Source organism: Vicia villosa, linkage group LG5, assembly GCF_029867415.1.
Source record: "Vicia villosa cultivar HV-30 ecotype Madison, WI linkage group LG5, Vvil1.0, whole genome shotgun sequence".
NCBI classification, from domain to species: domain Eukaryota; kingdom Viridiplantae; phylum Streptophyta; class Magnoliopsida; order Fabales; family Fabaceae; genus Vicia; species Vicia villosa.
In genome coordinates this window covers 161,128,099-161,200,187 of record NC_081184.1, presented here as the reverse complement: position 1 = coordinate 161,200,187, position 72,089 = coordinate 161,128,099, and the positions used below count along the sequence as shown (strand labels likewise).

General features: G+C 32.5%; 6 protein-coding genes across 11 annotated transcripts in view; 3 read left to right on the top strand and 3 right to left on the bottom strand.

The window, feature by feature from the left end:
* Positions 1 to 34,033: 34,033 nt before the first annotated feature.
* Positions 34,034 to 35,250, top strand: LOC131608003 (NAC domain-containing protein 83-like). The gene is made up of 3 exons (XM_058879948.1): positions 34,034 to 34,290; positions 34,406 to 34,677; positions 34,795 to 35,250. Exons 1-3 carry the CDS (start codon positions 34,110 to 34,112, stop codon positions 35,059 to 35,061), a joined length of 720 nt encoding a protein of 239 aa, XP_058735931.1. The 5' UTR covers positions 34,034 to 34,109; the 3' UTR covers positions 35,062 to 35,250.
* Positions 35,251 to 38,651: 3,401 nt separating this feature from the next.
* On the top strand, positions 38,652 to 39,635 carry LOC131605872 (uncharacterized). The gene has a single exon (XM_058878170.1). It carries the CDS (start codon positions 38,652 to 38,654, stop codon positions 39,633 to 39,635), a length of 984 nt encoding a protein of 327 aa, XP_058734153.1.
* A 4,302-nt stretch (positions 39,636 to 43,937) lies between these two features.
* Positions 43,938 to 45,628, top strand: LOC131608002 (uncharacterized). Its single transcript, XM_058879947.1, has 2 exons — positions 43,938 to 44,850; positions 45,130 to 45,628. The coding sequence occupies exons 1-2, from the start codon at positions 44,116 to 44,118 to the stop codon at positions 45,298 to 45,300; spliced, it is 906 nt and encodes a 301-aa protein (XP_058735930.1). The 5' UTR covers positions 43,938 to 44,115; the 3' UTR covers positions 45,301 to 45,628.
* Positions 45,629 to 46,218: 590 nt separating this feature from the next.
* Positions 46,219 to 56,887, bottom strand: LOC131603584 (protein BASIC PENTACYSTEINE4-like). 4 transcript variants are annotated; one of them, XM_058875950.1, is made up of 4 exons: positions 48,805 to 48,984; positions 48,454 to 48,613; positions 47,430 to 47,593; positions 46,219 to 47,334 (listed from the first exon to the last, which is right to left on the bottom strand). In XM_058875950.1, the coding sequence occupies exons 3-4, from the start codon at positions 47,496 to 47,498 to the stop codon at positions 46,459 to 46,461; spliced, it is 945 nt and encodes a 314-aa protein (XP_058731933.1). In that variant the 5' UTR covers positions 47,499 to 47,593; positions 48,454 to 48,613; positions 48,805 to 48,984; the 3' UTR covers positions 46,219 to 46,458. The 4 variants fall into 4 exon arrangements, with proteins under 4 accessions (XP_058731933.1, XP_058731932.1, XP_058731934.1 ...); XM_058875949.1 differs by having other exon boundaries at positions 48,459 to 48,613; XM_058875951.1 differs by lacking the exons at positions 48,454 to 48,613; positions 48,805 to 48,984 and adding an exon at positions 56,863 to 56,887.
* A 4,990-nt stretch (positions 56,888 to 61,877) lies between these two features.
* On the bottom strand, positions 61,878 to 63,194 carry LOC131603583 (uncharacterized). The gene is made up of 2 exons (XM_058875947.1): positions 62,127 to 63,194; positions 61,878 to 62,077 (listed from the first exon to the last, which is right to left on the bottom strand). Exons 1-2 carry the CDS (start codon positions 62,998 to 63,000, stop codon positions 62,022 to 62,024), a joined length of 930 nt encoding a protein of 309 aa, XP_058731930.1. The 5' UTR covers positions 63,001 to 63,194; the 3' UTR covers positions 61,878 to 62,021.
* A 4,744-nt stretch (positions 63,195 to 67,938) lies between these two features.
* Positions 67,939 to 72,089, bottom strand: part of LOC131603582 (sialyltransferase-like protein 2) — a 5,027-nt gene continuing 876 nt past the window's right edge. For 2 of the 3 annotated variants that reach the window (XM_058875946.1, XM_058875945.1), the window contains exons 3-12: positions 71,628 to 71,717; positions 70,985 to 71,062; positions 70,515 to 70,615; positions 69,909 to 70,101; positions 69,728 to 69,818; positions 69,579 to 69,643; positions 69,322 to 69,476; positions 69,146 to 69,227; positions 68,779 to 68,888; positions 67,939 to 68,510 (exon numbers count right to left, since the gene is read on the bottom strand). In XM_058875946.1, the coding sequence (XP_058731929.1) occupies positions 68,315 to 68,510; positions 68,779 to 68,888; positions 69,146 to 69,227; positions 69,322 to 69,476; positions 69,579 to 69,643; positions 69,728 to 69,818; positions 69,909 to 70,101; positions 70,515 to 70,615; positions 70,985 to 71,062; positions 71,628 to 71,717 (1,161 nt within the window). In that variant the 3' untranslated portion in view covers positions 67,939 to 68,314. Of the gene's footprint in view, positions 68,511 to 68,778; positions 68,889 to 69,145; positions 69,228 to 69,321; positions 69,644 to 69,727; positions 69,819 to 69,908; positions 70,102 to 70,514; positions 70,616 to 70,984; positions 71,063 to 71,627; positions 71,718 to 72,089 lie in introns of all 3 variants that reach the window. The other variant, XM_058875943.1, reaches the window with a different exon arrangement.

Genomic DNA, 72,089 nt, shown 5'->3' with positions numbered 1-72,089 from the left:
GCTATTTAAATTCAAGAACAACGAATTCTGAGAAAATATACATCGAATTTTATATTGGTTCAGTGTGTCATCCTCGCTTGCACCGAGTCCAGTCGCCAATGACAATTCATTGAAAATTTTGAAGTCTTCCTCTAATATGAAACTTACAAATATTTTTTGATACAACAGATATTAGATACTGAAACTTGAAGCCAACTGTTAAGCAACACAAATTTAAATTTTGATTCTTTTTCTTCTATACATAGGTTGTCAATCCTTCAAGATTTTCAGTCTTGAACCGAAACACCTTCTCAAAAATAAAACACTTCAAGATTCCGTCCACTTCGATCTTCACTCGACCTTATTGGAAATTCCCTTGTCCGAGTCTTTGAACTTGTAAGGAGGTTGAAACTCCAAGACTCACTATTACGAAAAGAGATTTCACCACAATTGAGAAAGAACTCTTTCTTCGATTGGAAGTCCGAGGTAACAATATGTGTTATGGAAAGTGTGTCATTTTTTACCTCGGACCAGAGGCCGAGGCTAAAACTAAATAATATGCCCACTCTCTCCGCTAGTTGAGAAATCTCTCACTTTTTTCATCTGATAGAATAATAATCGAGGGAAAATCTTTCTTTTTTTTCATCCGCTGGGACTGTTAACGGAAGGGATATGAGGTGAGGGTCACTTTAAATTATAAGTATTTTTGTTTGTAACCTTCATGCAACTGCAGATAACATTTTCAATAGAATTAAGATATATAATATAATAGCAAAAGACAAAAGATAATATATATATATATATATATATATATATATATATATATATATATATATATATATATATATATATATATATATATACTCTTTTAATGCTCTATCTCCAATTAATGTGGGACTTTAGAATCTTAATAGTCAATTAGAAGCTGAAAACATGTAGAAAATAGAAATAAACAGCATTTTAAAATGAAATAAATGGAAAGAAGACGGGAAACAAACAAATAATTGTCTGCAGTCTGCACTAGTCGTAAAACCTCTAGAACTATGAGTTTTGACTAGGCTTTAAAGACAAATTTGAGTAATTGGCCTTAAAGAACTAGCATGGAAAAGCAATTTACTGCTCAATCATTTAGCTTAATACCCTCAAACTTAGAGGCATAGAGGAAAAGATGGTTTAGAAACTAGAGAAGTTTGGTTTACAATTTCAATTTAAAATTTCTTAATTATTACTATAAATTTCAACAAGTGAATTTAGCGTATGATATAAGGGCTTACAATACCCTAATATTGCTTTCTTGTTATAAGAAATATACAAATTTTTTAGAGGACTTAACAAAATTAGATTATCAAATGCCATGGTATACATGATAACCAACAAATAATATTTTACTGGACAAACTAAAAGCTCAAATGGTATGTAGAGAATTTAGATATAACGTTTAGGTCATGGGAGAGCTAACCTGCAAAATATGTATTGTCAAGGTTGAACCATCACAAGGATATTGAGCTTGTGAAGGTTTAGGAAAGAAAATATTTGCAATACCATAAAAAATAAGCTCTGCTTGTGGTTCATGCAAATTCCAAGAAAATACGTCTGAATTATGTTCAAGCCCAAAGCCTTTATGTTTAAAAGTGTTTCTTCCCAACATTGGAAATTAGAAGAAAATGGTATCACCATGAAATAGTTTAAAAATGAATTGCTTATGATTTAAAAGAATAAGAGAATTTCTCAGTGCACTCATATAGTATGGAAATACACTTTTAAAAACCTCAAAATATCATTCGGATATGCATATTCGAACACACAATTTTCACATTTTTAAGATGTTTCGAATATGCATATCTGAAATGACATTTTTTCCAAGTTTTATTATTTAAACGTGGGAATTAAAATATCAGAGATTTTTTCGCATATGTATATCCAACCCCCCCCCCCCCCCCCCCCCACCCCCCACCAATTTCAGATATGCACATGCGAAATGTGCTCTGAGTCTTTCAAATTTTGAAAAAAACTACATAATTATATTGTTAAAATCGGATCAACGTACTAACTAAAATTAATTAATTTTTCCGATAAAATGATTAGGAAATAAAAAGTACATAAACTAAAATAAAATATCAAGTACAATAGTAAGTGCAAAATATACGAATATTACAACACCAAATAAAAGTCATAAAAAATAAGTTACTGCTACTACTGAGTATGCCTAATCCTAACCCCCTGCGACCTCCTCTACCTCATATAGCCCGCTGCACTGGACGCCTCATTGACAATCCTCTCCATGATGGCAACCGCCCCTGCACCGCCCTCCTGAATGATTCCTCTGTCCAATGCCTCATGCCCAATCAACCGTATCCGCTGGCATATCGGCAGGAGGTCAATGACATGGTCATCTGGGGCCTACTGATTGTCCAACAACTCCTCATGCACTAGTCTAGGTGGATACCCAGGAGCATCAGGTGTCATGATCAGATGAGACACTTGAAAAAACATGTCATGTATCCATCTACATAGTGTCAGCTCTGGGTGGGCCGCATACTCCGATACTCCTCTGACACCAAATGATGCTCCCAATTTTAAAAAATAGCTGTGAGATTTCGGCGGGTAATGGTGTCGGGAGCAGCCTCAAATGGAGACCTAGGTATCATCTGCACGCGCCCAAACTTTCTGATGCACCGCTCCAACAGATATTTGACCATGGTGTTTGTCCCACATGCCAACCATTCGAAACATAATGAGACGCGGTCGAAGGGGGCAACATCATTGTAATCACGGAAGGGCGTCTCGTTGATGTCATCGGGAGTAGTACAATCGAGGTATACCCAATATGGCATCACTTTATGATTCCCCCAATGGAAGACGTATCGTGCAGCCCTAAGCATGGCGTCACTATATAATTAAAAAGATGATCCTGAATGCGGTGGAAGTAAGAGATTATCCTTCTCTGAAACACAAATGTGAAAATATTTATGTACAACTTAACAAATAATAGATTAAATGTGATATAATTAAAAAGAAATTTACCGTAAGGAGTGTGCAAGAGTCAGTCAACTGTGTGGTCCTCCAGTTGCATGCTTCATTCAGCTACTGGTATAGGTATACCAGAATGACGCCCCCAGTTCCACTCATGAACTGTAGTCAAATCCATTAAGTACCGAAGGTATGTCACGTCCACGTAGGTTGCATTTTTGTCCACAAGAGGGACGTGCCAACCAAGAACATGAACCAACACCGCAAAGCACAACTATGGTGGTACTCAATAAAAATTGCATCCCCCCATCCTCGGCCTCAGCTGCTGCCGCCAAGTGGTGCTCATAAATATCTTTCAGGGTGGAGAATCTGACATGCACCCCAATTGTTGTCCTACACTCAAAATCAGCCATAAATGGAGCCATACCCAGATAATCCATAATCCACTCAGTGGCCTCAACCCTCTGTATCCGGGAATGGTCCAGCAACCTCCCTCTGATAGGCAGGTGGAGTAGACAAGCCACATCATGGATTGTGATCATCAACTCCCCAACAAGAAAGTGGAAAGAAAACGTCTCCTTGTGCCACCTTTCGGAAAATGCATTATGCATGTCGTGGCTAATGGTAACATATCTGGTACAACATATCCATCATGTCCGGTTCTAGCAACAACATCATTAGACCACTCAGCCTGTGGTTTAAAGAGATGAAATATTTTCCGTGAATGGTTCACGGACTTTATGGGTATAAGTTCCTTTCAGAACAAAAAAAATAATGTTAGTTGTTGTTGGATAGTATATCAAGACGGATGTGTCAGAAGGCCCTCCCAGGTAGTCGTCCTCCTGTGCATCAGGTATGTCATCTTGAGCATCCTCGTTGCGCTCAGGGTGAACCTCCTCCTCAGGTACCCCACCATGCTCAGGTACCTCCTCCTCTCGAGTAACCTCACGAGAGGAAGACGCCCGAGACAGGCGACTCCTCGGTGTAGATAAGGATCATGTAGGCATCTCTTCCATGCGGACTCGACCCCGTACCCGAGTAATTCCTTGTTGTGCGGCTCTCTCGTGCCGAGTTAAAGCTGTATGGGTTGGTCTCCCCTGTCTTAGTTGATCGGTCGGTGCTTGGTTGTCATCCATTTTCCTGAAAAACGGCACTAGTTAATAATAGTTATGGTAAGGGGATCATCTAACATTCATTTATGAAGTAAATTTAAAAATTAAAAAAAATAACTCATGGAACATTTGGCGCAACGAATTATGACTCTGATAAGGGAGCTTCTGAAGACTTCAAGATATGACTTTTGGCGCAAGTTCTGAAGACTTGAAGACAAAGTTCTGGAGAACAAGTTCTAAAGATTACGAAGACAAGGTTCTAAAGAATTTGTTTCAGCATTTGATCCTTTAAACATGTTTCACCACTCTAGATTATGAAGCCTCTGAAGATAAGATCAAAGGTTTTTGTGTAGGATAAATAGTACATGATACAAATCAGATTTTCCTTCCACTACGCATGTTTTGCAGTGCAAGAACTGTAAGATTGTACAATATTGTCTACCACTCTCTACTGGCCATTATGGAGAAAACAGCTAAGAGATTGTGCAATTCCAGCTTCACCATCCAACATATCTTTCGATGCCTATATAATGAAGACTTGGAAGGTTGCAACATTTGACGAATAGACGAATTACTGAACAAACAATCGAATTTTTGAATACGCTAAAACCCTGTTCATTTGAAAATCTATAAAAAGCAAGAAACTTTTGTTCATTAACTTGCTCAACAGTGTTGCGTTATCTTGTATTTTATTTGTGTAATATGATTTTAAGAAGCATCTTGTAAACACAGATTCTTTTGTATTTCAACTTGTAAGTTGATTGTATTTCTTGAGAGTCTATGGCTTAGTCAGAATTTCTCAAGAAGACATTGATGGGTAGTCTTTATGGTGTCTATAATAAAGTTGAATATAGTGGATTAAGTCCTTGTTGATAAGGAAAAATCACATTGGTGGGTGGACTGGAGTAGTTTCGTTAATAGTGAACCAGGATAAAAAAATATCTTATTCTTTATTTTTATCCTTTGCTCATCTTTGTTTGTCTTGGCTATGCAAAAGTGTTTAACCTTGAAACCCAATTTAAACCCCACATTCTTGTGTTTCCCTTTTCCTTCAATTGGCATCAGAGATCCAGTTCTAGTATTGATTATTATCAAACACTTCACCATGTCAGATAAAGATCTAATTTTTTTTGAAACACAATGGCAGTTATTCCTACACCCGTTGTTAATGAAATAGATCATTATAGTGTTAAACCTCCAGTCTTTGATGGATAAAAGTTTGATTACTGGAAAGACAAAATAGAAAGCTTCTTTTTTTGTCACAATGTAAATCTATGGGATATGGTAGTTGATGGCTACATTCATCGTGTTGATACTAGTGGTAACCAGATTGAAAGAAGAGTGATGACGAATCAACTTAAGAAAGATTAAAATAATCATCACAAAGCAAGAACCATTATGTTGAATGATATTTCATAGACTGAGTATGAAAATATCACCAACAGGTACACTATTAAGTCCATCTTTGATTCGTTAAAGATGACTCATGAAGGAAACACTCAAGTTAAAGAAACTAAGGCAATTACCTTGATTCAGAAATATGAAGCCTTCAAGACGGAAGGTGATAAAACAGTTGAGAACATGTTCTCAAGGTTTCAAACTCTTGTTGCATGACTCAAGGTTTTGAATAAAGGATACTCCATGTCAGATCATGTGAATAAAACTATCAGAAGTCTCCTAAAGAAATGGAGACCTATGGTAACTGCACTAAACCTAGCGAAGGATCTGAATAACACAACTCTTGAAGAACTTGTTACTTCTTTAAGAAGTCATGAGACTGGTCTAGAAGAAGATGAACCTCAGAGGAAAGAAAAATGTGCAATTCTAAAATCTTTGAGGAAATTTGAGATGAACAAAGCTCTTAAAGATGAAGAGGAAGAAGAAGAAGAAGAAGAAGAAGAAGAAGAAAAATCTGAAGAAAAAGACAGTTATCACTTCTCTGCAGAAGGGTCGACCAACTTTGGAAGAGAAAGAAGAAGTTCAGAGGTCCTAGAAGGACGTTTGGTCATTTTGAATCCACCTCTGAATAGAAGAAATCTAAAAGCAGTGAAATCATCATATGCTTCGAGTGTAAAGAGCCTGGCCACTTCAAGAATGATTGTTCTAAGCTCAGAAAGGAGAAGCCCAAGAAGAAAGTGTTTAGAGGAAAGAAGAAAGGGATGATGGATAGATGAGATGACTTAAATTATTCAAAAGATTACTCTGAATATGAGTAAGCCAACATAGCATTGATGGCCAGCGTAAACGCATCTGATGAGAAAGTTATATCAAAATTAGAATCAAAATCAAACTCTAAAGAGGTATTTTGTGATCTAACTCATTCTGAACTTGAAGCCTGCATGTCTTAATTTCTTGAAAAGTATTAGAGGCTTCGTATCAAATAAAAGGGTTTGAAAAAGATCCATGTATCTGAATCTGAAGCTCACTGTAAGTTTAAGAAAGATTTCTCAAGTTTAAATGATTGTTCTAAGCTCAGAAAGGAGAAGCCCAAGAAGAAAGTGTTTAGAGGAAAGAAGAAAGGGATGATGGATAGATGAGATGACTTAAATTATTCAAAAGATTACTCTGAATATGAGTAAGCCAACATAGCATTGATGGCCAGCGTAAACGCATCTGATGAGAAAGTTATATCAAAATTAGAATCAAAATCAAACTCTAAAGAGGTATTTTGTGATCTAACTCATTCTGAACTTGAAGCCTGCATGTCTTAATTTCTTGAAAAGTATTAGAGGATTCGTATCAAATAAAAGGGTTTGAAAAAGATCCATGTATCTGAATCTGAAGCTCACTGTAAGTTTAAGAAAGATTTCTCGAGTTTAAATGAAGAAAATTTTATTTTGAAAAATGAGAACGCTACTCTAAAAAGAGAGAGCTCAAAACTTAAAGAGGAAATCATTTCAGAAGCTTTTGTGAACACTGATAGTGTCATAAAACAGTATGACAACTCTTTTCAGAAATTCATTGCTAGAGGCATGGGAAGAAGCATTATGGCTTCGATGATCTATGGCGTCAACAGAAACACTATAAGAGGAATTGGTTATGACTCTGATGAAAAATCCTCTTATGAAATAGATGACAAACCAAAGACTATGTATTCTCATTTTGTTCCTAAGGAATCACAAAATGATTTGGTGCCTAAAGAAAAATGTGTTTTAAAACTTAAGGCTATACCAAAGGACTATTTCCATTATTCTTATAGATATGATTATTCTACATTTAAACCAAAGTATGTTTAAAACTCTGAGAGTACTAACAAGAGAGGAACTAAAGGCTATGGGTACCTAAGAAAGAGATAATATTTGTTGCAGATATCCATAACAGCGCAATTGAGACACCAATCACGGTACATAGACTCTGGCTGCTCACGACACATGATAGAAAGAAGGCATGTGTTCCAAAGCCTGGAGGCTTTGGAGGTTTCGGAGGTGATTAGAAAAGGAGGATCATTGGCTTCGGAACATTAGGTAACAATTCTCTTCATTCTATTACTAATATTTTTTAATTGCTAGATTATAACATAACTTATTGTCCATAAGTCAATTAAGTGACAATGGTTATGATATAATCTTCAATCAAAAGTTCTGTAAAGTTATTAGTCAGAAGGATGGCTCCATTTTTTCAATGGAAAAAGGAATAACAACATTTATAAGATCAAACTTTCGAATCTGAAATAGCAGAACGTAAAATATCCTATTTATGTAAACGAAGAGCAATGGATATGGCATAGGCGACTGGGTCATGTTAGCATGAGAAGAATTTCTCAGCTAATGAAGCTTGACTTAGTCAAAGGCCTTCCGAATCTGAAGTTCTCTTCAAAAGCTCTTTGTGAAGTATGTCAGAAAGAAAAGTTTTCAAAGACCTCTTTCAAAGGTAAAAATGTTGTTTCTACCTCAAGACCATTAAAACTCTTGCATATTGATTTGTTTGGATCAGTGAAATATATTGTTGTCAATGGTGTGGATTAGTTATCATTGATGACTTTAGCCAATGGACATGGGTTAAGTTTCTAAAAACAAGGATGATTCACATTTTGTGTTATCTACCTTTTGCTCACAAGTGCAAAATGAGATAAATGATAAGATTATAAAAGTCATAAGTGATCATGATGGAGAGTTTGAAAATAAGTATTTTAAAAAACTCTTCGATGAAAATTTCATTTCCCATTAGAACTCCACTACAAAATGGAGTTGTATAAAGGAAGAATAGAACTCTGTAGGAGATGGTCAAAACCATGATCAATGAGATTAACATGGCTAAACACTTATGGGTTGAGGCAGTAAACACATCATGTTATACTCAGAACATGATCTCTATAAGATATATTATGGGTAAGACTCCTTATGAATTGTGAAAAATCACAAAAACCCAACATTTCATATTTTCATCCATTTGGATGTGATTGTGTTATGTTGAACACTAAGAACAATCTGAACAAATTTGATTCTAAAGCACAAAAGAGTTTCATGTTAGGATATTCCAAACGCATAAAAAGACTACATAGTATATAATACTGAAACATGAATTGTTGAAGAATCAATTCATGTTAACTTTGATGATAAGCTTGACTCTGAAAATTCAAAGCTAGTTAAGAAATTTGTAGATCTGGAGATTACCTTCTCAGGTTCTGAAGATAAAGAAGATGCTGCAAAAGATTCTAAGAGCAAAGACTATGGAGTTGTTCAACCACAAAGCAAAGACAAAGATCCTATCATTCTGAAGAATTGATTCTGGGAGACAAGACTGAACCAGTCACAACTAGATCCTCTTTCAAACCTTCTGAATAGACGCTTCTGGGTTTGGTATCCTTGATAGAAGCACTTATGAATAATGAGTGGATTCTAGCTATGCAAGACAAACTTAATCAATTTTCCAGAAACAATGTTTGGGATCTTGTTCCTAGACCCAAAGGAACTCGTGTCATAGGAACCAAATGGATCTTCAGAAACAAGATCAATGAAAAAAGAGAAGTGGTAAGAAAAAGAGCTCGACTGGATATTCATCTCCTAATTTCATTTGCAGTTAATCATAACACCATCTTGTAGCAGATGGATGTTAAGAGTGCATTTCTGAATGGTTGCATAATTGAAGAAGTGTATGTACACAAACCTCCTGGTTTTGAAAATCATAAGTTTCTAGAAAATATTTTCAAACTTAAGAAAGCATTGTATGGTCTGAAACAAGCTCCCATAGCATGGTATGAAAGGCTAAGGCATTTTCTCTTCAAAAATGATTTTACCAGAAAAAAAGTTGATACAACTTTGTTCTATTAGACATTCAAAAATGATATTCTTGTTGTGTAAATTTATGTTAATGATATTATTTTTTGTTCTGCTAATGCTACTCTGTGCAAGGAATTTGTTAAGTCTACGCAGGCAGAATTTGAGATGAGTCTGATGGGAGAACTCAAGTTCTTTCTGGAAATCTTTATAAATCAAAGTCCAGAAGGGACATTTATCCATCAGCGCAAGTACACCAGAGAGCTTGTGGAGAAATTTGATATGTTGGAGTGCAAGGAATCAAATACTCATATGCATCCTACATGCATTCTGGAGAAGGATGAGGTAAGTGGCAAAGAGTGATGTGCATTATCTTAAATTCAAACTTCTTTTGCTCTTTTTGATGTGAAAAATAGAGGAATGTTGTTTTAAAGTAGAAAACTTGATTAAGTATGGAATGCCGTTTTCGTAAAGTTTGAAGAAAAATTTTAGTATGATCATGAATGAAGATGTTGGTGTTTTATTTAATTCCCCACTTGAAAAATTTGAAATGCAATTTATTTATTAAAATAATTTTTTTCAATTTTTTTTAATTATTGTTTATTTATTCATTTTTTTTGGGATGTAAAATAGACTCTTATGTCTAAATTCCAGTTTTGGTATAAAAATCAAATTGAACATTTGTTTGATGGGCCTAATTCTAATTTTAAGGGGTTGAATGAAATAAAATGGACCTAAACAAATGGATGTTTTCTTTTTTGAATTTTTTTGTAAGAAATTAATAATAAGGCTTTGAGTTCATTGTGCTGACAGGGAAATTTCAAGAAATTAATAATAATGGCTCAAAAAGAAAAGACTAAAATAATAATGATTTTTTTAAGGACATTGTGATTAAACTAAAATTTTAGCAAATATAATAATGAATCAAATTAGAAAATCAAAAAAAATTTCTAGATATTTTGGATTCTTTTTAAATGATACAAAATAAATTAAAATTACAAAATTTGCATACTTTTTACAATAATTTTTAATTGTCCGCTTAAAATGGCTGTACTACCTATGAATAAATTGTTACAAGAGTTACAAGGAATTTACTAGAAATTAGTCTCCAAAGTTTTGCAAGAACCATCCTTAATTTTTACCCACTACCCTTTTCTCAACCCCATAAAGATCGTGAGAGAAAGCTTAGATTCTTTCAAGAGTACTGCATGTTATTTTTGTGTTTTAATTCAGAATTCAAAATACAATACATAATATAAAAATAATAAAATTATTTATATTTATTTAAATAAAATAATATGATAGATTTAAGAGATTTTTTTTTTAAAGTCTAATTTTTTAACAAAATAGACTTAGAAAAAATTCAAATCTTTTCTATTTAAAAAAAAGTTTGGTCTAACTTTGTCTTGTCTAATTTAGATCGTAACCTCGATTAGTTGACATGCCTTACTCACAATCTTGATCATCAATTCATCCTTTTTAAATTATTTATAATTTTTTTATTTGTTTTATGGATATATAAACAAAATGGTAATTATCGATAAAAATTCACACAACCGTAAATCATTCATAATTATTTATACATTAAGGGTGTGGTTGGTTCGAGGTAGAGCGAGGGGAAGGGAAAAAATATTTATATGAAATATATTTGGTTCAATTTTTAGGAGGAGAGAGAAGCAAAATCCCTCCAAATGACATTTTTTGCATTCCCCGAATCGGAGAATTTGGAGGGGAGGGGAAGAGAGCAAATATTTATATGAAATATATTTGGTTCAATTTTTAGGTGGGGAGGGGAGCAAAATCCCTCTAAATGACAATTTTTACGTCCCCCGAATTGAGAAATTCGGAGGGGTGAAAGAATCTGAGTTTTAATATTAAATAAATTAATATATTTACTAAAATATATTTATTTTATTTTATTATTTTAAATTATTTTTTTTATGTTCCTGCTTTTCTTTTTGTGATTTTTCCTCTATTGCTTCCATCAACTTAATATAATTATTCTTCATCTTAAAAAAAAAAAAAATTTTTTATTTAACGAAAATTATAATTACTGTAATTTTTTGTTTTTTATTATAATTTATTTTATGTATTCGAAAGTTGTTATCAACGCAGAATTTATTTTATATCGAGAGTTATAATAAGAATCAAGTGTACTTAATTTTTTTAATGTTATGTGATAAGTTATGACTTTTTAATCACTCAATTATACAAATTTTATTTCCAAAAGATATTAATGAAATTCTCACTATTGAATATCATATCATTTATATAAAATTGAAAGGATAAAATTTAAATTATTATTAAAATCTCTCCCTTTTCTTCGCAAACCAAACATATTTTTAAAATAAATCTATCATCTCCCCTTGTCTCTCCTCATTTGTACCAAACATATATATAATTACAAAGAGTCTCTTCTCTCCTCTCCTTTTCCCTTCCCTCCATTAAAATTTTTTCTCTCCCCTCATTTAAACCAAACAGACCCTAGACCCTAGATCCTAATATAGTTTCAAACGTGCAATTTATTAAAAGATGATCAATCTTGTACCCTAGGAATACGAATTATCAATATGTGATCATCCATTTCAAAAAAAATAAAAAACTAGCCATTCCAAAGAAAACCAATGTTAAGTTTCTTATGCATTAAGCATAGAGCATGCCCTTTTCAGCTGCTTTTGTTGCTGAATAAAAAGCATAACCCACTTTGGCAAAGAATTCATCAACATACAAAATAACTAATCCAAGAAAAAAAGCTGTTTTAGTTTATAGTATAATCACAGGCTCCACACAAGAGGAGAAAACACATTATATATTATTATAAAATAGAAAGAAAGATTAAACCCATGTGTAGAACTTGGAGCAAGACACTCGTTTAAAGGATATAAGGTCACCTTTTATTGCTGTAGTCCTAAGCAAAGGCATTCAAATATATCCAAGTTGGACTTTTGATTTCTTCTTAGTTAATTTGCTAGTGAGGGAGTGAGTAAGACATTTAAAAATTATAATTTACTTTGACAAATTAAAGTGAGTTCTTTAAATCAACATCTTCTTGATGAAGGAAAGTACTAAAACTTTTTTAATAATGGGGTACAAGAAATGCATGCTCCAGTATATCTTATTCTTAGCTGACTATTTGTCCATGTAATTAGATTGTGATTTTGCTTTGTGGATTTCTCTTTTTTCTCTTTTGTTAAATTTATTTTCTATGTAGACTTTGTAAAACAATAATCCAAACTTAAAAGTAGCATAACCAAACTAAGTTAGTAGAACGTAAAGTCATTAATCGTTGAATATCTTTTAAAAAATTAGTTTTAGTAATAAAAAAAAAGTAATTAGAATCTATTCGGTTCACTGTTAGAGATAAATAAGAATATGATAAAATTTAATAATAGATATATATCCTCTCTAACGTCTAATTATGAATAGAATCATAAATTTTTAATATATATATATATATATATATATATATATATATATATATATATATATATATATATATATATATATATATATATATATATATATATATATATATATAATGTGACAATTGGGCTTATGTAGTATTTGGCTTATAGTTGGTCCAAAACAGTTCTCTCCAAGGTTTGTCGTGAGGTGATGTACGGGAAGTCTTTCAAGAGTCAGAATCCTTAATCAAAATTTTGTGTTGAGAAGTTGAAGAGATTTGGGGACAACGACATTAAATGCTAGACTTATTATTGAGACGTTTCACAAATTTCTCTTCACACGTGGCCCTAGGTTTGTAGGTTAGGGTGTGACGTTTTTCTCTAGGGTGCTCGATTGTACTCAAGTGCCGTTATATTTTTGAGGTCAAATCTGACCTTTTTTTTTTCTTCTTCCCGTATTCTTTCATTTTACATTGTTGATTTACCCATCCTGCTTCATTATGTAAAAGTTTCCTCTCACAAATTATATCCCTCTCACAACTGAGACTTACGTTTCTTCGTAAACTCTTTCTTCCTTTTTTAAGCTTGGTGAATTCTGATTTAATTAACCACCTTCTCTTTCTAGTTGGGTTTATTTTCCTAATTCATCCTTATTTTTTAGTTCCTCTTGATTATAATTGTGTTTTCACTCCACTTCTTTACCCAGGAACCACTTCAAGTCCCTTTTTCTTACATTTGTCGATTTGCTCTCATGTCTTTACTACGACAAATATAGAAAATAAACTTGAGAACATGATTAATGAACTTGATAGTGGATATTCCTTGTTATCAACAATATATGAAAATTCAAATCTCTCAAAAGCTGACCATGTAAAGATTAATCGTCTCAACTCCAATCTCGTTGTACTTAATGATAGTTTAGGGCCTGGTGATGGTTTTATATAGAGTGATTATGGACCCCTTAGTGCTTATACTAATGGAAGTACTGACATATCTTCTAAAGAAGATGGAGAAGGGAATTCCAGCAACCTTGATTTGAAGGACGTGGCTATTTGTATTGCATTCCCTATAAGGCCCAACATGGATCCGGATGATGCTATAGTGGCCCAAGATTAACGGTTGACTCGCTATTTCACTAACACCCTTAGGGTGGCGCATAGTCGAACCCTAGTTTCTCAGAGATTAGGGGTCACCTTACTTTTCGGGGTTAATGACTCGTCTATGACCGACGTTACCTTTTTCGTGACATCCTAGAGGATATGGCTCGACGCAGACATCTAGGTTTAGTATAGTTGACAAACGATCATCTATACCACTGGGTGGACCTCAAACTAGGGGGTGATCTCTTATTTTGATAATACTAAGAGAGTGGAGGAAGCTCATATTTAAGTGGGTTCTTCCTCTGTCTGGTTAGTTTCACATGTTGATATATGCAAGAGGATTTATAGTTTTTTTAATGGGTACTTCATCCCCTGCTATGAACGAGTCTTTACTCAGTTGAATCTCAGGTTGTCCTTTAGTGGTTTTGGATGTTGACGCATATGAATATTTCCATTTCACAACTACACCTGTCAGCCTATGAATTTATTAAAGTCTACCAATACTGGTGCAAGTATCGGGATAAAGAATCGTCTCTGGAATTTGTTAAAATCTTTTTACCGTGTCTCGTGCCTCAAAGGATCTCCCCTGAAGGCATGAGTTGATTTCACTGTGCCTTCATCAAATATGTTTGGCGTTTATATGGAAAGTCGGGATATTTTTAAGGATCACTTCCTTCTGGTAACTCCTTAGACTCTTGATGCCCATTCAATATTCTACAAGGTCCCTGAGGGAGAATATACCCCAACCAGTCTTTGTGAGGAGGGGACTTTTGTTTTCATATTTGCTTTTGATGTTCCTTTGATGTTTTCTAATTAATTTTCAATTTTTGCAGATACCATAGGCGTCCTTTAGAAATATTTTCTTGAGGAAAAAGGCCAAGATGATAATTGTTGCACTCCAAACCCATCTTCTCACTCTAATTTATACTCAAGAAGAGGTGAGAACAAACCAACCTTCCACAAACATCAAGGTCTTGCCTACTACTCAGAACCAGTCGGCTCCCTCTGAGCAGGATGAAAGGGGGAGCAAAAGGTAAAATGATTAATTTTATATAACAACCAATGGTAATAATAAGTGGGGTAGGGATAAAAAATCTTATACAAGAAGAAGTCCAAACAAGAGATCAAAATCATATGGTACTGATTATACAAGGATTACCCTTACATGCCCTTAAAGCACTCCTCTTAAGCTTCCAAACATTTTCCCTTCTCATGTGCCTCGTTTTTCCAAGGAAGTAAAAGATTCTATCTCCGAGAAGGAAATCACTTACATTCAAAGTAGTTGTTAGTAAGGTGCTTCTACATGTTTTAAGGTGCTTCCTTGATGATTCAAGTAGTTGTTAGTCACGGGGAAATACTTTCTCTAAGCAACCCCTCAAAAAAGAAGGATCAATGGAAGAGTAAGTATGAAGCTGTTAATAATGAGTGGCTCCATATTTAAGAGTTAGCGTTCGAGCTCCATAAGAAGGTGGAGAGTCTTCAAAAGGAGGTGGAAAGGTTTTCCTGGTGTCCAAGAGGAAGAGGACACCCATAATACTTTTATGACTTGGTTGCCAAGGTGACCAGTCTGTGTTAGTCTTTAAATAGTAAAGATAATACCCTCAAAAGGAAAATACTTTCGAGGAGACATTGTCCTCTAAGATTGTTGTAGCCAATGAGGCGTGTTGTAGTGTTTTTTTGTGTTTCACTGCTTATTTGCCCTTGATTTCGTTTTATCACTTTATACCCCTACGATTTAGCTTCGTCGTTTATTCGTCTATGTTTTTGCTTCTTCATTTATTTGCCTATAATATTGTTTCATCATTCATTCACCAATGATTGTGTTTCATTATTTATCCATCTACAATTTTGTTTCATCATTTTTGTCCTTGTGCTTTGTTTATCATACCCATCTCTTTGTTGGGATCTCGCGTAATCTTTGAAATCGGCGAGGACCATATCCGACCAAAGGATGGGTCCTCTTTCGTGCCCCTATGTTTTACCATGGTTCGAGTTTTAGGTATTCTAGGCTTCACCGCATATGGTCTGGAGTGGGTAGCTACCAAGAGGGCGGGGTGTGTGTTAGCTATGACTTAATGAGCCAAAATTTTCCTTGCTTTGTGCTTTCTCTAATAAAAATTAAAAATAATTCTAACAAAGAGTATTGTCTTATTCATATTAAAGTATTACATAGGAGTATGGATAATTGCAATCGTTGGGCGGATTATACTTAGCTATATTGTTTCTGTTTTGCTGCATTCCATATCCTTGGGATGTACTCTCCAATCAAATTCTCTAGAGTATAGACTCGATTTCTTGTGTTGGTCTTGATCCTGTACGGTCCTTCCTAGTTGGATATGAGTTTCTCGGCTCCGGAATTCTTCCCTCTAACGACCCATCTCAAAACGAGGTCTCGGGGTTTAAATTCCCGCGACCAGGCTCGCTTATTGTATTAATTTCTTGTTGCTTGCTTGAAGATGGCACTCATGAGGATGGTGGATTTCCTCTTCCCTTCCAGAAAGTCTTCCTCTTTGTTGATCGCCTCAACATTATCCTTTTTGATAAGGGATGTGTCGTCCTCCAAATTGGCTCTTCCACTTTGACAAAAACATGGCTTCAGTATCAGAGGTAAGTTGAAAGGGAGCTTTGCAGATTTTTGAATAAGGAGTAGTTAGGTATGCCTAAAGGAAATGCGAGAGCTCATCTTCCAAAATATCTTTGGTTGTTTCAAGCCTTTGCTTTAACCTTTTCAGAACTACTCGGTTCACTGCTTCTGATAGCCTATTGGTCTCAGAGTTTTCTACAGACGTGAAATGTTGAACATCAAGCCAAATTTGTTCTCTAGGATGAGATGAATTCTACTTCCATGATTGTTGGATGATCCATTTGTAAATACTATCCAAGTATAAGGTGGCTCGGGTGCGCCCGAGGTCATTTCTACTATGAAGTATGCAAATAGTTATGCCTTTAGAGCTTTCCTTAACTCGTAGGAAATATCAAATTTAGATATCCTGATGGACCTCTTTGTTAACCGATCGGCTAGATCTAGCCGATAGAGAATATACTTCAGTGGTAAGTCTGTCTAAACGGTTATGGAGTGGGATAGGTAGAAATGTCCTAGGTTTTTGGATGTTGTCACTAAAGTCAGTGTCGCTTTCTCTAACTTTGGATATCGGGTTTCTGGTTCGACCAAGGAATTAGAGTTGAAATAGATTGGACTTTTATAGTCGTTCGAATCTCTTATGAGATAGATACTGATAACTTCATCAGATATGACCAAATAAAGGATTATTAGTTGGAATAGTATTGATGAAGTTGATAGGTCATCTTTAAGCATGTGAATATCTGCTGGCACTCTGGGGTCTACTCAAAAAGTGTTTTTTTCAACAACTTGTAAAATACCAGAGTGTGATAAGCCGATTTCAAAATAAATCTATTTAAAGTTGTCATCATCCCATTCAACTTCTTAATTTCTTTCTTTGTCGTAGATGTCGCGATCCAGATCATCAAATCACCTTTATCTATATTCTTATATGCCCATATCCATCAGAAAAAACTCAAAACTTGTTGGCTCTTACACCAAAAGCTCAATTTTCTAAATTAAGCCTCATATTATATTGTCGAGCTCTTCGAAATTCACGAGCAATATTTTAGTCATGTAGTGCCTCTTCAGTAGACTTAATGATCATCTCATGCATATATATACCTCTTGTTTCCTATTTCCTTTTTAAGACTCAGTTCATCATCCTCTGGTATGTTTCCCCTACATTGTTTAAGTTAAAGGACATCACATCATACGGGTAGTTGGCTTGCTTGGTCATGAAGACATTTTTCTTTCTGTCCACTCATGCATGGATATCTGATTGTAGCTAGAATATGCATCTATAAACGATAAAATCTTGTACCCGAACATATTGTCAAACAACTTGTTTATGATTGGGAGCGAGTATGAGTCGTTAGGGAACACTTTATTCAGATCACTATTATCGACAAACATTCTTCATTTTTTTTAAGCTTTCTTGACTAGTACCATATTGTATAATCATTTGGTGTATTTTATTTCAGAAATGAATTGTTAGCATCACATAAATCTTGGATTGTCTTTGTTGTCACCTCGATCTTTGAAAATAATTGAGTCAAAGACAAATATTAGCCATCATTAATTTTCTTTGTTATAAATGCGAGAAATGATGAAAGACGTGTTCTTCGTAAGAACTAAATATAGTTAAGCCAACGATTCTTTAAATTCCAAAAGAACAACAAATTAAGAGTCTGTTTGGTATAAAAGAGCTTTTAGCTTTTCAGCTCATATAAATAAAAAAAGCTCTGTTTGGTAACTGCTTTTAGCTTTTAGCTTTTAGTTTTTTTATTAGCTTTTGTCTTTTTTTTGAAAATCTATTTGAAGTAGCTTTTTAGCTTGTAGCTTTTAGCTTGTGACTTTTTCTTCCATTTATACCCTTATTATTTTAACAAAAATCTATTTTTACCCTTCGATATATATTATGATTCAATATTTAATGTTTTTTTAACCTTTAATGTTTTTAATAACATCTAAAGTATACGATAAATTTTGAAATAGTTTTGATAATTCTCAAGTTAGTGAAACGTAATCGAAGAATCAATGAGATTAACCGAGACGAAAAAAATTAAAATTTTTATTATATTTTTATGGTATAATATTAAATAATAAATTTATTTTTATCATTAATTTTGATTAATTTAACTAAATTTAAATTTCATGTATTTGTTAAATTTATTTATATACAAATTTAAAATATTTTGATGTTTCTTAAATTTTTCACATATATTAAAATTGCTTTGTAAGTTTGTATTAATATATTTATTTAAAAAATATAAATTAATTTAATAATATAATATGACAAGATAAATAAATCACAAATTTCTTAATAAGAGTGTCTTTTTGTGTCATTTTTATTTATCAGCTAGTGTAACAGCTAATTTACCAAACACTCAAATTAACTTACCAGCTATCAGTCATCAGCTACCAGCTATCAGTCACCAGCTACCAGTCATCAGCTACCAGCTATCAGTCACCAGCTACCAGTCATCAGCTATCAGCTACCAGCTAATTTTACCAAACAGAGCCTAAGATTTAATGGAAAGATTGACTTATTGAGAGTCTCATACCAATCAATTTTGTTTGAAGAACACCACTAATATTGAGGTTAGATGCAGATTGAGGTTAGATGCAGGCAACCAATGGTTGCAGCATAGCCGTCTCTGAGTTTTTCTTTTTTTTGTTTTTTTTTGGATAATATGTAATGAGACATTGTTTATAGTTGAGCTATAAGTAGTTTAGTGTATTTAATTCTTATATAACCCTTATTTATATAAGTTATATTATTCACATTATTGAAATTCTAGTCTATTTTTCTTATTCCTATTTTATTACCTTTATTGATAATATTTTCTTATGATATTGGACTAAGGCTACCATTGATTGCATTTGTAATGTACTCATCCAAGTCTTAAAAGGATATCAATAATTTTTTTTTTTTTTAACCCCCAAGGGTTGGCCTAGCGGTGAAGGCTTGGGTCTTGAGAGTTTGCTCCTCTCAAGGTCTTGAGTTCGGATCCTGTTAGGTGCTATCAATCCATACCAAGATTTCCAAAAAAAAAAATTAATAAATTTATTTTTTAGGAGACTTAGGAGGGTGAGCTTTAACACACACAAAAATGTATGCGGATTTCGAGTTCAAAAATGGAAGAATAATCATCAGGGTGAGATTAAGAGTAAGAGAAAAAGTAGTAGTGATCATGTTGATAGAAGCTTACATATTTCATTTGTTTCTTTTGAATCTATATTGCTTATGTTGTGAACCATATGTAACTATTTGAGCATTAAAATTTATTATATATGTTTTAGATTAATTTGAGGATTAAAATTTATTATATATGTTTTGTATTAATTTGATCGATTCTATCTAAATTAGGGATAATAAAATGAGTCTGACACGTCTGATATGTTCGTTTTGTTCATATTTTTATTTTTAAATCAGACTAAGATCTCTGTATCATTAATTATGTTTGCCTTGTTTTTTACTAAGCTTTTTTACATGTTTAAATGAGACGAACTAGAGCTATCAAAATGATCTAGCCTATATAGGTCAGTCAGTTAAGCCATTAAAATTAAGACTCATATTTTTCAGGACCTTTTTAGCTCAGCCTTGAAAAAGCCCATTACCCATTAGGGCTAGTCATATGAGGCCGTTGATAGCCAATTAGGCGCAAATAATTATAAATTTAAAAAATATATATTAATATTTATATTATCTTACTCCAAAATAGGATGAAAAAATTTAAATAACAATGTTTATAAAAAAAATTACATAAAAAACAAGGTTTTCAGAAAATTTACCAAAATGTCTAGGTTTTGCGGGACCCCTAAGAGTATGCGCCAAACCATTTGGCGCATTAGTATAAAATTTTTTGAATTAGCCAATTCATTTGGCGTATATGTGTTGTGAAAAGTAAAAAAAAATAAAAAATTCCACATTTGCGCCAAACCATATGGCGCATACTCCTAATTTTTGTACTAATGCGCCAATTCATTTGGCGCATACTCCAGGGGGTCTTCAAAACCTAGACACTTTGGTAAATTTTTTGAAAAACTTGTTTTTTTGGTAATTTTTTTTTTAAACCTTGTTATTTAATTTTTTTTTCCCAAAATAGCATATTGATTTTTCTAACTTCAATAAATTTTATCTCTATTCTATTCAATCTTTCTCTTTTAAATATTATACATTAATATAATCAACATTTTTTCATCGAATTATATTAATTTTTCTCTTATAATAAATATTCAAGCATTATTTTATACAATTTAAACATATATTATATTTAGAAACACATTATAGTATTTATAAAAGATAATATAGTATTTAAAAATGTATTATGTTTAAAATAACATAATTTTAAATTTTATTTATAATAAATATTATGGAATTTTATTTTTATTTTTTTAAATAAAAAGTCCATTAAAGGTCGGATAGCCCGAAATTCATCTAAGGACGAGTTCGGGTAGTAAATTTCGAGCCCATATTATACAGGATCTTTTTGACTCAGTCCTAAAAAGTCCAGGGTCCGCTAGGACCGACCCGTTTAAGAGTGGATAGTCCATTTTAACAGCTATAGAATGAACATGTTTGTCATCTCTTAAGTTATTAAATTAGTAGAGTTTAAGGAAAGATTATGATTTTTAAGTTAATGAAGTAGGCTAATTGATATATGCAAATTAAATTATTAAGTGTAAACTATATTGATCATGGGTAAATATGTGTTGGTGATATTTATTTAAATTTATGTATTAACATAACAAAAAAAAGTTATTAATATTTATAAATTAATAAATTTAAAAAAACCGGTTAATATGTTCAAAATAAAATTATTAAAATAAATAAGTTATTTGCTCAGCCTTTATAATAACCATACAATTGCGGGTAGATAATTGACATATTATTAAAGAAAAAAAAAAGAAGCTTCGACTTTAGAAAGATTTGCAGCATGACATAAAGTATGTCTGAGTCATCTATCCATTAATAATTAAAATTCATAATAATGAATGGAATGAAAAACAAAATACAATAAAAAAGCTAGCCAAACAGTTGTCTAAAACTGCATTCTCACGTTATTAAGATAATCTAAATCCCACATGAATTAAAAATATTTATGTTGAGTGATATCATTTATTTTACAAAAACGATTTTATAAAAGTAAATTAGATTAAACTTTAATTCTATGGCACATTCAAAATAAAATGAGTTATCTAAGAATCTTCCTATCATGCACCTAAATCAACAACAGCTCAGGTGCAATTCTTAGTCAGAAAATTATTATTAAGTATTAAAATCATATAGTTAAACTTTAACGCATGAATTAAGAATATTAGTTTGAAATCACTTTCAGTCTGGTTTGGTTATGATACTATATGAAGGAAGGTTGTTGATTTCTTACGTGACAGGCGCCAAGTCAAAGTTGTAGTAATTCGCTAGAAATTTGACACATACTCTTCCCCTTTAGAAAATCTTTTATTCCTTATCCTTCAAACAATAATAATAAAATAGTTAAGAAATCATACCAGGTATATTATAATTCTTTTAATAGATCAAACTGTTAGAATATAGAATATGAATATGGTACATTGAGTTTTCTCGGTGAGGATGGAAATGTTTGCCAGAGAAGATCATCGAAGGTGGAGAAGTTAATAATAGTTAGTGGGATACCGTGCAAATGGCGTTAAAAATTTTATCAATAAAATAATAAGTGTATTATTTTTGCATGTGTAGTAATAATAAGGAGAGTTTTTCGAATGTTGATCTCAAAGACTGCATATTAATATGGAGTTTCAATTGTCGTTCACTTAAACAAAAACTATCTTTTGGATTTGTTTTACGAATTTGTAAGAATAATTTGGAATAAAGTAAAAAAAGGTGTTAAGCGGTTTTGAGAGATGTGAGTAGTATGTTAGGGAAAGTGTGTGATTCATTCTTGTAACTATTCTGAATCAACATTGCAACAATATATTTTAAATTAGGAGTGTTCAAAAATATGGTTAACTGAATTATATACTTGAACTAAATTGTATTGCACTATAAAAAAATTGAACCACTTAAATGGTTTATGAACTGAACTATTTAATTTAAACAATTTAAATTTAATTTAAAATCGGTTCAGAATCAGTTTCCTATTATAAACTGGTTTAATTATATATAAAAAATTCTGAATTTTTTTAAAATAAAAAAATTAGAAATATTTATTTCTGAAAATATAAAAAAAAAACAAAAAAAAAATTCAAAATTTTTTAATTCCAAAAAATAAAAACAATTTTGAATTTTTTTTTCAAAAATAAAAACTAAATTAAAAAAAAAAAAAAGATTAATCAAATAAAAGATAGTAATTGAAAATAATAGAAGACGCTGGAATGAAAATTATTTCGTGATAATAATATTACAATGTAATACATATCACATAAACTAATATATATATATATATATATATATATATATATATATATATATATATATATATATATATATATATATATATATATATATATAAAAAGTCTATTTACTGTTCACTTAAAACTACATATTGTCATAATAACATATATTAAGAAAACCAATATATATATATATATATATATATATATATATATATATATATATATATATATATATATATATATATATATATATATATATATATATATATATATATATATATAAAGTCTATTTACTGTTCACTTAAAACTACATATTGTCATAATAACATATATTAAGAAAACCAATATTTACATAATAAAATAGGAAATAATAGAAACAAATTTTAGAGTTGATAATAGAGAATGGTGGTAGTGCTTCACCTGCTTACTACTCACTATTTGATACTTAGATTCTAGCATTTTAAATTAATTATTAAATTGTGTTGACAATTAAGATAAGATTTTATTGCATGTTTAAAATTTTGGATCACTCTTATTTTTTGTCTGAGAACGAAATTTTAATATTTTAAGACTAAGTTATTTTACTTATTACAGATTCCCTTGTTAAAATGGTGAAAAATACAAATAATTTTTGTACCTAATCAATACATTAAGTTGACAGTAGTTCAAGATTATAAGCAAGTGTTAGAAAGCATTAAAGGTTAAAAATAAATGAAACTAATGTAACTCATACATAGAAATTAAGCACAAAATCGAAGGAAAAAAAACTGGAAATAAAAAAACAAAAAACCTGGAAATTTTTTCCCTGGAAATATATTTTTTTTTTTGAAAATATTGTTTTTTATTATGAATTTAAAAAGAATGATTTTAAAAGAGGTCAAAATATAAAATTGGTTTAAAATTACAAACTGATTACAAACTAGTTTATAAATATGAACCGGTTATAAACTGGTTTTAAATTGAATTGGAATCATTATAACAATTAATTGATTTTTTTATTGAAGTGGTTATTGCAAACTGAACTGAACCATAAATATGGTTTGGTTCACTGCAGTTCATAAACCATGAACACCCTTATTTTAAATAACCAACACTAGTTCATAATATTGTTTTCATAAGTCCTTAGTGAGAAAACCTTTAATCATTCACCCCTAATTCCTATGTAAATAGAAAATACTGATGAAATTAAGCTGTATTATATCAAAAATAATTTGGTTCCTATAGGGTATCTCTAGTCCTATGTGATATCTACTCTAGAATATTCTCATGAAAGCATTACCAATGGTGGTCTAGCCTAATTGTTAATCATACATCAATCTCAATTGGTCCGAAAGAGAAAGCATTAAAATCATCAAGAGAATAGATAAATTATGAAAACAATATTGTCATTGCAAATAGAAATTCAAAGTCATTACAATTGTGAATCAGAGACACCCCTACCATTGAGGGGGTTTAGCTAGTCATAATATTCAATAAAAACATAGTATTAAGTGTAGACATTACAAATAATGGATGGAAAATAAGTCTTCAATTGCAAAAACTCATGAAAATCTTGATTCCAAGCATAAATCCGAGTTCTTCAACCTTCAACAGTGTTCGTTCCCGTAAAAAATCATCCAACCCTTGAAAATTCGCGCTCTTCTCTTAAATAGATGTGCGCTGGACTTTTACAGAATTTTGGGCCTCCATATGTGTATCCAATGCATATGGCCTTGAGGAGTACAAAAGTGATACGCGTATGATATGTGTAAGGGCAGTGACCTTCTTCTGCTTCCATGTGATACGCGTATAATACACGTAAGGGCAGGGGTGTGACTTTTCCTCTCTTCTGCTAAGGTGCGTATGATACGTGTAAAAGGAAGGGCCATACGCGCATGGCTTTGGTCCATACGCATATGGGCATGTTGTTGCACTTTTCTCCTGTTTCCTTGTTATGCTCAACTATTTTTAATTTGCTCAGTGATCCTCTGACTTCTTGAACCTGTATTCGGCCAACTATGCATGTACAACTCGAGGGCTCTCTCTACAATCAACTTAGACCCACTTTGGTTAGTTCCTAAAGTGTGGTGTAAGAAGTACGCCCATGCTTTCGGGATAAGGGCCATGTCTACAACGAACATCTTCAAGGGGTGTGCTTTAGAATTAGGTTGCTAATTTTTACCTGGCTGAGCTAGCAGGTTAAACAATATGGTACTATACGACCATGTATCCTTATTTGACAACTTCATCGAATGAAAATGGATAGTTCGGTTCAAGAAATTTGCACACCAACAACTTGTTAATTTTCTGCCAATTATAACTACTCTTCTTTCCTCTGACCCAAGATACAAACTCAATAGTAGGACTCGAAGTCTCTGCTGGATCTCTAATAGCGTTAGCATAAAACTCTAGAACAATGTCACGAGCTACTGCTCGGATTTTTTCTTTCAGGAAAGTGAGTTTATGTTGCGTGAGCACTTCCAGAACCTCTGGCAACTGAAGGCTCTTCCAGATCCTACGTGAGCTTCTAAGCCCTCTCAGTAATTATTTTTCTGTCTTGAAGGCTCTTGAATCTTTCAGCCTTGAGAGCTGACTTGAATATGTTGGTATCATAAGATGATGAGGCCATTTTTGGAGTGGGGTGGGAGATTAGTGTGTGACCTGCAAAGATTCAGAGGAGAAAACACAAAAAAAAAACAGATAACACGCGGTGATACAAAAATTTCGCATACAAGATGTAGCGCTAAAAAATACTCGAGGTGTCTACACACTCGAAAAAGAACAGAGTCGCCACCGATCTTTATTTGTTCCAAAAAGGAAAGGGAAAATATCGAATAAAACCCATGAATAAAACAAATGGATAAGACGATCATTGTAACCAAATTAGGGTTCGGGAGTCGGTTAAGCAAGGGGAAGGTATTAGCACCCCTCACCTCCATCGTACTCGATGGGACCCATTTAGCTAGTTTTATGAATGAGTGTTTGCGTGATGTTTGCGTTCTTTAATTTATTAATCGATAAAAGAAAAAGAATTTTTATTTTTATTATTACGAGGTAAAAGAAAAGATTTTTTTTTTTATTATTATGCTCGCCAAGACGTTTGTATCTTGTGCCTACGTATTCCCTAGTGCAATGGGAAAGTCAGAGCAATCGTAGTTCGGATTAGAACCACGAAAAGTTTGTTGGTTGATTTTAGCGAGAGGTACTCAATCGCTTTCAAATGGAAATACTACGCGCACATGGGTATGATATCACTACAAGAATGGATGACTAAATCAAGATAAGACATGATTTTGGCCATCATCGCATTCGAGTGGAAGATGTTCGATCTTCACATGTGGAAGTATGTTCTTATTGAAAATTTAATAAGTGTCTCGTTTATGAAAAGAGATTTAAAAGCCATGAGGCAAAAAGGTTGAATGAAATTGAGATTGTGTTTTAAAGGGACATTTAGCAAAGGATTGAGCATAGGTGTTCACCTAGCGCGTTTTTACCCAAGGTATTGAACAGGAGCGAGCCCCATTGTCACTTGTTGTCCTTGTTAATTAATTTTGGTTCGAAAGATCAGGGTATTCAAGAGGTGTGCACTTCTTGTCACAAGATCTTTCGGTTTGATTAATGTATTTTAATTCAAAAGATCAAGGTATTCAAGAGGTGTTCACCCCTTGTCACAGGATCTCTTGGTTTTATTAATGTGCTTTGATTCAAAGGATCAAGGTATTCAAGAGGTGTTCACTTCTTGTCACAGGATCACTTCGATTTGATTAAAAAGTTTTGGTTCAAAGGATCAAGGTATTCAAGAGGTGTGCACCCCTTGTCACTTAATCACTTCGATTTAATTAAGAAAGATTTTTATTCAAAGGATCAAAGGTATTCAAGAGGTGTGCACCCCTTGTCACTTAATCACTTTGATTTAATTAAGAAAGATTTCTTTAAGTTTTGATTCAAAAGATCAAGGTATTCAAGAGGTGTTCACTTCTTGTCACAGGATCTTTCGATTTGGTTAATGTGTTTTGATTCAAAGGATCAAGGTATTCAAGAGGTGTGCACCCCTTGTCACTTAATCACTTTGATTTAATTAAGAAAGAAATTTAATATTTGATTCGAAGGATCGAAGGTATTCAAGAGGTGTGCACCCCTTGTCACTCGATCACTTCGATTAAAAAAAAAGAAGATTAACAACTTGACGTTGGATCAAGCGTTTGAAGTTATTTTGCAGGGTAGATTTTAATCGCGTATTCATTTTTTTATCTTGATTAGAAGGGAATAAAGTTTAAAGCAATTGGCAAGAGAAATAATAATCAAACACAAGATCAAATCTACAAGAATATAGCAAACAATTTGTGCAACAATTCTAACAAGATTATTTATAAGAGATAAGAAACTAAAAAAAAAATGATCATTTGAAATATTTTTTTTTTGAAAGAAACTTCTAAACATACATCTAAAGACATAATATTTTTGGTCTTTTTATTTTGATAAATAAAAAAAAACTGTGCTTTTGTTTTATCATTATTCAATAAATTACTTATTATAACACTAAAAAGAATATATGGGCCAGGGGGTGCACTGTAAATTAGCAGTTAAAACATTGGGCCTAGGACGACCCGACCCACTTGGATGAAAACATGAATCAAATTAAGCAAACCCTAACACCTAATAATTGCCGCCTCACCTTCTGTAATTCTTCTCTCTGCTTCAGCAAACAAGAAACGACAAAAGCAAAACAAACTGCTACCCTCTCGCCCTGTTTCTCTCTCGATTTCTCGTTCACGATGTCACTCTGCTTTTCAATCGGTGCTCTCATCTCTATCTCTCGCAATATCAATCTCTCTCGATTTATTCACGGTCTCTCGATCTATTCCATCTCTCACCGCTACGATTTCTTTCAATCTATCTACTCATCTCGCTCGTCACTCTCTCTTCTCGGTTTTGTTTTCACAAACACAGTAAACCAGATGCAAGGTAAAAGCAAGCCAACAATATACCCTAGCCCCAAATTAATCCCAATATAAATCCAATTCCACTATGATGTTCAGAGATTATATATTACATGATGAAATTCAAAACGTAAATCAGATGAAAACAACAAACCCAGGTACTTGTTTCTTCTTTAATCTTTTACTTCCTTCACTGTACTTCCGTGCTTCGATTTCTTCTTCTTCGGTATTCCGTGACTTCTTTATTCTGATGCGTGTCGCTTCTGTTCGTTGTTGTGCGTGTTTATTATTCTGTTTGTGAGGTTTGAGTGTTGTATTAAGTTGAGTGTTGGGTTGCTGTATTTTCTGCAGGTGTGAAGGTTATTGTTAGTAGAGGTTTGTGGTTCAACTGTGAGTAGAGTGAGTGTGGTTAGGATCGTGAGGGATTTGTGGGTTTGTTTCTGAGTTATGCGTTTGAGAGGTTAATGGTGGTGAGGTCGAAGAAGTAAGGTATCGAATGAAGATTGAAAGTTGTGGCTGAGATTGAGTGAGGTTTTGAGGGTGAGTGATTCTTAGTTGAGTGTTGCTGAGTTGTTGTAAGGTTGTGAAGTTTGTATGAGTAAAATTGCAGAGTGCGTGAGTGTTTTGTATGAGTGCTTTATGAATTGAGCAGAGGTTTAAGAGGGTTTTGGTGGCTGCGATTCCCCTCCTTTTCTTCAATGAAACAGTGAATATATAGTGCTTAGGTTTGGGAATAATTCTAGGTTAGGATGGATTCAAACTTGGTTTGGAATTATAAAGGGAAATGTTGCAGGCTGCTTTTGTGTAACAGTTTTGTGTTTTACCATTCTCTTGCAACTTCTGATCCTGGCTGTAACATAGTGATAGCAGTAGCTGCCATATTTTGTTTTGTGGACAGCAAGATTTAGGACAGGCCATAAAATTGGGCCTTATGAATTTATTTGAATAACAAAAAAACTTGGCAGCTTTGTCTATTTTCTTACACTCTTTTTCTAATTAAACCCTTGTTTATTATGAACTCACTTGAATGAATATTGATTTCACTATGCTTTTCTTCTTTTTCTTTTTTTTCATATAGACGAGAACATGAAGAATGGTATGAAGAAAGGAACATTTGGAGCTTGAAACCGTTGTGTGAATGACTCGAGAGACTTGGGAAAAGGATGCTTGGAGGTGCAGCCTCGATTGGGAGCTTGAAGGTTAAAAAGTGTTCAGATCAAATTTGGCATGAATCTTTTTTGAAAAAAGCCTTGTAATTTTGCTAGTTTTAGAATACCTTTTTTGTAATTCAAGTGACAATTGTAACTTAAATTTTGTAATTCACCTCTTTTGTAATTCAAGTGACACGCCCTTTTTTAGCATTCCTATAAATCTTGGATCTACTCTTGTATCAAGTGATACTTGTAACTTGAATTTCCATGTGAACATGTACCTTAAAGTTTGTACAAAAATCACAAAATCCTTGATTTGAATAAGAATCTTTTCCTTAGTAATGATCCTTGTAGAATTGATGAACTTTTGCGAACTTTACTTCAAAGAATGTTTGCAAACTTGAATGAAATTGAAATCAATGATCTTATTCAATTGAATCCTTAAATCTTCTTCGCTAAAACCCTAAATCTCAATCTCCAAACATGGTCAACCCGTCAATAAATCTTCAAACCAAAAATCTTCTTCTATGGACGATCTCATCATAAGAATCATCGTCTTTGAAGAAACGATTATAGCATGAATTGAAATTAGAAATTAAGAACAATTTTAAGTCAAGAATGATAATTCAATAACTTCTATTGTCCTTTAAGCATAATTAGCTCTCGATCTTAGAAGATAACTTGTAGACATTGTGCCAAAAGAATCGTCTCAAAAATGTTGAAAATTGAAGAAGTTACGATCTTTGAAATCTAACTTGAGAATCGGTAAAACGTTCAAACACTGGTGAACCCTTGCTATGCAAATGATGTAAATGGGATGTGGGATCTTAGGTCAAAAATTGGGGTATGACACAAGAAAGCATAGAAAATGACTGAAAATTGCAGAAAAACTTTAAAAAGGTGGCCAAAAGGGCATACGCGTACCATACGTGTATTGACATATTCATTTCTAAGAGTGAAAGTGCAGATATCGTATGGTACGCGTATGGTCAAAATGACCGTTGCGATATGTGTATCATATGCGTACGGGCCGAGCCCATTTTTAGTTCAAAATTCCAGATCACGTAAGATACCCGTAAGGCCAAAATAACTGTTGCAATATGCGTATGCCCAGGGGTATTCAACAAAACCCTTCAGATCTCGTATGATCTGCGTGTGCCTGTCATTACGCTTATCATACGCGTATGATACGAATTTTGGTAGGGTTCAATTTTTTGCAGTCCCACACGTGTATGACGTGGATACATACGAGTATGGGCAGAACATGCATTTTTGAAATAAAATCGACTTCTTTTTCTATGTTCTGTTTGGTCTTCCTTCCTGACCTGACTCTGACGTAATAGGACTAAAATTTAAGGAAATAAAAGCAAAAATGAAAACAAAAACAATTGTTACCTCCATTGGGTTGCCTCCCAAGAAGCGTTTTTTTTACGTCCATAGCTCGACAGATTACCTGTTATCCTTCTAGCCTCACGTCTTCTACCCGACCACTTCCTTGCCCCTGGTAGTAAGGTTTCAATCTCTGCCCATTAACCTTGAAGGTGTCCCCATTTTTCTGATTTCTCAGTTCTATTGCTCCATTTGGGAACACTTTGTTAATCACAAACGGACCAGACCATCTAGACCTCGGCTTTTCAGGGAACAGCTTTAACCTGGAATTTAATAGCAAAACCTATTATCCCACCCAAAATTCTTTTTTCTGAATCTTCCGATCAAGTTTTTGACGCAGTTGCCGGGGACTACCAAAATATAGAGTTTTAATTCAAATTCAATTGAAATTTTGTTTCGCTGCAATTAAAATTTAATTTCTATTATTTTTATGATAGTTGCTTATCTGTCTCTAATATTTTTATACGATGAGATCCCTTGGTCACACAACCTTCTACCTACAAATTTCTCATCGAGTGAGGAGCAAAGTTAGAGTCTACGTATTTCAAAGTTTATTTGGTTGGTTGATTTTATTTTATGAAAAATGTTGTCTTGGTTTAGATGCACGGGGAAAAGAACGATTAATTTTTTCGCACGAGGCAAAAAGATTAATTTGATGAGTTGAGTAAATTTTATTATATTTTTGAATTGAATGACCGAACGATACGACATAAGTCGGTCAGTCGATTACCCGAGGAAAGTGTGGATGTATATCCACGTGCCAATTATTTGCATAAACTTAGATTAATTTGATTAAAAATATAAGGTTTTGATTATGTACAAAAAGGTTTAGCTTTTTTGTTATGTTTGTTTACTAAACTAAATTAATTACATAAATTAAACTAATTAATTAAAATAAATAATTAAATTTAAATTAAAAGAAATTAATTACAATTAAAAAAGAAATGGGGTTGTAAAAAAGGGATTAGGAGGAGTATTACTAAAAATGTAAAGAAATTATATAACCTAAACCATTAACAACAAAACTTAATTATATAATAATAATAATAATAATAATAATAATAATAATAATAATAATAATAATAAATAATAATAATAATAATAAATAATAATAATAATAATAATAACAATATCAATAATAATAATAATAATAATAATAATAATAATAGTGAAAATCGATTTTAATCCCTCATAAAAATTGAACAAGTCAAATTAATCCCTAAAAAAAATCATTAATTAATCTCTTGTAATAACTGAGCCGTGGACTTATTTATTTTAATTTTATTTGGTTATTAAAGAAAGATGAAGGAAATTAAAATGTTGCACCAAGCAAAAGTTGAACCAAGGACCCCTTGGTCAATGAACAATATGTCATACCAATGTATCAATGTTTTTTCTTTGGTTTATGTTACAAATAACAGTTATATCAATACATTTTTTTATTATTTTTTAATTATTAGCAATATTTTATATATTTGGATCGGATCTCTAACAAAAAAAGACTTTTAAATTAGTCTCATATGTTCAAAATTTAGTTGAGCCTAAAATTTTAATCTCTTACAAATTTAATTGGGTCATGTTAATCTTATACGTTCAATCATACATTATAATACCATCACATTGAAATAAGGCAACAAAAATTCTACATTAATTACCATCACATACATTATAAATATATCATCAAATAGTACCATCAAGATGAATGTCTACTCCTAAATTTACAGAATGGCAGTCAACATGACGTTTCCTTCTGCTTTATTTAGTTTGTCTTTTAGATTTGATGGCATAATCATATATTTTGTTTTTAAGTTGTAATTGTTACAACGTTCTTTGCAATTTTAGGGCACTTTGCTTGTTTTGTTGGTTTTATTTTCGTAATACTAGATGTTTTAGATTTTGAAATTCTATTTGTTGGTACAATGTTTTGCAATTTGATGGAACTATAATATTTTGAATTTGTTGGTACATCTATAACGTATGCGATGATAATGTATAATTTTTGCTATTTGGTTTTAATGCGATGATACTATAATGTATGATTGAGCGAATGAGACTAACATGGCCGAATTAAATTTTGTAAGAGATCAAAATGTTAACCCAATTAAATTTTGAGCATATGCTACTAACTTAAGGTTTTTTTTTTTTTTGTTATAGATCAAAATGTATAAAGTATTTTTAATAATTAAAAAATAATAAAAAATGTATTGATATGAGTGTTATTTGTAAGATAAATCAAAGGAAATATATTGATATAGTAGTAGAGCAGATTGCACATTTATTAGGAGGTCTTTGGTTCAACTCTTGCTTGGTGCAAAATTTTGATTTTCTTAGGAACTAATTTGACCTATCTAATAATAATAATAATAATAATAATAATAATAATAATAATAATAATAATAATAATAATAATAATAATAATAATAATAATAATAATAATGATGATGATGATGATGATGATAAAGTTGAAAAGTTGTATAAGAGGCATATCATGAGATAGAGAGATATTAATTTTTTTATATCTTTTTTAATTGTAATAAATAAAAATTTCCACTCGTATGGAAAAATAATACTAAATAATGAGTTAAAATCCTGCTAGGTGCTATCAATTCTTGTGTTGGGTCAGTCCATACAGAACTTTGTTCTGACTTTAAATGGAACTCCCGCTATTGAACGATGAGATTGGTCCCTCTTTGATTAGTCAGTCGTAAGCTCGGATACCAAGATTTCCAAAAATATATATACTAAATGATTTAGAAGCATACCTCTCATCTTGTAAAATAAATTCATGATTGCCAAACACTTTAAGACAATTTAAACCCATATTTTGGACCTTGCACGCTTTGTTGAATCTAACCTCCTAGCTCAAGCAAAATTTTGGTTTCGATCAGGAACATCCCTTTCGTAGGTTCATTTTCAAGTGGACGGTCTTAAAACAATTGTAGAATTTATACTTTGATTTTTTTATTTATTTTCCTTTGATTAGATTTAGACCTAAATTTCCCACCTTCGTAGTTTTTTTTACTCTCACTTCTTCCCTTTAAGATACTCTTAAATTCTCCAATATCTTCAACCTTAAAGTCTTAAATCTTGATTAGTTTATAGGTATTAAAAGCATATTCACCGCAAATTAGGAAATATCAATGCCCAACTTGGCAATCAATGGCGACTAAGAGCTTTTGTCGGAGATCTACAAGCTCTTGGTGGAATCTAATTACATGACTATATGTCATGTCAAGAGGTTAAGTCTCACATCAATTGTTAATGAGTAAAATGTTGAATTTATAAAAGAAATTATCTATGTATCTAATGTCTTAAAGGTTGGATGGAGATGTGATATTTTTCTTTCTTGTGATTTTAAAACATTGGTCTTGTTGTTAATCCCGTCTTTCTCGGACCCCAACAATAAACATGTTTGGATGTATGTATAGTTCAATTAATGTGATCAAGTTTAACTGGCTAACTCAAAATCCTTGTTAAAGAGTGATTTGGCATTGCCTAAGATATCTTATCTATAACATCTTTTAATTTAAAATCAAAACATTCAATACATTAATAACTAAAGTATTAGCAAAAAAGATATCAATTTTAAAGCTATCATTTCAACGAAAATATATATGAGCCTTTATAATTGTTTCGAGAGGGAAAACCTGCCTCCTTTATCATTTTATCATATAAAGCAAAACCATAACAAAAGGCAAACTAAAAGACCTTTAATGATAAGTAAAGAAAAAAATTGTTTGTCAAACATGAAACTTAGTATGTTAAGTATTGTCCCCTTTCCACAAAGACAAAGTTATAGCTTTCATTTCTCTCTCATTATCATCCCATATTTATAAATACCATGCAAACTTAATTCATTCATGTGCTTCTCCTCACCCTCACTTAATTTGAGAAGAGTGAGTTCAATTTTCAGTGTTTGATTAAGCTAATGGACAAGCTGAATTTTATTAAAAATGGAGTGAGTAGATTGCCTCCCGGTTTTCGTTTCCAACCGACCGATGAAGAACTTGTTTTTCAGTATTTGAAATGTAAAATCTTCTCATGCCCCTTGCCAGCTTCCATCATTCCTGAGGTCAATGTTTGCAAGTATGATCCTTGGGATTTGCCAGGTTAGAATGACTTAGGTTTATAAAACCGACTTGTAACGTGAAGAGTACAGTATTTTTTTTTAACAAACTCGGAGCTAAGTAAGTGATTAACATTATTTTGTTTTGATTGATATAGGAGGTTGTGATGAACATGAGAGGCATTTCTTCAGCTCCAAGGAAGCAAAATATAGAAATAGTAATAGGATGAGTAGAACAACAAAATGTGGATATTGGAAAGCAACAGGATCAGACAAAAGAATTTCATCTTCAACTTGTAATGGCATTGTGGGGATAAGAAAAACCCTAGTTTTTTATCAAGGAAAATCTCCAAATGGTTCTAGAACTAATTGGATCTTGCATGAATATCGCCTCGTCAATGTAGAAACTAGTCCTTGCAATTCAACTCAGGTAAATATTTCAATCCGTTTGTTTAAGTTTTTTTAAAAAAAAAAATTCGTTCATATATCTCTTGCGATAATATTTATTTATAAGTTAATATTTTTTTAATATTTTTTCGGTTTGCAGAATTATGGAAATGAAATAGGAGATTGGCTTCTATGTCGATTATCGACAAGGAAAAGAAATTTAGAATATGGAAGCACTAGTACTCATAATAATAACAATAATAATGCTAGTCCGAATTCGAGATTAATGTTTGATTTTATGATGGTAAACAACAAGACATGTTCTTCTACTTCATCTTCATGTTCAAGTTCAAGTAACAACAACAACAACATTGAGGTCTCTTCAAATCTACAAGATCATGAACAAGATTATGCTGATCATTTTTAATTAAGCAGTGAATATTCTTAATCAATTAATGTCCATTTCCTTGCTTGTTTCCTAGCTATGATCATGATGTTGTAATATGCTTTTTAATCTTTGTTGTTTTTTATTTAATGTTAGTAATTTATTTGAGCTTGATCAATATGCTTAACTAACTAGTATTAAAGAATGATTAAGCTTAGTCATGAAATTAAAGGTTTTGAATTTTGCTACAAAACCGTAAAGGAGTGTGTTTTATTGATGCTTTACTTTATTGAGAGAAAAAGAAGACGAAAAAGGGTTGCATGCATACCTTATTTGGTGCGATCCATATACCAAAGTAGCAATATTTTTATTTAAAATTTGCACGTTGCAAGACTTCATTGCCAAGAAAGAGACCCATTATACATATTCATTTGTTATTTTCCAATATTTTGTGTCTTAAACTCTTAATAGCATTTGTTGTTATTATTTGATCCGAAATTGATGAGTTATTGATGAGACCCCTTTCTACGTAGACCAGAGGACTAACATAAAAAATATAATATGTTTTAATTAATAATCAGCTTAAAATATAATATGTTTTAATTAATAATCAGCTTTTTGAACGTAGTTATGTTATTATACTAATGAATTATTTACACACATGATGTTGCATCGGGAGTTGTTCTATTGAGATTTGGGTTAAGTCATCCTTACAAAATTTATGTATAAGATGAGGGGTGTTATATAAATTCTTTTAATGTTCTATATTTAATTAATGTTGAACTTGAAAATTTTTCAATATATTGAATACTTTAAGGTAAGATGGTTTTGGAGTTGGATGATGGTAAAGTATATATTACCCCTAAAATGGGATAAATTATTGATCATCTTAATTAGCCTGGAATGATGAAACTTCATAAGAGGAATTTATTTAAGGGTATTCACAATTGCAAGATGATATTTAAAAAATAATTTCATGTTTTTTACAAAATCAAGAAGCACATAGTAAAGAAAAATCTAAACTACATGCATTTTGATGTGTTGCGACCAATAAAAAAACCCTACATAGTTGGTTATAGGTATTTTGTGATTTTCACCTATAATTTTTCACATAAATTTTGGGTTTATTTATTGAAACTCGAATATTAAGTTTTTAGAAAGTTGTGGAAAGTAGAAGTAGATAATGAAAAATAATCTTTTTTTTAATTACCTGAAAAATTAGAGCAAAGAGATGAGAGAGAAACAAGAGAGAGAGAGAGAGAGAGAGAGAGAGAGAGAGAGAGAGTGAGTGCCAAGAGAGACTGACTTTTCTGTATTTTCTTTTTCAACTGAGCAATTATGGAGGGTGGATGGATTCAGGTGAAGGATAGGAACAGGAGGGTAGGAGGAGCCACAAAATGGGACATTCTCAAAAAGGATCATGGCGAGAAGAGGAACCTGATAACAACAATTTTTATCACAGATTTTGGGGACAAATGGAATGCTAGAGATTTGTTTATGGAGTTCAAGGATCTAGGATTGATAGAGGAGATAGTTATACCTCCTAAGAGAGATTGGAGAGGCAACCGATTTGGATTCGTTAGATTCATCAACGCTTTTGATGAGAAGAACCTGGAGACAAAGATGGATAATATATGGTTAGAAGGAGTTAAACTAAAAGCTAACATATCAAAGATCAAAAGGAAAGAAGCACATCAGAACCTTAGAAATAATCAAAAGTTGCGTGTTGGTATCGGCATTGGTGGTGGATCCGAACAAATCAAGGAGAACAAGAAATTTAACATCACTGCTTCTGGGCCATCTCGTTCCTATGCGGAAGCAACCTTAGGAGCTAAACTGAAGGTGTCTGCAGAAACCCAAGAAGCTTGCAAGACTTTCTTCTATTCCTCTTCTGCGGTCGAATCCAACAAATTCTGCAAGGCCAAAGTTGGTGTAGTTCGAAGTCCAGGACTCGCTTTCGGAATAGCACAGAGTCTTTTAGAAGAAGGTTTTTTCTCCATTTCTGCTACAGCTTTGGGTCCTAACTTATGCCTTCTGGAGGAGGAAAACGAAGGTGATTTGGAGATTCTATTAGCAGAAGAAGTAGAGTGGAAAAACCAGTGGTTCAAAGAAGTTAGAAACTGGAAGAAGACGGATGCGGAGTGCGCGAGAACAGTGTGGATCTCCATCTATGGAATCCCTTGCTTTGTCAGGAACGAGAGCTTCATCAATCTTCTCCTGGCAGACATTGGGAAAGTTGTAAACCCAGAAACGATTAACACCAAACTTAACAGATTGAATGTTCTTAACATCATGATTTACACAGATTTGGCGGACACAATCAAGCACAGAGTCAAAACTTGTATTGATGGATTATGGTTCAACTTACTGGTTATAGAAGACGTTACTTACCACAAAGAGGCGAACGACGACTTGTCTTTGTGCGAGCGTACTTCCTCGGACGAAGAAGCATCTGTGTCTTCAACAGATCCATCGGTCAGAGACGGCGCGCCGGCCTCTGTCTGTTCGCCGCCAGCCTCTCTGAATCACCGGAGTATGGAGCGGCCACCGGGAAACAACTCCGACCAACCTGTCAAATCGCATCGGGAAACGTTTAGTAAGCCTGGAGCTGTTGGTGAGAGAATGTCAGAAACAAAGAAAAGTGAAGGCGACAGATCAAGAAAGGAGAAGGATTTTTGTACAAGCTTTAATGGCTCAGACTCTGTAGCGGACAATCTCAACCCCCTTTTAGGGAAGACTATTTCTTCTGACCCTATTTCTATGAAGAGTGGCAGCAGAGCCCTAGAGGAAGCGTTTTCTGTAAACACGCCGCTGAGAAGTAAGAAGGTAAAAGAGATTTTCCATGTGGGCCCAGCAGGAATTATTATTAATGATAATTTTGGTGAGAAATTAAAAAAAGAAATGTTGGAATTGGTTTCTGGGAGTGGGGGCCACTCGAAAACTGTTTTTCCACTTGAACCGGTCAACACTCATAATTTTGGAAGAAAAGATCTTAATGACGTGGAAATTAATGGGCCCAGCTTACATTTTATTACTAGTTCTGCTTGCGTGGACAAGAACTCTTCTTCGTTCAACAACAGCATTTCGCAACCATCCAACGGTCGTTCTTCAGGCTCATTTAAAAAACGTGTCTCTCTTCAACTGAAGAGAGGAAATTTATTTAGGAAGAGGAAAGGGTCCAGTGGTAGAAGTATTAAAAAGCTGAGTTTTGATGATCAATGCCTAATAGTAAAGAATTCAAAAAAGTCGAGGAAAAAAATAAGGGAGGTGCTGGACTTAGGAGAGAAAGTCCTTGATTTTACTCATCCAATTCTGAGTGGGGCTAATCTTAGAGAGCCAAACCAACAGTGCACTGATCTTCAACACACCAATCAAAACAAAAAGAACTATCTTTCTTATGGTATACCAATATCTTGTGAGTCAACTTCAAGTTCGGATATTAGAAATTGCAACAGAAGAGGAATTAATAGCGTGAGCAACAACGCTTCTGAGGGGCTTTGGAATTCTATGTCTAGATTGGGGATCATTAATATTTCAAACAATTTTGATCCGATCAAATGTTTGAAGGAAATGGAGTTGAGAGATCACAAAGGTGTGAAGGTGGAAAAGGGGACTCTAAATTGTGTTCCTCCATGATAATTCTTTCGTATAATATCCGAGGGGGCGGGAATCGGGCTAAGCGCAAGAGAGTCGGATTCCTAATTCAAAAGGGAGATGTTGATCTTTGTTTTATTCAAGAAACGAAACTTAGTGGAATTGGTTTGGAATTGGTTAGAGAGTTGTGGGGAAGCGTTGATGTTGAATGGTCTTACTTGGATGCTAACGGAGCCTCAGGTGGTATTCTAACAATGTGGAAGAAAGACTTCTTTTCTCTCATCCATAGCTTTAGAGGAGATGGCTTTCTAGGTTTATGTGTGGAGAAGGGTGGAAAACTCACTTATTACGTCAATGTTTATGCCTCTTGTGACAAAATCACTAGGAGAAGAACATGGAAGAATCTTTGTGAGTTCAAGAATAATAATAGCGTTGGATCTTGGTGCATTGGGGGTGACTTCAACTCTATCTCTTCTCTTGATGAAAGAATTGGTGTATCTAGTAGCTACTATAGTAGGGATACAAGATCATTCAACGATTTCATAGGGGAAATGGAGTTGGTGGATCTTCCCACAATAGGTGGCAAGTTTACTTGGTTCAAAAGCAACGGGAAGGCTATGAGTAGACTTGATAGATTTCTTTTATCCGAGTGCTACATAGAAGACATGAAGGTGGATGGTCAATATATAGGAGAGAGGGATGTGTTGGATCATTCGCCCATTTGGTTGAAAAATAATAGAAAGGATTGGGGTCCTAAGCCTTTTAAGTTTAATAACTTATGGCTAAAGCATGAGGAGTTTGATAATTTTGTTGAAGGGGAGTGGAAAAAACTTGTAGTTAAAGGGAGAGGGGATTATTGCTTGGTTGAAAAGTTGAAAATCCTTAAAAGTCGGATCTCTTGGTGGAACAAAATGGTTTATGGTTGGATTGACCTCAAGATAGACAAAGACGTGAAAGAGATGCATTCTCTAGATAACTTGTTTGTTCATTTTGCAGGTAACGCTCCGGAAGAGGTGGTTTAGGAAAGGTTGAAAGTGGTGGAGGACTTTTGAACTAATCTAAACAAAAAAGAAGGGCTCCTTAGATTAAAGTCGAGACAACTTTGGCTCACCGAGGGGGATGACCACACTCGTTTTTTCCATAATTCCTTAAAAGATAGAAGAAGAAGAAACTCTTTTTGTTCCATGGAGACTGGGGGGAGAATAGAAGAGGTCAAGGATATCAAAGACTTTGTTTTCAAGCATTTTGAAGGATTCTTTAAAGAAGAGTTTTGCACTAGACCGGAACCGCAAGGGATCGATTTGAAAGTGCTCCCTTTAGGGGATTCTTTGGACCTTGAAAAACCCTTTTCCGAGGAAGAGATCAAAGAGGTTATTTGGTCGTGTGATGGGAACAAAAGTCCGGGGCCGGATGGTTTTTCTTTGGAGTTCTTCAAAAGATTTTGGTACCTTCTTAAAGAAGATTTGGTGAAGTTATGCAATGATTTCTTCTTAAAAGGTACACTTGTCAAAGCCATCTCTTCTTCTTTCCTTGCGCTTATTCCTAAAAAGAAGAATCCTCAAGATTTGTCCGAGTACCGTCCTATTTGTCTAGTGGGGAGTATTTACAAGATTCTTGCGAAGATTTTGGCGACTAGATTAAGGGGTGTTTTGGATAAATTGATCTCAACCAACCAAACCGCCTTTGTTCCGGGTAGGAGCATGATGGATGGAGTCCTAATGGTTAACGAGATCCTTGATTGGGCCAAAAGAAATAAGAGGGGGTGTTTATTACTTAAAGTGGACTTTGAAAAGGCTTACGATTCTATCTCTTGGAATTACCTAAGATGGATAATGAGAAGAATGGGGTTTGGGAAGAGATGGATGAATTGGATGGAATCTTGCATTTTCTCTAGTCACATGTCTATTTTGGTGAATGGTAGTGCCACTAAAGAGTTTAAAGTTCATCGTGGTCTTCGTCAAGGCGATCCGATTTCTCCTTTTCTCTTTGTTATAGCTATGGAAGGTCTTAGTGCTATCATGAGCAAATCAATAGAGGTGGGGGAGTTCCAACCTTTCAAATATGGTGAAGATGATTTTGGGGACATTCTTCAATTCGCGGATGATACCGTAATTATTGGAGAACCTTCAAGTGACAATCTTTGGAGCATGAAGGTGATCTTGAGAGGTTTTGAGTTTGTTTCCGGATTGAAAATTAACTTCCATAAAAGCAATTTCTTTGGTACTAACATTGGTGATTGGCTTTATTCTTCCGCCACTTCCTTCTTATCTTGCAAAAAAGGATCATTTCCTTTTAAATTTCTTGGCATTTGGGTTGGAGAAAAAGCTAACAAGTCGAAGGTGTGGAAGGACGTGGTTAACAACATAAAAGCAAGATTGCCGATGTGGAAAGGGAGAAACATTTCTATAGGCGGAAGAGTGACCCTCATTGGGTCGGTGCTTAACGCAATTCCTATTTTCACCCTTTCTTTTTATAAAGCTCCGAGCAAGGTTATCAAAGAGATTAGAAGTCTTTTTAGTAATTTTTTGTGGAATGGGAATGCAAATAAAAGAAGTATTCATTGGGTGAAGTGGGAAAATGTTTGCAAACCTAAGGAGAAAGGTGGTTTAGGCATTAGAGATGTTGGTGACATTAATAGAGCTCTTCTTCTCAAATGGAAATGGAGGATATTGAAGGAGGATAATGCCATTTGGAGTAGATTTCTTTTGTTGAGATACCATAATCCGAAATTCAAAGTGCTAGCTTCTTGTGGGGATGTTTTAAATCGGGGTGACTCTAGTTGGTGGAGAGATATCATCCTTAATGATTTTAAAGAGGAGGGTAGCGTTGAAGGTTTTACCGATGGGATTAATTGTGTGTGTAAGAATGGTAACAACATTCTCTTTTGGCATAGTTGTTGGTTGGGCGATCAAACTCTTCGCGATCTTTTTCCTCATTTGTTCGATATCTCAACCAATAAACTTTGCAAGGTTAGTGATATTTTCTTATGGACCAATGGTGTCTTCTCTTGGAATATTAATGATCTCTTCGGCATTGACGGAATGTCCATCTTGAACTTGCCTCCCCTTTCTCCCGATCAAAACGGTACCGTCTCGGATTTGGTTACTCAATTGAGGGACTTAAAAGAAGCATTGGCGAGCTTCATTCTGACCATTTCGGAAAGTGACGTTTTTCATTGGAAACTTAATCCCTCCGGTGTTTTCTCGGTTGCAAGCGTTACTAGTTTGGTTTCTAGTGCCAAAGACAATGCTTGGCCAACCCATACTATCAAGTTGTTGGAAACAATGTGGAAGTCTAAGGTTCCGAAAAAGGTCCACATTTTTTCTTGGAGATTCTTTATTGACCGCCTTCCTTTAAAAGATCTTTTGCTTCATAGGGGGGTCTCTAATTTCACTTCTCTGGATTGTGTCCTTTGTTCTAATCATCCGGAATCATCGCAACACCTTTTCTTTCATTGTAATGTTTCGAAAGAGGTGTGGGAGAAGGTCTACAATTGGTTGGGTGAAGAAGTGGAGTTTAATTTGGAAGAGTTCAAAAGCTTCGGTTGCATTCAAGAGAAGGTGAAGAATAACAAAACAAGAATTAAATTAAATTCTATTTGGTTAGCTATAATTTGGTGTATATGGTTGATGAGAAATACAATCATCTTTGAGAATGCTTCTTTTAGCTTTGAAACGGTAATCTCCAACATTTTGTTCTTTTCTTGGAGATGGTTAGGTGGTAGTGATCCTATTTCTAGGACACATTTTTATGATTGGTATAAATTACCTCTAAACTGTTTTAACTCTCTTTAGAGTTTTTGTTGTAAGGGTTGCACCCCTAGTGCGATATCTTATAAAATTGTTTATTAAAAAAAAAGAAGTAGATAATGAAACAAGCACCTAAAAAAGTATATGCATCCATATGATAGGAGAATACACTTATTCAAATATCAATCTTTTCATGCAGAAGATCTTATTCAGGTGCATTTTTCCATTCCAAAGAAGGTATAGCAAAGGAATTTTGGTTTATCAAAGGAATTTTTCGAAAGAGGTAATTAACGTAATCAATATGTCACATCTTAGAGGTTGCATGGGAAGTATGAACTCATAACTTCGTTGATCTCGACAATTTAAGTATTTATACACATGTCATTATTTTAGTATGAGAGTAAAAGACTTAAAATAAGAGTTGTTAAGTTTGTTGTTCTGAAATTGTACTCAAGAACTTAATTCTCTTTTAACATTGTAAGTGACATAAATTTTGTAAGTTGAGTCTAAGTAAAATCTTGGTGTAAGAAGGTTATGGGTTGATATTCATGTAAAAGCTCAAGTTGTTAGTTGAAATCTCAAGAAAAAACTATTGAAAACTAAATTGAGTTGTGTGATTTAAGATCGATGCAGTATAAATTTTGGTGTGATGTCTTTGGTTATTCTCGTGTGACTTACCATCACGTGCCAAATGAAAAATATTTTAGAGACTAAAAATTAAAGAATATTTATTAATTGAAAGTTTATAATTTTATTGGATTAAAAATATATTTATTTTTTATTCAAATTAAATAAATTTAAAAGTCATAGTTTATATAAAAAAAAGTATATTGTGTAATAATAATAATAATAATAATAATAATAATAATAATAATAATAATTATAATAATAATAATAATAATAATAATAATAATAATAAGGGTTAAATAAGTTTTTGATCCCTGTAAATATTGCAGTTTCATTTTTAGTCCCTACCTACCTTTAGGCAACGGTTTTTACAAAAAAACCGTTGCCAAAGCCAGCTAAAACCGTTGCCAGAACCCATGAGGGACTAAAAATGAAACTGCAATATTTATAGGGACTAAAAACTTATTTAACCCTAATAATAATAATAATAATAATAATAATAATAATAATAATAATTGTAAATTTGATGATAAATATGTGGATAATGTCAAATTTGGCCTTAATATAAGGATCTTCATTTGACTTGATTGGTTAAGTCTCTTCCAAATGACCAAAACTAGCAAAACAGAATTTGTTCCAACTCACAACCAACAATTAAATTTCACAAACACACTATTTTAAACTTGTGCTAAAAGAAGTGAATACTACAATAGCCTCATTTTCAACATTCCAACCTGTCAAATTTCTATCCTTATCTTAAATTAATACTATTTTCCAAATTTTAACATAGAAAAAAGTTTACAGCAAAATCCTCAAGAGCATGTTAGTTAAACTAGTTTCTTAAATAGTAAATGTAAAACACTATCTTCCTTTTTCTTTGTGAATTTCAATTCAATTCAATCTTTTCTATTATTGACAAACTAATACCTGTTAAAACAATATGTACAGGTGCTATCATGTTATCTCAACTGCCAAATTAAACACCTTAATTACAATAACATTTTCTTCTCATTCTCAACATTTCTATCTTCTTTTTCATTTCGGCGCGAAGCCGACTTATTATCTTCATTTTATTTCGAGTACCTCATTGCAGACAAATAAATAAAAAATTATTTAGTTGTCTGCAATGGGAAATGGAACTTCAAGGGTAAATTCAACCCCAGAACAAGGAGAATCAATACCAGCCAAAGTCCGTTCTACAATTGTCGGGCGATTTGAAGATTTTAGAAAGCAAAGGAATGCTGAATCAACCCTCTCGAAGAAAAAATTATTGAAAAATGGCGAAGAAGAGGATGGTGGCAGCAGTGTTTCTCGGTCTTCTTCTAACGAAACTAATGAAACCAAGGATGGTAAGGTTTCGGTTTCGACAAAAGAGGAAACAACGGTGCCACTAACGACCACGGAAAATATTTCTAGAGTTGTTCCCGTGGAAGACATCGAATGCAAAACTATAGAAGAGAAGGTTAACATTAAGAATGAGATTCATGTAAGCAAAGATAAAGAGATTCATGCCAATGTGAAAGATGAGGAAGAGAACAAAATAAAGGAGGAAAGAATCAAAAGGCTAGTGGAAGAGGTAGAGAAAGAACAAGAACAAGAAGCAAGTGCAAAATGTGAAAAGAGTGATGATAATGATCATGAGGAAGATGATGATGATGAAGAAAGTGACCTTGGAAGATTTCTATGTCCTGGATCACCGAGTTTCAAAATTTATTGCATTGAAGCCGATGAAAGAAAAACACAAGAGGAAGAAAAAGACAAAGAAGAAGAAGAAAAATTTAAGAATCCAACGCTCCAAAAATCGCGCAGTGATAACTGTTTAGAAAGCTCTTCGTCAAAGAACACAAGAATCTCAAACGAGGTAATTAACCTTCTCTTATAATTTTCTTTTAAATTGCAATCTCCAACCGCAAAATTACAATATAATGATTTTTGAAATATCTACAACAACATCACAATTAGAATTACGACCACATTGGCTGCATATGCATTTGTCCATGTTTTTCCAAAATATTAAATTTCGGAAAAAGCAACTTCAACTGCAACCGCAATTATTTATAATTATATATATGCTAAACATATATCTCAAAGTCAATATTGAGAATATTTTTTTCATAAGTTGGTTGGTTGTTTTTGATAGGTAAGTCAGATAGTTGAAGATGTACCAAGTACAAAGAGAAAAGGGCATATGATGAGGAGATTTGGGGCAGTAAGAACTCTGCTAAAGGTTAAGTCATGCTACCACCCAATCTGTACCTGTACAGGAGATGACAGAAGAAGCAATCTTGTTTCTGCAAAAGCAACAAATTGATTATATATACATCATATTGTTACTAGGTGTTAGAATGGAGACATGCTATAATTATTTTGATTTTTGTTTTTTTTTATTGGCTTGTTTACTCGATTGAATTCCTGTTGAATCGTCATCTTCTGATGAGATCAATCAGAAATAGACAATAACATGGCTCTAGCTTTGATGTAATTATTATTACACATTTTTATGTAAAGTTAGTACATTTGGCATAGAAGTGTTTGTTGTGTATAATGTACAATGGGAATGATTACATTTGTGTATTTAGAGGTTGAAGTTTGCAAGAAAAATTATGTAAAAACTACTTTCTTCTCATTTTTAATATTCATTTTTGGTTGTCATTTTGTTTATATACTTTGATCATTATCTCAAATATATTGACATTTTAGTTGATGGCTTTAATTTCAATCATCCTAGTGTTTTTTTTTTCTTGGAAAAGAAGTGTTGATAATTTAGAGTTTCATTGAAATCTAGATAAAGTTTGATAAAAAACAATCTTAGAGTAAATAGAGCTAAAATTCTCCATCTTGTGCTGGAGGAAATTTTGATATCAATTTATTTGTGTAAATTGAGTATCTTATATGTGCAACTTTAAAGTATCTTATATGTGTAAATTGAGTTGAATAGAATCACAATCGACAATAAAACTCCTAACACTATGATTTGAGATTTTGAATATGAATCCAATTACGAAAATGCAATTGCGTAATCCAATAGTCATCTAACGAAGATACTCGAGTTTCGTTCCAGTCTCTAAGGATTTGTTACAATGATTTTCTTTTCCTAAAGCTAGAATGAGACAAAGTTTCACTGGAGATTTTTTATCCTAAAAGGGAAGTGGAAAATTCCATCCTTGAAATTTATAAATGTGAAAAATAAAGGGATCACAGAGAAGAGAAAAGTTTTCTACTGAAAGGATTTGTAATGTACACAAGAGAACAAAAATACAGTAACCAAATGAGTGCCACCAAGAAGTCACATGTGCATACATACACATACTTTACAGCCTGAATAAAAGTGGACTCTAGTCAGAATTAAGCAAGGAGAATAGCCTTGTAATGAAAACTCACCTGCATGCACTAAATTCAAGCATATCATGCTTACCAAGGCATGGTCTAAAAAGGAACACATAATTTGAAACAAAATGGATGTCAGAAGCTACTTAATGGTGATGTAGCGATTTGTTCCATGTCTGGCCCAGTAATCCTTAAGATCCAATGGCAAAGATAAATCATGGCCTTCTGATGCAAACCTACTGAGAAGTCTTGTAAAAACACTGCCGCTCATTTTCCGCCCTCCAATGCGCGCATGGCGCTTGTTTGGAAGCTGTGGTAGTGGATACATTGACAGTGTAGTAGTACAACAAGATGATTGCCATCCACCGTTACCCCATTTGTAGCACTGTCGTGGTACTCCGGTACACGTGCAAACTGGGATAGGCATGACAGTTTCATCGAAAGTAATCAAATTCAAGCCAACATCCTGTCTATCCCATTCAGATTTGATCTTCGTCCCTTCAGAATAAGCCTTCCTATTTAAATCCTCACCCATTTTCTTTACTTTTGTAGGTGTCTTTGATGCCTTGGAATTATCCTTTGTCATCTTAGTTAGATGAGACTCGATGGCTTCAGAAGTTATAACAGTTACTGGGGAAGCGTCTCTTATTATTATATCTGTCGAGTTATATGCTGCTTCTGTCATGTTGGATTGATTACGGTTTGAAGAATGGTGCATCCGCTTTGATCCACATTGATTTCTACCGTTGAATGAAAAGTTGGAAGAACTATTCCGACATTGAAGGGCTGCAAGGGCATTATCCCGTTCCAACAGAGCATTATCCCTCTGAGCAAGTGCTTCATCCCTCTGCCTAAGGGCAACATCTCGAGCAGCCAAGGCTTCATTCTTTTCAGATATAGCAGCCTCTAGTTCAATTTCCAGAATGGTAGCTTGCCTCTCAGCCATAATGGACCTAATTTTTTTATTCATAACTAGGGCATTTTGTTCCTTTATTTGATGTTGGGGATCCGCATTCCACTGCATATTTAAAATCCAATCTAATTAATCAATCTATTAGTGCAACTGCAAATTAAAATAACAGAAAGCATGCTAAATCTGTGTATTCTACTTACCGGAGAATGTGCTCCTCTGTAGTATTCCACTTTATGCCTGCCGTTTTCATATTGCTGGTCATCGTCCATCTTGCGTCCAGACGATTTTGGAACAGATGCAATAGTTGGTTTCAAGAAGTCTTAGAAGCTTAAATAATCAATAATCTCTGGCTGAAAGACAAATCCTGTTAACAAAATGGGAAAAGCAACAGCTTGTCATCAAGTCAATAAATATTAAGAGACGCATGTAGAGAGGTTCTTTTTAGAAGGAAGAACAGGAAACCTTGTTAAAAGCTTTACAACTAACAAACTAAACCTTGGCAGAACCAAGCAGCATGAACAGCTTGTATCAAAAGACAGATCACAAATCTAAAAAATTTTATATCAAAAGACGGATCGATTTTGCTTGTGTAGAACTGAACAGCTCAAGTCCAAGCTTGAATGAATACTACCCTCCATTCTGGCGAAAACAAACATTGCCATCACATTTCGGAATACCCTTTAGTGGATACATGTATCCATTTATTCATTCAACTATAGTTTCTGTAAGCAAAAGGCGTTGATTTCTTTGTTATTGTAGTCTGAAAACTTTAAAAAGATTCACAATAGCTAGAGATGTGGCCTAAGTGGTGCTTACAAGGAATGGATAATTCTCGCTTTACAAACTAATTTTATGGGATTGAGATAGAGACTCTAAGCACAAATTCTAGTATGTTATCAGAGTAAATCTTAGATATGTTATTAGGCCACAATCTTTGTTATTCCACCTGTATTGTATAGAAAAAAAGGCTTAATGTTAAGACATAGATATGGATAAATCCCTAGTACTTTACACTGGAGAGAAAACTCTTCCAACATGCTAAGGCTTATATATGACAGACTGCATACAGTTTGTGGCCATAAAGTGCGGAGTATGATTTAATATATCGAGAATCACGCTTCTATCCAAATAGTTAATATCGAGAAACAAAAAAGAAAGGTATAGCATTCACCAATCAAAATCACTCTACAGTATCCCAAAAGGAAAACAATAAAAGAAACTTACAAAACCTAATTGATTTTCATCTTGTGATCTCCATACATGAACACACATAAAGCTCTAAAAGGAAATCTCAGAAGCAATTAAATCACTAAAACCACTTCACTTCCATTCCATTTGATCAGTACAACAATCTCTAAAACCACTTCCTAGTTCCTAGTCATAACTACATACAAACAATAAAAAAAATCTCAAATTCAAAAGTGAAGAAAGAAGTTGGAGAATGAACAAGAAGAAGAAAAATTGGTATTAGGAAGTAAAGTGAGAGTGGAAAGTTGCAGAGTAGATTACATTACCTAGAAAGAAAGGTTTAGAAAATAAAAATGGCAATTAGGAAAATTGAGAAAGAGAACTTACAGCAAGTAGAATGGAATCGAAGACGAAGACCTATGAGAGAGAATTGAATTTGATGAGAGAGTTAGAGAGAAGAAAGCCTCTATGCGAGCGAGCGAGCGAGCGTTTCAGTGACCTTCTTTCCTCGCAGCACCCCGTGTCAGGTTTGTTTTCCCTTCCCATTCATCTCACGCCAAAACAACGCCGTTTTCATTTTTTTTTACTTTTCTTTCATAAAAAATAAGAAAACAATTTAAAATATTGTATGAAAATAATTGTCACAAAAATGTATTTGTTCATTTTAGACCTAGGAATGGTCGAGGTGACGTCTAGTTGCGCTGTGTTAAGAGTCTCACGTCGAATAAGATATGTCATGAATATATCTTTATAAGTGGGGGTATTCTTCACTCTACAAGCTGGTTTTTAAGCCGGTTTATAGGGATAAGTTTGACCCAACTCAAAATCTGAAACGGTGGCACTTTAAAGTCGTTAGAAGACTAAAAAGTAATGTGTGAGTGAGAGTGAATCTACATCATGTTTTTTTTCACGTGGGATCCCTTATATATATATATATATATATATATATATATATATATATATATATATATATATTATATACTAGTAGAAGATTTGTGCGTCCGCACAGATAAGTCAAATCTTAAAATGAATAATGTATTACAAATGTAAAAATAAATTTTAAAAATTCGAATGAAGAATCTTAATTTAAGAATCACAAAACATAATATAGATTAAATGAATCTATGCATAGTAGCTATGTAAAAAAAAGAACATGGGAATACAATAGTCATTCATATCTCAGTTCATTCGATAAAGCTGAGTTGTTGGTGATATACAATTGTCATTATAAAATCACTAATAACTGAAAATATTTAAAAAGAAATATATAGTAAATTATCAATGTTAAATCCAATATGTCTAATACATATCTCTGAAAATAGTGAATTTAAAATTCATTGGTAAAATTTATAAATTACAATCTCATTGTTTTCTTAAAATATGTCAGATTAATCTTTTTATAAAATGTTTTCTTATTTCAAAATGTTTTCTTAACCATTATGTATATACACAATCATGCACATTAGCACTTTATTTGAGCATAGATATTGATGGACATCGGTTCGGATCGATTCGTATTCGAGTAAAAAACACAAAACCAATTTTATTAACGCGTGAAGAAGCCAGGCCTAACTTCCAATCAATTTAATTTCGGTTTTTTCAGTTTCGGTTAAAATTGAATTCAATTATTTCTGTCGGTTTTTTTGGATAGTGCATAAATGGGTGCAATTTTATATTTAATCCCAATTTTAAATACAACAAATTTTTTATTTTACTCATTCAAGTCGGTTTTCCCTACATAATTGAGTTATTTTTATTACTAAAAAATTGAATTATTGGAAACCATTTAATTTTCTAAATTGGACTGACATTAGTTAAATGTTTTCATTGAAATTAGATATTAAATAGAGAATTTCTTTCCTGAACCCCAATGGAGGTGACCCCAGCAAGATTCTAAATTTGTCCCTGTTTCGGAGATGTATCTCCGAAGTAATTTTTTTTTAGATTTTTCTAAACTTTATAAATGTATTTCCGAAAAAAATTAGGATTTTGATTATTTCGATGCATCTCTGAAACACAAAAAAAAGATTGGGATTTTGATTAATTCGGATATGTATATCCGAAAATATCCCAAAAATTAAATTTTTTTGGGATATTGATTAATTCATATATTATAAAATTGATATAATTTATAAATTATAAATAATAATAATAATAATTATACGGTTGATATTTCTCTTCTAATTTCAATGAAAATTAATAAATAAATTTCATATTAATAATTACTAAAACTATAACTAATACACAATAATTATGATTATATAAAAAATAAATACATTAATAATTATTCAGCAAAATTTTAAAATAAAAGAGATCAAATAAGAATAAAATTATTTACTATTTTACTCATATTTTAATATAAATTTCAAATTACATAATTTTTCAAGATAATAAATAAAAATCAAAAATATAAAAATTATTTTAATAATTAATTATAATAAAAAAATCATTTTTCATTTAGATTAAAAAAATTAAAAGAAAATTTTGTCTTAATTTAATGAATAAATAAATTATATATTTAATTTTATATAATTCAAAATTTACTTATGAAATTAGAATATTTTTAATTTATATAAGTTAGTAAAATAATTTTTAATTTTAAAATTGTTAGGAAATTTTGTTTATAAAATGATTTTTTATAATTATAAAATTGTTTTTGAAAATTAATTTATAAAATAATTTTTTTTATGTATCATAAAAAAATAGAAAATAAATATCTTTATTATTAATTTTTTATATAAGAATAAAATATTAATTTAAATACTTATTAGATTAATATTATTATTATTATATCTTGACTATAATGATATATATTTTAATTAATACAATTAATTATACTATTAATTGTATTGATTCATCTTGATTTTAATTTTTTAATAATTAATGAATTGTTTCGGAAATGCATATATGAATCATTTCAAGACAAAAAATTGAAATATTTCGGATATGCATCTACGAAGGCACCCGTCTCTCAAAAAAAAGTTGATTTCGGAAATAAATCTCCGAAAACACTTTTTTTTGTGTTTTTGAAAATACATCTTCGAAAACACCATTTAATATATAGTAGCCCATCAAATAAATATCCTACAATTTCTAAAATCGTTAATATCATGTATCCATAACATACAACATATGACATCCCTAATACTATTTGGGTATGGTTCTAGGCAGAGTAGTCAATAGTGAGATAGCAGAGCGGAATGCAGGCGCTATGATAAGAGATTTAGTGGTGCAGAACACTATAGCGAGGCTATAGAGTAAACATCGTGTTAAATAGGTTAAATCTACTTTTAATATAATAAAGTAGATGACATAGTAAATCCTATAATTATCCCTCTAATCACCAATTTAAGAGTGATAAACGGGGACATAACGGTAATTGCATCCATCATAATTATTACTTATCCTTTCATTACTATCCTATAACTACCCTAATTATTACTTAACCTAATTCATTTACATTTCTTCATAAATTCGCCCTAACCAATAATACACGTTTTGAAATCTACAATACAGCCACCTTTTTTGAAAATTGCCTTGAAACTCAGCATTTATTTTTTATTTTTACTGCATAATAGTTAATTCTTTTCACTATCCCACTTATTGAAAAAACCATTTATAATATGTGCTTTTATGATTTTTCCTTGAAAACGTACAAGTTATCACTTAACCTTAAAAAAATTGAATTTAGTTTTGAAACAATCACAACCCTTCCAATTCCTTTAGGGTCTGTTTGGTTCAAATGAGGGGGAGAGGAGGCGAGGGATTTTAATGGAGGGAAGGGAAGGGGAGGAGAGGGATTTCTTGTAATTATATATATGTTTGGTTCAAACGAGGGGAGGGGAGGGGAGGGGAGAGAAGGGATTCCCGTTTAGAAATATGTTTGGTTCACGAGGGGAGGGGAGGGATTTTAATAATAATTTACAATTTTATCCTTGTAATTTTATATAAGCGATATGATATTCAATCGTAAAAATTTCATAAATATTTTCTTGGAAATAATATTTGTATAACTGAGTGATTAAAAAGTCATAACTTATCGCATAATATTAAAAAAATTGAGTACACTTGATTAGTATTATAACTCTCGACACAAAAAAAACTATGCGTTGATAACAACTTTTGAATACATAAAATAAATTATAATAAAAAAAAATTATAGTAGTTATAATTTTTATTAAATAAAAAAATAAAAAATAATTTGAAGGTGAAAAATAGTTATAATAAGTTGATGGAAGCAATAGAGAGAAAAAAATCACAAAAAGAAAAGTAGGAACATGAAAGAAAATAATACTTTTAAAAAATAAAATAAAATTGAGGATATTTTAGTAAATATATTAATTTAATTAATATTAAACCTCAGATCCCCTCCCCTCCCCTCCGAATCCCCCGATTCGGGGGAACGCAAAAAGTGTCATTTGGAGGGATTTTGCTCCCCTCCCCTCCCCTCGCTCTACCTCGAACCAAACACACCCCTACACTCCTTCCATTGCTTTATAAAACATTACAATAATATCATTCTGAATCCACTGCATCTACCACTCTTTCTTTTTTTTTCCGTCTAATTTTCAAAATTTACTGTATGCTCTTTCCTTCATCTTCCACATTTTTTATTTCCTTCAAGTTCATACGGATACCTTAATCCAAAACCAAACATAAAACATAACACATGCCCTAAGCAAATCAATTATGAAAATGAAAGAGATAAATCACCTCAACTACATAGTAGCTACGAAGAAGCAATGGTTTGGACCTGACGAACTCGAGGTTGAGAGAATGGGGCGATGTAGTTGTGCATCGAAACATCGGTGATGTGCAGGAATGACTGAAGTGGTTTTGATCTGCATGGTAGCGATGTCGGCGGTGCGGCGGTGGATACAGTTTTTTGTTGAGGTGCAATTTTTCGTTCGTGAAATAGACTGTCTTTTTTTCTTTGTTCTATTTGATTTTGTGAAGTTGAAGGTGGTGATTTGATTTGTAAAGTATAATGGAGAAGAAATATTGGAGGTTGATGAAAAATATACAGTTTTGATACCCTAATCATTTTTCTTTCTCTGCATTTTTTTCTTATTTATGCCCCTTTGTCAAAATTAAAACTTTTTGTGATTTTTAAATCGGTGTTTTTGTTTTAGAAAAGCGTTTTCTTATTATTCTTCAATAATGGTGAAAAACTTGGCAAATCTTTTTTTGTTCTCATCATTGGTTTCGGAACAACAATATTGGGATTTCATTACTAATATTATTTCTGTTGCAAATGTAATTGGAAGTTTCGACTGCGGTAAGTGTGTTTCTGTGATATTGGATTGTTGTTTATAACAATCTATTCATCATTCATTTCAATTGAAAAATAAATTTCAAATAAACAAACCCCAATTTTTTTTACAGAACAAACACCTTCATAATGGAGAATCCAAGACACAGAGACACAGTTATTTTTGTTTTAATATTACTTATAAATTTGTATATTTTGATGTTATTAATTTGTGAGTTATGACAATATAGATGAAGGCGGTCACATAAACCTATCAATAACATTCAGTTTTATGGTTTTATAAGTTGTTTTGATTTATTATTAGTTACAAATTTGTATATTTTGATGATATTAATTTATGAGTTGTGTCAAAATAGATGACGGCAGTCACATAAACCCAGTAGTAACATTTAATTTTTTTTCCAGGAAGTAGTCTCTAACAAGGGCAATGTTGTATATTGTGATGCACCACTGATGCCAAACTTAGCGCTACAACGGATTATGTTGATGACGAATGATGGACAGGAATTGAAAGCAATGCATACACAAAAATGTTAAAAGATTTAATGGTTTTGAAATGAAAAAAACTTATTCATCTATTATTGTTTCATTTTCATTTTTCTAGGAATGAAAAAGATTTGGGAAAAACAAATGTGAAATGGAAAACTTTTTTATTATTATTATTATTATTATTATTATTATTATTGTCATTATTATTATTATTATTATTAATGAAATATATTTAAAAGAGAGATTTAAATACTTAAGTTGATATTTTGTGGAGTATGTGTGTGAGTCCTTTATTTTTTTTTAGTGTTTTTAGGTTTGATTTATCAATTAGGTTTTTTTTTCTATGATTGATGTTTGTTTTGAAATCGGAAGTGAAAAGATAAAGTTTAGCAAGAACCTCTACAAAGGAGAACTTTGGATTTGATATGATTTGAATGGGTAGTTACACCAAGTATTACATTTATTTTTAGTCGTTGATTTAATTTTAATCGAACCATTAGAAACTTACATGATTCTTTTAAAAAATACATTTATTATATTTTTGACTCGGTATAAATGTCGTTTAATTTTAAATATGTACATGCCAAACACGTTTAAAATTGTCATTCTTTTTTATTATTAAGTTTCAATATTATTATATATATATATATATATATATATATATATATATATATATATATATATATATTTAAATCATGAACAAAAATACTATTTAATTTTATTATTCTTAGAAATATAATTATACTGATAATTTAAAATTTGAAATTTATATATAATAAATTTCACTTATTTATTATTATAAAATTATTAATATTATTAATGTATGAGAAAGATTGATTTATTTATTATTATAAAATTATTAATTAAAATTATTAATATTATTAATTTATGAGAAAGATTGATAAATTCATATGATATTTTTTACAATTTACTTATCATATTCCATTTTTCAAAAACTTTTTCTTTTAAGTTTTTCATTATTTGTCCAAGATTTATCAGAGATTCGTCGTTATAAAACTTAACTGTGTTTTAATTTATTTTCTATTAGATGATAAAATCATATAATATCAATAGAATTCCTAAATTTACATTACAGAAGAATTTAAAAGTAATAAGCATGCCCGACGAGCGGAACATATTTTTCTGACGGGCCGACAAAATATTTATTTAAATCGAACATATATTAGAGATCATATGTTTAATGACTTCTGAATTATTAGAGCATATAACTTCTAAATTACTATACAAATCTATTAATTCATATAAACGGAAATAACTTACAATTATTTTTATAAATGAGAAAAAGTCAACTGTTGATACAATTATTTTTATAAACGGAAATAATTTTCAAATCTACTTTTAATATAATAAAGTAGATGACATAGAAAATTATACAACTTAACTATGTTTAAATTTATTTTATATTAGATGATAAAATCATATAATATCAACAGAATCCATAAATTTACAATACAGAAGAATTTAAAAATTATAGCCATGCTCGATGGGCCGAACCTATTTTTCTGACGGGCCGACAAAATATTTACTTAAATTGAACAGATATTAGTGATCATATGTTTAATAACTTCTGAATTACTATAGCATATAACTTCTAAATTACTGCACAAATTTAACAAACATAATATTATTTAATTTATTAAATCTAATCAAATTATTAAACCAATATGTTTTTTTGGTATATAATATATTTTATTTTATAATATTTATTAATAGAAATTGTAAAATTAAAATTATAAACAATTATAAAAATTACAGGCATGCCCGACGGGACAAACCTGTTTTTCTACCATATATTTGGTTTAATAGCAATTAACAAATCTATATATATCCCCTGACAACTACTACAACTAAATAAATTAAATTAATATTTGTATGACAATCAACATTGAAATTTTTTTCTGTTAATTCGTATAACTTAATATAATTTTTTAATCATAACTATATAATATTTATTTAATATTTATCGACTTTACGTGACCCGTGCGAATGCACGGGTCCTTTACTAGTATTCAAAGAACGGTGACTATCATTTTGATTATATTCCAAATGAATCCAATCATCTAGAGATAAATACCATGCCATCAATACGTAATAAACAGCACACAACGATCAACTCAATATTAATCCCTCAAATTAACCAAGCGAAACAACCAACCAACAACAACCAAGCCTTACTCCACTAAGTGGTGTCGACTACATAGATCATCTTCCTTCAACCATAATATTATATCCGGAATCATACTCCTATCCAAATAGTTAATATCAAGAAACAAAAAAGAAAGGTAATGAATATTATTCACCAATTAAAACCTAATTGATTTTCAACTTGTGATCTCCATACATCAACACACATAAAGCTCTAAAAGGAAATCTCAGAAGCAATTAAATCACTAAAATCACTTCCATTCCATTTGATCAGTACAACAATCTCTAAAACCACTTCCTAGTTCCTACCCATAACTACATACAAACAATAAAAAAAATCTCAATTTCAAAAGTGAAGAAAGAAGTTGGAGAATGAACAAGAACAAGAAAAGTGGTATTAGGAAGTAAAGTGAGTGCGAGAATAGAGTGGAAAGTTGAAGAGAAGATTACATTACCTAGAAAGAAAGGTTTATAGAAAATAAAAATGTCAATTAGAAAAATTGAGAGAGAGAACTTACAGCTAGTACAATGGAATCGAAGACGAAGACCTATGAGAGTGAGAGAGAGAGAGAGAGAGAGAGAGAGAGAGTTAAATTCGATGAGTGAGCGAGCGAGCGTTTCAGTCACCTTCTTTCTTCACAGCACCCCGTGTCAAGTTTGTTTTCCCTTCCCATTCATCTCACGCCAAAACAACGCCGTTTTCATTTTTTTTACTTTTCTTACCAAATCATAAAAAATATGAAAACAATTTAAAAAATCTCCTATAAATTAAAAAAAAAATTGTATGAAAAAAATTGTCACAAAAATGTATTTGTTCATTTTAAACCTAGGAATGGTTGAGGTAAAGTCTTGTTACGTTGTGTTAAGAGTCTCACATCGAATAAGATGTGTCATGAATATATCTTTATAAATGGGGGTATTCTTCACCCTACAAGCTGGTTTTTAAGCCGATTTATAGGGATGAGTTAGGCCCAACTCAAAATTTGAAACGGTGGCACTTTAAAGTTGTTTGAAGACTAAGAAGTAATGTGTGAGTAAGAGTGGATCTAAATCATGTTTTTTTTCCACGTGGGATCCCTTATATATATAAGAGTTAGTTGAGGTGTTTAAGATTAAGATTAGATGTGGGCTTTCTCATGTTGGGCCTTTGCCCGGTCAAAGACTGTTGCATCCTAAGATTTCAAGTGATGTGGTAACGAGAAGCCTTTTTGGGGAATTGGAGCGAGTTCCATGCATCACTGTCGTTGCTTGGAGAAGCGGAAAAGGTTTGACAACTCATGTGAATAACCTAAGGAATATGTGCATTAAATTCTAGTCTCATTATTAAGATATTTCACAAGATTTCTTTGACATGTGGCCCTAGGTATCTAGACTAGAGTGTGACACCTCTTTTTAGGATGTTCAAGTGCACTCAAATGTTGTTGTATTCTCAAGGAAAAATCCAGTCGTTCTTTTTAGCTTCTCCATTTTCTTTTATTATAGGTCATTAATTAGTTTTTTCTTTGGCATTTCAAAAAATATTTGTTCTCTTTTATGCAAACTCCAAGTTTCATTTCTTCTACAATCTCTGATTTTCATCTCTAAGCTTCTTTAATGTGGTCACTGTCACTACTACAAATAATACATTTCATGACAAAGCTTTCATCTCACCCAACAAAAATTGAGATATAATGCCAAGGCGTGGCATGTTTTATTTGCTTAAAGAAACACTTGTTCCTTCAGTTTTTAATATAATCGAGGGGAAAAATAATACATGACATGATTCGAATCCCAGCTAATGCAATTTATTAATTTTTTCTTTATAAGTAAGTAGAACCTTTCTTTTTATTTTATTTTTTATTTGTAATCTAAATGAGCTATCTCTATAATGGATTGTAAGTGCGGAAAATCATTCTTGCTTCAAGTTAAACAAAGAAGACATATCAACCTTTGAATAACTTATTATAAGTTGGGTGCATGCAAGGTATGCAACAAAATTTGAATTACAACAAATATTTGTTGTTCTTCAAGATTAACATAACATGTTGTATTTTAATATTATGTGTAAACAATATAATGTTTTTAAATAAATAAAAAAAACTTATTCACCTCGATTTTAAACTAACCGAGGGGCAAATATTTTTTACCTCGGTCTGTGTCATACTCGAGGGAATAATTAAGCGTTTTTATTGAGGATATTCATTATCCTTAAACAAATTTTTACCGTTCATTTAATGAGTATCAACACTCAAGACACTACCATTAGTGATTCGGGTGAAAACATAAAAAACTTTCATTATAAAAACATTCTGAATATCATAAATTAATATTGAAACATCATGAAGCGCTTGAAACTATCTACATCCATCACTATATATCTTGTTCCCTTTCTTGTTAAAGCATTTTCCATAAAAAGTTCTCTATGATTGATTGCAAGAGCAGAAAATTATTTGGGTTTAACGTTTGTGTTCTTAAATATTTATTTAACCAGAAAAGTATGTATATATCTAACCCTTTTTTTGTTTGATATCAGAAACAAATGCAAACAAAAGCAATTAAAAATATCCTGGCACTCAGGATTTGATTTTCCCCAAAATTCAATGATTCGAAGATCCAACATTTTATCTACACTGACAAATTAATTTTTACTTTAATATTCTATGTAAACAATGTAATATTATGGGTAAACAATGTAGTTTGTAAAAAAATTAATTTATTAATATATTGTGTAAACAATGTAACGATTTAAAAAATTGTATCTTACCTCTCGATTTTATTAATAAACTGAGAGGCATGATGCACTAGTTTAGAAAATAATAAAAGTGCGGAAGCTAGTGTTCGAACCCATGTGCAGATAACTTTATCCCTCGATTTTTAAAACATTGAGGGGTAAAGTGGCATCTTTTCATAACGTCCTTCGTTACTTCGCTTTCTGTAGTAAAGGTTCAATGCATTTCACATCAAGGTGAAATGTGTTTTTTGTAATAGTGTGTGGCCAGCATTGCCTTCTCCTTTTGATATCGTACTTCTAGTTTGGCTAAGGCCTTGGAGATAAAGTAAACTAGACACCGAATTTAATTCGGCTCTCGCACGAGGACGGCGCTAATTGCTTCATCGGATACAAACCAAATATAGGAATAAGGTTTCCCTAGGAAAAGGTCGAGACAAGACTTGTGGAGTTTATAGAGCCAATCTTCAAGGATACAAATGTTTGCTCGCGTTGTAGGGTCCATTCAAAGTGTGATTCAGTTTGTAAAATGGTAGGATGTGCTAAGTTAACTTTAAGATGAACTTGTTTAGAGTCGCCAACATTCGATTGAGTCTCATCACCTCCTTCTTCGTGGTTGGTACCGCCATCCAGATAATCGTCTTGCATTTATCTAGTTTGCTTCTATGCCTTTCCGGAGAATAAAAGCCCAAAAAATTAAAAGTGTGACTTAGTATTTTAAAATTAAATCATCCAATAGAATTATAGCATTCAGCCATGTCATATCAGTATTTTAAAATTAAAAGTGTGACTTATTTGGATACAGGCCGCTAATTAGTTGACAGTGTAAAAATATTTTACACTTTTACTGTATATTCTTTTTTCTCTTTTATTATTATTATTATTATTTTATTTTCGTATAAGATGTTATTTATTTTAAATTACGATAGTTACCAAATTAATATTAAAATTTGTATACCATAAATTTAAATTTTAAAACTTATGAAAAAATAAGAACATTATTGGAGGTTAAAAACCCTTCTAAATTTTAATTTATTTATTTAATGTAGATTTTGTACCTTTAAATCAATAAAATAAAAGAAATTTATTAATCTTTTGTTATTTTATACTTATCAATTAATTTAACCACTAATTACAAATTAAATCTATTAGTTTGTATATTATAAAATATTTCAACATAGCTAGCTAACTAATGAGAACCCTTCCTGCTTAACCAAAAGTTCTATATCCAAACTCATTCAGTAGTGTTTAATTTTCTTGAAAGAGTTTTGTCGTCCAATGTAGTTCTTTCCAATTAGTATCTTCATTTGCGCATACACAATACTCAATTTCTACCCCAAAAAAATACTTTTTATTAACTCACTATGATTTATGGATCATAAATCATAATTGAAAAGTGGTGGCTAGCAAAGTGTCATTGTTGGTATTCTTGGTAGCACAAGCACATAATTTCCAAACTACCAATCAGATACTTACTCCCCATTAATGCAACCATTATAAAAATTCTTCATCTTCACAAATATTCCCTACCTCTCAATTGAACAGAGTTTCCTGACAAGGGAAGATAAGATATTCAACATGGTTTGGTGGTCCCTTAACCCTCCCACACAAACATGGGAGGAAAAGTAATATCACAAGAAATATGTTTTGTCTATAGGCATTATATGCCTGTTTTGTTCTATACATATTACAAGCAGATGGTAAACATGTTAACCTTCTTGCAAGCACCAAATTCTCTCAGTGGGGCTTCCTGCTCCAACCTCAACCCTCTTTTTAAAATGTGGAAATAAAAGGACCCAGCAAAAATGAACAATCATTTATGTCGACAAATAATAAGATATACTAACACTGATCCAATAAGCACAACCCTATTTGCCCCTTAGCCCCATCATTAGATATACAATGTTAAAAATTTTCCATTTCCAACATTGTACAACAACCAACCAACCAGATAAGTAGGGTCGTCATAATGTAGTTGCAACATTTTATGCTTCATATATTTCTGCATAACATTAACATTGATTGCATGAAATTCACATTTGATGTGTTCAAAGGGACTAGCTGCGAACTTGAATTCAGTGTAGCCAACAGTGTTGTTGGTGGCAGAGCCAAAATCCTGCAATACCTGGCGCCGTCATAACAGATTATGGCAGAAAAATCCGCACTAACGGCCAATATTCACCATTGCAGCGAGACCAAAAACTGTCACTGATATCTGCCATGACCAGTATTCAATAGCACTAGTTGACAATTATTACAGATTGATATTGCCAATGACATTATAGTAGAAAAAGCAAGGCAATTCAGAAGAATCAGAGCATTCCATTTAATCCATGATAATCACAATAGAGCGTACCAAACGGCAATCACATCTACAAAATAAATATGCTAAATAGTTGTAGTCATTAATTTTCAAAAACTACTTATAGTTTCAATTGGTATGACAGCTCATTGAGAATGCCACCGCATCCTAGTATCCGCAAAAACGGAAAACAAAACTTGTGCAGACAAAGTTTACATAAGTTGAGTAACAAGCAGTTCAAAATCGTCAATACATATCACTATAAATGTAAATTAATTACATGGCACAAGGATGCACGTATATGAAGTGATGACGCATCGATTTTATTGAACGATTTAGCCAACAGAAGTATTGTAAACAAACCCTACACAAAAAATTTGACTCCATCCTTGGTTTTCCCAATGGATAGATTGAAGAAGCAACACCAATTCACTTTTCTGTTAACAAAGAGCGCAGTTTGCTTATTCAACCTCATTAATCTTTCTAAGCTATCAAATGAAAACAATACATCTAGAATTAGTTCAGGAAACGAAAAACAAAGAATTGTTCTAACAAAACTTGCAGTTATATGTACTTGCACTGGATTTCAAAAAGATTGTTTCTCAAACGAGAAACTAACGATTCCAAGTCTAAAAAAAAAGTCAAGCGGGAACACATTAGAACTCTGTTCAGACAAGCATCCGAATTTTGCTATGCCTGAGAATCCTCTCCTTCCCTGCTAGAACTACAAAAACAAAAACAAGTAAAGCTAGTAACTCACGAGAAGCCTTTACCGAGCTTCTGAATCGCACAAAACAGTTTTCTTCTCGATCCAACAGCATTAATCCCCATATCTTTAAGATCCTCCAGTGTCAACATTGGCAAAACCTCATCATCAACCTCATGCACTTCAAACACCGGCGCATAACGACCTAATCCCAACCCATTAAGCCAAATCCTAATCCCGTCTTCGCCAGACCTAATCCTCCCACCATTCTCATTCCTCACATCATTTTCAGATGGCCCAGATAAATCAATCCCATCATTATGATCCCTACTCTTAAAAGACCTCCTATGCCCATCAATCCCTAAATTCTCCATCGAATGAATAGGGCTTTGTTCTTTCAAAGGACTCTCTGAATTCTCCATGTCGAATTCTCTATACCCATCTTCCACATCTTCAGCACCACTATATTTTTCCTCTAACTCAACACCACCAGTTCCACTACCACCACCACCAACTCCACCGCCGCCACCGGTATCATCGATTCTCGATACCCAGCTCGATCTAGCTCTCTTGGTAGCAACAGGACCTCTTTTCTTGGACTCCTTAACCTTCCAGCTACCAATTGCAACCGTACTATCAACGTTCCCTTCTCTTTCTTCACCGTCTAGGGTTTCATTGAAACCGGTCAAATTAGTTAAAGGTCGAGTCTTTGAAGGTTTACCTGCGGAGTTGGAATCTTTCTCCTTGCGGGGATGATCGAAGGCGAGTTTCCAGCTCTTGGTGTTGCGTCTTCCGTGAGATTCGTAAGGTGGGTCGACGCCGATGTCGCCCAATCGGACACTCGGCCTTCTCTGCCGTTTCGTCGCGATTTGTTCGGTGGTGGTCGGAATTAGGGTTCTTCCGCCGTTTATCTGCCCCTCCGCCGGTTGAATCTCCGACATTTCTCTGTAATTCGATTCTTTGTTTTAGAAATGCAGAATTAGGGATAGGGTTTTATTTTGAGAGAAAAGAAAAGAAGAGAGAAGGAGAGCATAGAGAAGAAGATTGTGTTGTGTTGTTTTGGGGAAGTTGGGAGTTGGAAGTATGAGGGTTTGTTTGTTAGTTTTAAGTTTTTAACCTTGTTATCTCCCTTTTCTATAGAATGAAATTTGATCTAGTTTCAATGTATGACATGTACTACCTATAAAAAAACATGTGTACTTTGAACATTTTTAAAGAATGTAACTAATTTTATATAGAAAATAAAATTATAAAACTTTTTTTTATTTAGCCAACCAATTTCGATTCACATAGTGTACCGATTAATCTGGTTTCGTGGCTCAGTAGGACAATTCAGAGGGACAACTTATTGGCCAAGTCTTGTTTCCACAAAAAATCAAACTCAGATAGTACCCAAACAATTCGTCCTTAATGGAAGAAACACTAATCTTTTTATTGAAATGGTAAGGCGACTTATAACTTAGGACAACTTTTGTTTGAAAAATACTAATTATCTCGAAAAGACTGTTCACGAGAATATCACAACAATAAGATATTGTACTCAAAATAATGATTTATTTTATTTTTGTCCACCCATGATTTCCTACAAAAGTGAGATTTAACGATCGTGGTTAGTTCATGATTTATTCGTGATGTTTTTGTTTGATATATTTATCAGAATTAAAAAAAAAAAGTGCAAAACAAATTAGAATTTAGAATTGAGTAGTATTTGAAACTTTTGTTATTATAAACATTACTCTTTGTGGTATTTGAGACTGATGAGGGTGGAAAGTGACTTTCAGGATTCAAGATATGGATCATGAGTGGCATTTGATAATTTTTTGGTAAATGAGGCAAAATGAGACTAATTTTGAGATTGTGTGTGTTTGAGATTGTACACTTCAAGGAAAGCTTTATAAGAATTGATTTGTATTATCTATACCAACAATATGCAACTTTTTGATAGTCCATATCATAAGAATTTCACATTTTGGCGTGTTTGACTAAAAAGAATTTTGGGATGGATGATAAACTTAAAAATTCTCAAATATCATGTGAGTGAGGACAAAGCATGCTTAAGAGACTCATGTTGGTTTGTTGGGTCAGTACACAATACTTACAAGTAGCCAAAGATGTTACAAATCCCATACGACTTTATAAAGAATATGATGGAGTTATTCTGATTTGTTGTAAGTGAACATGGTAGAAATATATTTATATGATTAAGAAATTGGATCTATTAGATTGATTTGAATTGCAAGTTCACACATAAACTGAATCTCTTAATTTTCTTGGCCCTATCAGTCAATTGAGACATATCTCTCAATTTTTTTCAAACAACATGACTCAATCTTGTAGCGATCATTTGAATGACATAACTCACCATTTAAATAATGAGCTTTCATTTGACACAAAAGACTAATGTAATTATCAATTGATTCTGCACCGATATGTTTATTCCAGCATGTATCCGTCCACCATGCTTGAAGTTCAGGGAGTATTCAAAAGGCATTAAAGGAGAGCTCGGGCCAAATATGAACGAGTTTAAAGAGATCATCCAGACTTTGCTGACTTAGCTACAACTCGTATCCTACACTAGCAGACAAATAAACATGGAAATTAAGGCACATTTGACTTTTTAACGGGCCTGGAAAAAGCATTTCACCCTTGTGCAACTCATTTAAGGGATTGTATAAATGTCTAACTTTTTGAGCCATCTCGAAAATACATTTCGCCCATACGCAAATTATGCTTAAGGGACTATGTAAACGTCGGACTTCTAATCATTTCGGAAAAGCATTTCGTCCATGTGTGGGTCATGCTTAAGGACTGTGTAAACGTCTGACTTCTTAATCGGTCCCATAAAAGAATTTTGCCCCTATATGTCTCATGCTTGGGGACTAGGTATGTGTCCAGATTAATTTCGAACAAATCATCAAGAGTGGGTCGGGTTGTATCTTGCCTGATACAATGAGGTTAGGTTAAGTCACACAATGGACTAGGTTGATCCTACCGGTCCAAAACCAATATGAAAGGAATAATCGATTTTCATGCATGGATGACACATTTATAGCCAATTGGTAACATTCTGGCTCAGAATATGACAATAAAATAGGATTCTAATTACCATTAAGATGTCACCTTAATGGTTCTTATTAGACTTCAAATGTAGTAATGGTCGAAACTACTATATAAGAAAATGAACATCAAAATAAGAGATGGGAGACAATTTGACTGAGACTTTATTGTCTTTTGCTAGTAAAGTTACACTAGAATACTTTTCGATTCATAAGTCTTCCTTAAAATGTTGTCAAGTCTATACCATTACTATACCATTGAACTTGATATGACCTCTAAAGAACTATTCATAGAATATAGTCTTTAAATGACCCTAGTCTGGAATCAAATTTGGAGGCAAGGTTTTGAACAATGTTAATGCATCATTGATTAAGAAACTGGAAAATTATTTTATTCTTAAACATTCGTCGTTTGCTAGATCCTCATATTCAATTTGATAATAAGCAATTCATTCGTCTGATGACTCATGTGCTTCCCCAAAAAAACTTAGTAAATTTGAGAATATTGATCCCTTAGAGAAGTTCAGATTATAAGATTGTGTTAAGGAAAACATATATAAAATAAAGCTTGTCCTCCAACGTTTTATCTTGTTGAATTATATTGACAACAATCACATTTCAATGGGGTCAATATGTTTTATTCAATCACATCTTCGTTGGATGCGTCAACATGACAGTATTCAATTTGTTTTCCTAGCTACCACCTGATATTGGTTTTTGTGTTTTCAATCACATGATTAAAAACATTAGCAATTTGGTGAATAATTATATTCATTATTTCATAGTTACTATGATTACTATCATTCATTTGTTGCCAGAAAGATTGCATGATAGTTAAGCATTCTCAAAAAAAAAAATATTTTATACAAAATATAATATTTCAATTTTCGAGAAATTAAATACGCAGATTATCGAGATAAATTTACTATTTTTAAAGTCTTAATCATTGTCCTGAAGGCACTGATCAGCATTTCCCTAAAACAAATTATCTTTTATTTGGTCCCATCAAACATGCCAATTTTTTGGCGGTAATAATCATCAACTTTAACAAATGATTTTGATGATCAATCTAAAATTTGAGTTAGATCTTTTTGAATTTTAAATTGATAGGTTTAAAGTTGCAAATGGTATTATGTTTTAGAAAATTTAAGAAATAAATATCTAACAAATGATAAATTAAACTACTTGTGTAAATACATAAATAAAACTAAGATCAATTGTAAAAGTTGTTGTATTTTACTAAAACTAAGCTACATAGTTATTTTACATTCAAACTTGCCAAATTCTACAATCTTAGACTCTTGATCCTTTGAGCATGTCTTTTTAGGCCTAGAATGGTTTCTCTTTAATTCAACCATTTTAAGAGAGAATTATTTATGTCACCCATCATTTTATATTATTTCCAAAATGTTTCTGACACTATTTATTTAAAATTTTCACCTTTTTTAAATAAAAATTATTGTGGCAAAAATCATTAAAAAAAAAAATTTCGGTACCGCAGAACAAATTTTTGATATTTCTTTTTTGCCGATACCACAAATTCTGTTTTTTACAAAATTTCGATATTCATTTATCAAAAATTTCAAAATTTCCGATGTGATTTACAAAACATTACGCCGTCCCAGAAATTTCACGAATTTCCGATAGAAAACCAATACCGGAAATTCCAAATTTTCAGTGTACCAGAAATTTCAAATTTCCGGTGTACCAGAAATTTCCCGTATGGCAGATAAAGTTTTATATCTTTGTGGTTCTAAACCGGTAGAAAGTTATTGTAGTTTTTTTTGTAATACATCTATGTATGACATTTATTCTATTTATTTATATATTAAGTCGATTCATTATTTCAGTGTATTTTATTCAAGTTTAGAAAAAAGGAAAAAGAATTAAATCCCAGTATTACCGGAAATTTGAAATTTCTAGTATTTTTTATATACCAAAAATTTAAAATTTTTGATAATTTTATGAACTCAAGTCACACCGAAAATTTAAAATTTCCAGTACCAGATATTTCATATTTCCGATTTCAATTTTAACTGCTGCTACATACCGAAATTTTAAAATATCCAATATCAAAAATTTTAAATTTCCGGTATGTAGCATCAGACACGGTAAATAGATAAATCCAACAAAATTTTCCATACCGTGCCAGAAATTTAAAAAAATCCGGTATTTTAAAAAAATAATTTGATAAAAACGTCCTACCGCATGCCTAAAATAAGGGATAAATTCTCATTTCAAACCAGATTAATTTTCTTTTCTACCATATTTGGATCTTTTGGTTGCTCCCCGACATAAATCTCACTCGAAAGCTTTTTTTAAATTTTTAAATTTCGAGTATATTACAACTTTGCTCAAAATGTGATAGTCGCATTTTAAGATAGATCATTAACCTTTTGATACCTCTCAATAGTTTAACTTACAAACTTTTCATCTATACTACCTCTAACTATAATAATATTCCCTAATTGGTCTAACTATTTTTTCATCCTCTCAACTCTCAAGCCAAATCCCAACAGTTGGATTTGTTTTTACATAGAGCTGGCATACCAAAATTACCTCAAATGATATTCTACCATCTTCTATGGTAAGTTACTATTCTAATTTTCCATCTAGTTTTTACATTTCGAATCATATCCAGCATTCTTGGAAACATTAGTATAAGTGTAAATAGTTTAACTCACTTTGGAAAACAAAATTCATGTGTTTTCAAGGCTTATGGATGTATATCTCCAACTAAAAATACAGAGTGGCGCAATTTCTAATAGAGCTTCCAAAATCAACACAGATAATGTAACTATATTTGATGAATTAACAGTATGATGCAAGTAAAAGTCTTTATATTATGGGTGTACAGTTATTGTTCCTATAATGTAATCATAAAAAATAAAAACATTCATTACAGCTCAACTCGTTAGGGCTCAACTCAGTAGCTCCTATGCCTAAAAAATGTGTCCTAGCTGTTCTATCATGTAGCCCTCACAACCAAATATCCGAGTATTTGTAGTTTTGAAACAAAAAGAATGAGAAAGATTAAAAAATTTGCAGATAAGCTACTGTACCGTGAGTAGGAAACTCCGTTGCCAATTTTTCAAGTTGATGACATATTTTGCAAAAGGAATTAAGAGAAGTTTTTGAATAGTAGACAGCCAGATGCTTCCCGAAAGCACAAATTGAATGCATAAAATCTCAGTACAGTTCAATCAGTTGGGACAGTGCAAAGCAACCCATGTCCTGGATTATGCTCCAGAGGATACATGGTTGTGCTCTTCACATACCTTAAATGATCCAGTGCCGCCTTTCGGAGGTTTGAAAGCGCATTTAAATTTCTTTTAGCTTGCTTCTTAATTATGGAACATGCACGCAATGGATCTTCAGATCCTGCTCCAACTCTCCTGTGAAAATCATAATGAATTGAGAAAGTCCAGCTAGTTTCAGTAGTGTCTTAGTAAGAGCATGAGCCAAGAAGCTTGAGATACTACAATTATTCTTAGAAAGTAACATAAAACCATTCGCGAGCTTTCATCTAACAGATTAAACTTTTGAATAGTGGGCTGATGATAATTATACATTTATACTTAGCACTCCAAGTAAAATCTATACATAAAAAAGGTTTTAAGGGAAAATAAAGAAACAAAATTGGAGGAAGCAGGAATTATTTACCTCAGTAATTTCTCGGATGCAATCCTAGCAGCCCTTATAATACGGGAGCTTGGAACCCATTTTATTACACGGTTTGGATCAGCTCTCATGGGAGAATGGATTTTGATCAGCTTAACAATGAAGAAAGTAGAGAAGGTCAATGATTAGAAAAACAAGAAACATGATTAAATTCAAACTGCTAGGCACTAAGTCAAAGCATAATTATCAGCCAACAATAAGGAATGTCTTTATTTTCCTTACGCGCCGAATGAAAGTCCTTAGGGTCACTTCAACCTAAGACTCAAGAATTTTAAATCATCGTGACGCTAATTTAACTATTTCTTAATGATTTCTACTAGCAGTAAACTAGTAAGTCTAGTTTACTTACTCCCAAGCATTCCATCATTTGGTAATAAGCTCTACCATGCAATGGTGTATGGCCTTGACGAGATTCAGAGAAATATCTTGTCCTGAAATAAATTTTTAAGGCCTACAAATCAAGTAATCATATTTCAAAGTAATTAATTAAACAGAAATACTAATTTCCAATGAGTTGTTCAATACCATTCTTTATAGCCAGGATCCACGGTGAAACCATACATATCCACTGAATCACACATGGAGAGGGCAAATTCAAGAGCCTTAAGCCCAGTTCCTTTTGCGGCTGAACCAAAGGAAGCACCTAGCATGAGATATACTGGATTTGTTATAGGAAGTTCCTGCAGAAGACAAAAGCCGATTGCTTTGCAAATGGATATAGAATATGTAGCACAGTAAATAAAGGATCTTGGAAGGTGATTTCCATTGATTACGAAACATACCTTGATCATTTTGTTCATGATGTCATGAATGGTTGTTTTTACTATCAAGACTTCTTTTCTTTTCTCTGCAGAAAAAGCATTTATAGTAAGGCTCTAGTAATTCATAAAGGCATTGTAACAAGTGGAACTCATATAACAGTTAGCAGTACCATCTAATTCTACAACTTTATCAAGTGCTTTGGCAGATCCTCGATTTAGAAGACGGAAAGTGCTTTTCCTACCCACATAATCGGTATAGTTCTGCAGTTGTGAATAGAACTTATTGGTTAAGGTCTTAATTTTTTAGACAAAATTGAAAGAAAAGCAGAAAAACATTGTTGATCAACTAACTTGAGTTGGAGCGCCATTTTCTCTTAAAACGGCATCATAGCCATCTATCTCTTTTCCAAATTTTGTTTTCAAGAGATCACCCGAATTACCAATAACAGCACATCGCCCATACTGTCTAGGGAAGTATGGTGGTGTTTCAGGGAGCACTAGTGAAAGTTTCTCCATGCATAAGGTCTTGTTCTCGCAGCGGTTACTGCAACACAGAAGAATCCTATTTGTGAGACTTCATACGAACTTCAATTTCCTTCTTCATAAGAACTCCTGACAGCTAATTCTAGGGATGGTTTTCTTTTCAACATCAAATAAAAAGAAAGCTTAGGATAGACAAATTGACCAATTGTCCTAGTTCACATGATATACCATGTGCCTTACTTAAGGATGAAATGCTCAATGTCGATATACTTCATTTGGGGTTTTGAAATCCACATAATCTTTGTGGAAATCTAGAATCAACTATATAGAGTATACTAATACTATGCTCAGTATCTTCATTTGTAATAAATGAATGAATTAAAATACAATTTAATGTGGTTTTCTTCCCTATAGGCTGTCATTATTTAATGATTACACAATTGTTTAGTAAAATTCAGATGCACATTTACTTACAGTTGTACTCCTTTATTGATCCTACGCCAAGCATACTCCTCCCATCCATTTGGTAAAGAATCAATGAATTCCTTGGTGAGTATAGTGGTGCTATTTCGCACCTGAGCAATCATTAGACACAACAATAACATGTAAGGCATCAGTTATAAATTCACTCTACATCACTTTAAAAATGGAAAAAGGAAAATCTCAAAAGAAAGTTGGCAATGGCATCAAGGCCAATAGTAAGGGGGTCATAGGCTCAACTCCCCCACTAACAAAAATAACAGCGAACATTTGTCATTTAAAAAAAGAGATGGTAAGGGTCATTTAACATTCTTGTGGGTACACCAAAGAATCTGTAATTTGACAGTCTAGTAGCAGTATCTATCAAAATAGAATGTCAAAAGCATATGGTTTTATATCCTATGAAAGATATTATATATTTATGGGTATTCACAATCACAAATAATACAGACCAATTTTCTTACCTGTTCCCATGTGGCCACAGCTTCACATAGATTAAAATCATAAGATAGAACTTCAAGTTCACCAGTTTTGGGATCTTTCTGTCAATTCAGAAACCTTCGTCAGTCGACAATCACAGCAAATATTTAACTACTTTTATACCATTTGTGACTAAGTATATGTATATCACTGTCCATATATTAATCCCGGATAGCGGAGCGGTAGCGGATAGCGGGAGAACCTCTATTTGACTATTCTTTAGACTAATTATACGAATAATCTATTAAACATATATTTGATGTAAAACAAAACAGAGAAGAGGAATAGAGTTATTAAATGACTGTTACTTTAAAAAACATATGTAATGAAAAACAGATAAATAATCAAACCAAATTTATTTATTTTAAGGGTACCTGCTAAACATCAAATAGTGGCCGCTAAACATCAAATAGCGGAGGGTCACCGCTCCAGGACGATATCCCGGGATAGCGGCGATAGCGTCCGCTATCGATAACTCTACTCCATACTTTTGAAAATGAGGAAACTATTTCTTTTTCTCCCAGTATTCTAGGTTGTCAGGGTTGACATATTTTTGAGGACCATACATGCAATATTTATTTTAATTCATGAATAAAATCAGGTCAGCGAATGGATAGAAATATTTACCCATTTTGGTATAGTATCACTAGGAAAACTTATTGTGGTTTGACAGTAATCACTACCCCTGGCTGCTTTTAGACCAAGTCCATTCGCACTCTGCACAAAACACAAAATTAGCCATGGGTAGTCAAGTCGTTCAAGTAATTCATACTCAATACAAGATTGGAAGGTTGACACTATAGGAAAACAAATCGGAGCCAAAATACTAGAATAGAACTCCAAAACAAATATCACACAGCAATAAATTTTCTTAAACTACTACTAGTATTTCAGAACACACTGGCATAATCCTTTCGAGGAAAACACAGTAGGTTTAAACATTTAAAAATAATCTTCAGAGCTCCAACATTCACTTCACGAGTTTTTCCTAACCATTACCAGATATCCAGAATTCAATACAACAACAACAACAACAACAATAATCAAGTCTTATCCCACTACATAGATCAACTTTCTTCATAATGTTCT

What these genes read in the sequence shown, in the direction of transcription:
- LOC131603584 (XM_058875951.1), bottom strand. Translation starts at nt 47,498, where the DNA reads ATGGACGATGACCAGCAATATGAAAACGGCAGGCATAAAGTGGAATAC. An exon ending in ACAGAGGAGCACATTCTCCG is followed by an intron (nt 47,335 to 47,429) that starts GTAAGTAGAATA and finishes TTAAATATGCAG; the next exon opens with TGGAATGCGGATCCCCAACA.
- LOC131605872 (XM_058878170.1), top strand. Translation starts at nt 38,652, where the DNA reads ATGATAATTCTTTCGTATAATATCCGAGGGGGCGGGAATCGGGCTAAG.
- LOC131608003 (XM_058879948.1), top strand. Translation starts at nt 34,110, where the DNA reads ATGGACAAGCTGAATTTTATTAAAAATGGAGTGAGTAGATTGCCTCCC. An exon ending in TGATCCTTGGGATTTGCCAG is followed by an intron (nt 34,291 to 34,405) that starts GTTAGAATGACT and finishes TGATTGATATAG; the next exon opens with GAGGTTGTGATGAACATGAG. An exon ending in GTCCTTGCAATTCAACTCAG is followed by an intron (nt 34,678 to 34,794) that starts GTAAATATTTCA and finishes TTCGGTTTGCAG; the next exon opens with AATTATGGAAATGAAATAGG.
- LOC131608002 (XM_058879947.1), top strand. Translation starts at nt 44,116, where the DNA reads ATGGGAAATGGAACTTCAAGGGTAAATTCAACCCCAGAACAAGGAGAA. An exon ending in ACACAAGAATCTCAAACGAG is followed by an intron (nt 44,851 to 45,129) that starts GTAATTAACCTT and finishes TGTTTTTGATAG; the next exon opens with GTAAGTCAGATAGTTGAAGA.
- LOC131603583 (XM_058875947.1), bottom strand. Translation starts at nt 63,000, where the DNA reads ATGTCGGAGATTCAACCGGCGGAGGGGCAGATAAACGGCGGAAGAACC. An exon ending in TTGTGCGATTCAGAAGCTCG is followed by an intron (nt 62,078 to 62,126) that starts GTAAAGGCTTCT and finishes TTGTTTTTGTAG; the next exon opens with TTCTAGCAGGGAAGGAGAGG.